This window comes from Gallinula chloropus (assembly GCF_964237585.1).
Source record: "Gallinula chloropus genome assembly, chromosome: 34".
Lineage (NCBI taxonomy): Eukaryota > Metazoa > Chordata > Aves > Gruiformes > Rallidae > Gallinula > Gallinula chloropus.
Window position 1 is genome coordinate 1,610,006 of NC_140119.1, and position 71,309 is coordinate 1,681,314.

Below are 71,309 nucleotides of genomic sequence, written 5' to 3' on the forward strand. Positions count from 1 at the left end.
CCGCCTGCCAGAATTGACCGGCTGCCTTGCCCGACCAGCCGCCTGACCTGACCAGCCACCTCGCCCGACCTGACCTTCCACCTGACCTGACCAGCCGCCTGACCTGACCTGATCTGACTGGCCACCTTACCCGAATTGACCAGACGCCTGCCCGACCTGACGCCTTGCCCGACCTGACCGGCCACCTGCCCGACCGGCATCCTGACCTCACCGGTCGCCTTGCCCGACCTGACATGCCGCCTGCCCGACCAGCTGACTCACCTGAGCGGCTGCCTTGCCCGACTGGCCGCCTGACCTGACCTGACTTTCCACGTGACCTAGCAGTCCGCCTTGCCTGACCGGCCACATGACCTGACATGACCAGACACCTGACCTGACTGGCCGCCTTGCCCGACCGGCCACCTTGCCTGACCTGACCGGCCGCCTGACCAGCCGCCTTGCCCAACCTGATCGGCTGCCTACCTGACCGGACGCCTAACCTGACCTGACCTGACCGGCCGCCTGACCTGACCTGATCTGACCAGCCACCTTACCCGAATTGACCAGATGCCTGCCCGACCAGCCGCCACACGTGACCGTACAACTCTCCCGACCTGACTGGCCACCTGACCTGACCGGCCGCCTGACCTGACCTGACCTGACCTGACTGGCTGCCTGACCTGACCGGCTGCCTCACCTGACCTGTCCGGACCGGCCACCTTGCCCGAACGGACCAGCTGCCTGACCTGACCTGACCTAACCTGACCGGACGCCTGACCTGCCCATCCGCTTGACCTGACCGGCCGCCTGACCTGACTTGACTTGACCGGCCGCTTGACCTTTCCGGCCACCTTGCTGGACCAGCCGCCCCACCTGACCGGCCGCCTTCCTGACCTGAACGGCCGCCTGACCTGACTGGCCTCTCTGACCGGCTGCCTTTCCCGAACAGCCGCCTGACCTGACCTGACCAGCTGCTTGAGCTGACCGGCCACCTTGCCTGACAGGCTGCCTCCCCGACTAGCCGCCTGCCTGATCTGACCGGTCGTCTTCCTTTACCTGACTGGCCACCTGACCGACCGACCGACCACCTGACCTGACCTGACCTGACTGGCCCACTCCCTGACTGGCCACCTGACATGACCTGACCTGACCTGCCGCCTGACCTGTCCAGATGCCTGACCTGAACTGACGTGACCGGCCGCCTGACCTGATAGGCTGCCTTGCCAGACTTGAATGGCCGACTACCTGACTGGCCGCCCGACGTGACTGGCCGCCTTCCCAGACTTGTCTGGTCGCCTGCCTGACCGGCTGCACTACCTGACCGGCTGCCTTGCCGGACCGACCAGCTGACCTGACCAGCTGTCTTCTCTGACCTGACTGGCCACCTGTCCAACAGACGGCCCAACCTGACCAGCCACCTAGCTCGACGTGACCGGCCTCCTGCCCGATCGGCCCCACGACGTGACGAGCCTCCTTCCTGATTGGCTGCCTGACCTGACCAGCTGCCTTTCCTGACTGGCCGCCTTGCCCGACACAACCGGCTGCATATCCAACTGTCCGCATTCCCCGACCAGCCGCCTGCCTGACCGGCAGCCTGACCTGACCGGATGCCTAACCTGACCTGGCCAGAATGGCCACCTGACCTGACCGTCTGCCTTGCCTGACCTGACCGGTCGCATGCCCGACCAGCCTCCTTGACCGACCTGACAGGCCAACTGACCATCCGCCTCTCCCAACCTGACCGGCCGCCTGCCCGACCTGCCCGGCCGCCCGACCCACCAGACTGTCCACTGCCCGACCAGCCTCCTGACCTGACCGGGCTCCTTGCCCGACCTGACCGGCCGCGTACCCGACCGGCCACCCTACCTGACCAGCCACCTCGCCCGACCTGACCGGCCGCCTGACCTGACCTGACCCAACTGGCGGCCTGACCTGACCGGCCGTCTTGCCTGACCTGACCGGCTACGCGATCTGACCGGCCACCTGCCCGAACTGACTGGCCGTGTGACCCGACCGTCCACCTGAACTGATTGGCTGCCTTGCACGACGTGACCGGCTGCCTCCCTGACTGGCTGCCTGGCCTGAACTGACCAGCCACCTGACCTAACCACCCGCCTCGCCCGACCTGACCACCCGCCTGCCCGACCGGGCCGCCTGACCTCACCTGACCGGCCACCTGACCTGACCGCCCGCCCGAACTGACTGGCCGCCTGCCCCACCTTACCGGACGCCTGCCTGACCTGACCAGCCTCCTTGCCCAACATTACCGTCTGCCTGACCAACCCGCTGCCTTCCCGACCTGATCGTCCGCCTGAGTGACTGGCTGCCTGTCCTGACCGGCCACCTGACCTGACTGGCTGCCTTGCTCTTCTTACCGGCCTCCTACCCGACTGGCTACCTGACCTGACCTGACCAGCCGCCTGACCTGACAGGCCGCCTGCCTGACCAACGGCCCGACCTGTCCAGCCATCTTGCCCAACCTGACTGGCTGCCTGCCCTACCTGCCGCCTGACCTGACAGGACTCCTTGCCTGACCTGACTGGCCGCGTGATCTGGCCTGCCGCCTGCCAGAATTGACCGGCTGCCTTGCCCGACCAGCCGCCTGACCTGACCGGCCACCTCGCCCGACCTGACCTTCCACCTGACCTGACCAGCCGCCTGACCTGACCTGATCTGACTGGCCACCTTACCCGAATTGACCAGACGCCTGCCCGACCTGACCGGCCACCTGCCCGACCGGCATCCTGACCTCACCGGTCGCCTTGCCCGACCTGACATGCCGCCTGCCCGACCAGCTGACTCACCTGAGCGGCTGCCTTGCCCGACTGGCCGCCTGACCTGACCTGACTTTCCACGTGACCTAGCAGTCCGCCTTGCCTGACCGGCCACATGGCCTGACATGACCAGACACCTGACCTGACTGGCCGCCTTGCCCGACCGGCCACCTTGCCTGACCTGACCGGCCGCCTGACCAGCCGCCTTGCCCAACCTGATCGGCTGCCTACCTGACCGGACGCCTAACCTGACCTGACCTGACCGGCCGCCTGACCTGACCTGATCTGACCAGCCACCTTACCCGAATTGACCAGATGCCTGCCCGACCGGCCGCCACACGTGACCGTACAACTCTCCCGACCTGACTGGCCACCTGACCTGACCGGCTGCCTCACCTGACCTGTCCGGACCGGCCACCTTGCCCGAACGGACCAGCTGCCTGACCTGACCTGACCTAACCTGACCGGACGCCTGACCTGCCCATCCGCTTGACCTGACCGGCCGCCTGACCTGACTTGACTTGACCGGCCGCTTGACCTTTCCGGCCACCTTGCTGGACCAGCCGCCCCACCTGACCGGCCGCCTTCCTGACCTGAACGGCCGCCTGACCTGACTGGCCTCTCTGACCGGCTGCCTTTCCCGAACAGCCGCCTGACCTGACCTGACCAGCTGCTTGAGCTGACCGGCCACCTTGCCTGACAGGCTGCCTCCCCGACTAGCCGCCTGCCTGATCTGACCGGTCGTCTTCCTTTACCTGACTGGCCACCTGACCGACCGACCGACCACCTGACCTGACCTGACCTGACTGGCCCACTCCCTGACTGGCCACCTGACATGACCTGACCTGACCTGCCGCCTGACCTGTCCAGATGCCTGACCTGAACTGACGTGACCGGCCGCCTGACCTGATAGGCTGCCTTGCCAGACTTGACTGGCCGACTACCTGACTGGCCGCCCGACGTGACTGGCTGCCTTCCCAGACTTGTCTGGTCGCCTGCCTGACCGGCTGCACTACCTGACCGGCTGCCTTGCCTGACCGACCAGCTGACCTGACCAGCCGTCTTCTCTGACCTGACCGGCCACCTGTCCAACAGACGGCCCAACCTGACCAGCCACCTAGCTCGACGTGACCGGCCTCCTGCCCGATCGGCCCCACGACGTGACGAGCCTCCTTCCTGATTGGCTGCCTGACCTGACCAGCTGCCTTTCCTGACTGGCCGCCTTGCCCGACACAACCGGCTGCATATCCAACTGTCCGCATTCCCCGACCGGCCGCCTGCCTGACCGGCAGCCTGACCTGACCGGATGCCTAACCTGACCTGGCCAGAATGGCCACCTGACCTGACTGTCTGCCTTGCCTGACCTGACCGGTCGCATGCCCGACCAGCCTCCTTGACCGACCTGACAGGCCAACTGACCATCCGCCTCTCCCAACCTGACCGGCCGCCTGCCCGACCTGCCCGGCCGCCCGACCCACCAGACTGTCCACTGCCCGACCAGCCTCCTGACCTGACCGGGCTCCTTGCCCGACCTGACCGGCCGCGTACCCGACCGGCCACCCTACCTGACCAGCCACCTCGCCCGACCTGACCGGCCGCCTGACCTGACCTGACCCAACTGGCGGCCTGACCTGACCGGCCGTCTTGCCTGACCTGACCGGCTACGCGATCTGACCGGCCACCTGCCCGAACTGACTGGCCGTGTGACCCGACCGTCCACCTGAACTGATTGGCTGCCTTGCACGACGTGACCGGCTGCCTCCCTGACTGGCTGCCTGGCCTGAACTGACCAGCCACCTGACCTAACCACCCGCCTCGCCCGACCTGACCACCCGCCTGCCCGACCGGGCCGCCTGACCTCACCTGACTGGCCACCTGACCTGACCGCCCGCCCGAACTGACTGGCCGCCTGCCCCACCTTACCGGACGCCTGCCTGACCTGACCAGCCTCCTTGCCCAACATTACCGTCCGCCTGACCAACCCGCTGCCTTCCCGACCTGATCGTCCGCCTGAGTGACCGGCTGCCTGTCCTGACCGGCCACCTGACCTGACTGGCTGCCTTGCTCTTCTTACTGGCCTCCTACCCGACTGGCTACCTGACCTGACCTGACCAGCCGCCTGACCTGACAGGCCTCCTTGCCCGCCTTGCCAGACCAGCCACCTGACGTGACCAGCCGCCATGCCTGACTCGATGCCTGACCTGACCTGACCGGCCTCCTGACCTGACAGGCCGCCTGCCTGACCAACGGCCCGACCTGTCCGGCCATCTTGCCCAACCTGACTGGCTGCCTGCCCGACCTGCTGCCTGACCTGACAGGACTCCTTGCCTGACCTGACTGGCCGCGTGATCTGGCCTGCCGCCTGCCAGAATTGACCGGCTGCCTTGCCCGACCAGCCGCCTGACCTGACCGGCCACCTCGCCCGACCTGACCTTCCACCTGACCTGACCAGCCGCCTGACCTGACCTGATCTGACTGGCCACCTTACCCGAATTGACCAGACGCCTGCCCGACCTGACGCCTTGCCCGACCTGACCGGCCACCTGCCCGACCGGCATCCTGACCTCACCGGTCGCCTTGCCCGACCTGACATGCCGCCTGCCCGACCAGCTGACTCACCTGAGCGGCTGCCTTGCCCGACTGGCCGCCTGACCTGACCTGACTTTCCACGTGACCTAGCAGTCCGCCTTGCCTGACCGGCCACATGACCTGACATGACCAGACACCTGACCTGACTGGCCGCCTTGCCCGACCGGCCACCTTGCCTGACCTGACCGGCCGCCTGACCAGCCGCCTTGCCCAACCTGATCGGCTGCCTACCTGACCGGACGCCTAACCTGACCTGACCTGACCGGCCGCCTGACCTGACCTGATCTGACCAGCCACCTTACCCGAATTGACCAGATGCCTGCCCGACCAGCCGCCACACGTGACCGTACAACTCTCCCGACCTGACTGGCCACCTGACCTGACCGGCCGCCTGACCTGACCTGACCTGACTGGCTGCCTGACCTGACCGGCTGCCTCACCTGACCTGTCCGGACCGGCCACCTTGCCCGAACGGACCAGCTGCCTGACCTGACCTGACCTAACCTGACCGGACGCCTGACCTGCCCATCCGCTTGACCTGACCGGCCGCCTGACCTGACTTGACTTGACCGGCCGCTTGACCTTTCCGGCCACCTTGCTGGACCAGCCGCCCCACCTGACCGGCCGCCTTCCTGACCTGAACGGCCGCCTGACCTGACTGGCCTCTCTGACCGGCTGCCTTTCCCGAACAGCCGCCTGACCTGACCTGACCAGCTGCTTGACCTGACCGGCCACCTTGCCTGACAGGCTGCCTCCCCGACTAGCCGCCTGTCTGATCTGACCGGTCGTCTTCCTTTACCTGACTGGCCACCTGACCGACCGACCGACCACCTGACCTGACCTGACCTGACTGGCCCACTCCCTGACTGGCCACCTGACATGACCTGACCTGACCTGCCGCCTGACCTGTCCAGATGCCTGACCTGAACTGACGTGACCGGCCGCCTGACCTGATAGGCTGCCTTGCCAGACTTGAATGGCCGACTACCTGACTGGCCGCCCGACGTGACTGGCCGCCTTCCCAGACTTGTCTGGTCGCCTGCCTGACCGGCTGCACTACCTGACCGGCTGCCTTGCCGGACCGACCAGCTGGCCTGACCAGCCGTCTTCTCTGACCTGACTGGCCACCTGTCCAACAGACGGCCCAACCTGACCAGCCACCTAGCTCGACGTGACCGGCCTCCTGCCCGATCGGCCCCACGACGTGACGAGCCTCCTTCCTGATTGGCTGCCTGACCTGACCAGCTGCCTTTCCTGACTGGCCGCCTTGCCCGACACAACCGGCTGCATATCCAACTGTCCGCATTCCCCGACCGGCCGCCTGCCTGACCGGCAGCCTGACCTGACCGGATGCCTAACCTGACCTGGCCAGAATGGCCACCTGACCTGACCGTCTGCCTTGCCTGACCTGACCGGTCGCATGCCCGACCAGCCTCCTTGACCGACCTGACAGGCCAACTGACCATCCGCCTCTCCCAACCTGACCGGCCGCCTGCCCGACCTGCCCGGCCGCCCGACCCACCAGACTGTCCACTGCCCGACCAGCCTCCTGACCTGACCGGGCTCCTTGCCCGACCTGACCGGCCGCCTGACCTGACCTGACCTGACCTGACTGGCTGCCTGACCTGACCGGCTGCCTCACCTGACCTGTCCGGACCGGCCACCTTGCCCGAACGGACCAGCTGCCTGACCTGACCTGACCGGACGCCTGACCTGCCCATCCGCTTGACCTGACCGGCCGCCTGACCTGACTTGACTTGACCGGCCGCTTGACCTTTCCGGCCACCTTGCTGGACCAGCCGCCCCACCTGACCGGCCGCCTTCCTGACCTGAACGGCCGCCTGACCTGACTGGCCTCTCTGACCGGCTGCCTTTCCCGAACAGCCGCCTGACCTGACCTGACCAGCTGCTTGACCTGACCGGCCACCTTGCCTGACAGGCTGCCTCCCCGACTAGCCGCCTGCCTGATCTGACCGGTCGTCTTCCTTTACCTGACTGGCCACCTGACCGACCGACCACCTGACCTGACCTGACCTGACTGGCCCACTCCCTGACTGGCCACCTGACATGACCTGACCTGACCTGCCGCCTGACCTGTCCAGATGCCTGACCTGAACTGACGTGACCGGCCGCCTGACCTGATAGGCTGCCTTGCCAGACTTGAATGGCCGACTACCTGACTGGCCGCCCGACGTGACTGGCCGCCTTCCCAGACTTGTCTGGTCGCCTGCCTGACCGGCTGCACTACCTGACCGGCTGCCTTGCCGGACCGACCAGCTGGCCTGACCAGCCGTCTTCTCTGACCTGACTGGCCACCTGTCCAACAGACGGCCCAACCTGACCAGCCACCTAGCTCGACGTGACTGGCCTCCTGCCCGATCGGCCCCACGACGTGACGAGCCTCCTTCCTGATTGGCTGCCTGACCTGACCAGCTGCCTTTCCCAACTGGCCGCCTTGCCCGACACAACCGGCTGCATATCCAACTGTCCGCATTCCCCGACCGGCCGCCTGCCTGACCGGCAGCCTGACCTGACCGGATGCCTAACCTGACCTGGGCAGAATGGCCACCTGACCTGACCGTCTGCCTTGCCTGACCTGACCAGTCGCATGCCCGACCAGTCGCCTGACCTGACCGGCCACCTGACGTGACCAGACCGGCCGCCTGACTTGACCGGCCGCCTTGACTGACCGGCCAGCTTATCTGACCGGCCGCCTGATGTGACCTGACCTGACCGTCCATGTGACCTGACCGACCGCCTTCCCAGAGTTGACTGGTTGCCTGCCTGACCGGCCAGCTGATCTGACCGGCTGCCTTGTCCGACGGGACCGGCAGCCTGTCTGACCAACGGCCCAACCTGACTGGCCCCCTTGCTCGATGTGACCGGCCTCTTGCCCGATCAGCCCACCGACGTGACCGGCCTCCTGCCCGATTGGACGCCCGACCTGACTGGCCGCTTCTGGACCTGACCTGACCTAACCGGCCAACTGCCAGACCAGCCGCCTGACCTGACTGGCCGCCTTCCTAACCTGACTGGCTGCCTTGCCTGACCTGACCGGCCGCCTGCCCAACCTTACCGGCCACCTTGCCCGACTAACCACCTGACGTGACCGGCTGCCTTGCCCAACCGGACGCCTGACCTGACCTCACAGGCCGCCTGACCTGACCAGCCGCTTTGCCCATCTGACCGCTTTGCCCGACCTGACTGGCTGCCTGACTGGATGCTTTGCCTGACCTGACTGTCCGCCTGCCCGACCGACGGCCCGACCTGACTGGCCGCCTGTCCCTCCAAACCGGCTGCCTGGCTGACCGACGGCCCGACCTGACCGACCAGCTCACCCTACCTGACTGGCCTCCTGACCTGACCGTCCGCCTTGCCCAACCTGACCAGCCGCCTGCCTGACTGGCTGCCCTACCTGACCAATCGCCTGACCTGACCGGCTGCCTAACCTGACTGGCTGACTTGCCCAACTTGACAGGCTGCCTGCCCGACCAGCTGCCTGAACTGAGTGGCCGCCTTGCCCGACATGACCAGCAGCCAGCCCGACCGCCGAACGACCGCCTGACCTGTCCGGCCGCCTGACCTGACCTGACCGGCCACATGACAGTCAGGCAGCCAGTTGGGCAAGGCGATCGGTCAAGTCAGGCGGCTGGTCGGGGAAGGCAGCCGATCAGGTTGGGCAGGTGGCACGTCAGGCCGGGTAAGGCAGCCAGTTGGGCAGGCGTCCGGTCAGGTCAGACAAGGCAGTCGGTCATGTCAAATGGCCGGTCAAGCAGGTGGCCGGTTGGTTAAGGCGGCCTGTCAGGTCAGGTTGCCAGTCACTTCAGGCATGGCTGCTGTTCAGGTCGGGCAAGGTAGCCAGTCACGTCAGGTCATGCGGCAGGTCAGGTGAGGTCAGTTCATGTGGCCAGATGGGAGAGTGTCCTGGTTTTGGTCAGGATGGAGTTAATTTCATTTGTAACAGCAGATGAATGCTGTGTTTGAGAGTAAAATGGGAGTACTGCTGATAACACCCTGATGTTTCTAGTTGCTGTCAGACAGTCAAGGACTTTCTCAGCTCTTCATGAGAAAGGAGGGGCGAAGCCAGGACAGGTGACCGAACTGACCAAAGAGAGTATTCCACGCCAGTTACGTCCTGCCCAGGATATTGGGGGCTGACGGGAGGAAGGCCTGGGGCGGCTCCGGGACGCGCGGTTCTTGGGGGACGGTCGGGTTCTGGGACGGCTCTGGTTGGCACAGCCTGAGCTGTGGGTTTGGTGAGAAACTGCCTTATGTATCAACAGCTTCATATATTTTGCTTTGAAGTCCTGTTAGTATTGTTACATTGTATCTTTCTGTTATCTTAGTAAACTATCCTTATCCCAACCCACGGGCCTCTTAATTTCTTGATCTTGGGGTTATTTGCCCCTTTCTCTTCCTTTTCCCTTCCCTTACTTCTCACCCCCCTTCCCTCTTCCCTTTAACCTGCTCTTTTCCTTTAAGGAGCAGGCAGCTGCGTGGATCTTGGCCCTCAGCCGGGTGAAACCACGACAGTCTTTTTGGCGCCCAACGTGGGGCTCGAAAGGTTGGGATAACGGTAGATCTGACCCTGACTGGATTGTAATTAAGACAAAGTTGTGATCAGCACTTTGATTTAAGCAGCCTCTGGTCACGATGCTCTGGTATTTACTGATATCGTTGATCATGAACTTGTGCTGGTACCTGTATGAGATTTTGCTGCCCTGTCCACTCTTTGGACAGGGAGGGGTTAATAACGGCAGCTGGTGTGGTGGGAGTACAGAAAGAAATATCTATGCTGCTTTCTCTTCCTTTGGGCTCAACACAACAGCTCTGGTGACAGTTTTTGAAAATTTCCCATATCCCTGGTATATTCAAACTAGCATTTTGCTGTTGTTATGTTTGGTGCACATGGTTCTGCTTTTGTTCAATATTAAGCAAAGGTTTATGAATACCACTCAAGAGTGTTCCGTGAGGCCAGATAATCACGAGTGGCAGGGTACGTGGCAGAGTATGGGCAACTTCCTAGGCACTTTCTCACGTCCAATGTTTTGGAGTTTCACTCCTGAACAGTTACAGGACCCTGATAAAGTGGCTGCATATCTGAAAAGAAATTGCCGTAAGTTTCCCAGAGATGCACAGCTTACTGCACTGTGCTGGGCCCTGGCCACTATTTACCAAACACTGCTTGATAGCAGGCAGCACTGTCAGAGGGAAAGGAAGGAAAACAGACCAGCAGAAACTGCAGCTACTGTAAGCACTGGGACTAACACTGAGGCCACTGTAACTTCTGTGAATGGCACTGCAGCTACTGTAACCACTGGGACTAACACTGAGGCCACTGTAACTTCTGTGACTAGCACTGTGGCTACTGCAACCTGCCCAAGCGATGCTGCAGCTACTGCTGCCCCAACAGCAGATACTGCCGGTAAAACAAAAAATCAACCCACATCAGTGTCTGTTGCTCCCGTACGAAAGAGGAAATACACAAAGAGAGTTGTTCCTGTAGTGAAGGATGAGGATGAGGAAGAAATTGAATCAGGGCCACCCGATGAAGGTCAGGATAAAGCGGGGTCATCTGATGAAGGTCAGGATAAGGCAGGGCCATCCAAACCATCTCAGGATAAGGCAAAGCCATCTCAACCATCCCGGGATAAGGTTGTTCCATCTCAACCATCTCAGGATGAGGTTGTTGTCACACGATCCCTGACCCTGAGTGAGCTGCGTGAAATTCGAAAGGATTTCAGCCGCCGCCCAGGTGAGCACATCATCACTTGGTTGCTCCGATGCTGGGATCACGGGGCCAGTAGTCTGGAATTAGATGGCAGGGAGGCCAAGCAGTTGGCATCCCTAGCTAGAGAAGGAGGCATTGATAAGGCAATTGGGGAAAAGCCTGAAATCCTCAGCCTCTGGAGACGACTACTGTCAAGTGTGAGGGAAAGGTATCCCATAAAGGAATACATTACATGTCAAACACCCAAGTGTAACAACCTAGAGGCAGTTATCCAGCACCTGAGAGAATTAGCTGTACAGGAGGTAATTTATTATGATCTGGACAACCCACAGCTTCCCTCTGATCCTGATGACGTCCTATGCACCCCAGATATGTGGCGTAAGGTGGTACGAAGTGCACCAGCAGGGCACACCAATTCATTGGCAACAATGGACTGGAGTGATACATATCCACCAACCGTATCTGAGGTGTCCGGCCACCTCCGGAGATATCAGGACAATGTTTCTCTCTCTGTGATCGCAGCAGTAGAGAAACTGGTCAAACGGCTTGACGAAAACGTGTCCATCTCCCAACCCGTATGCAGCCATGTTGCAGCTATTGGGAGAAAGCGTCCATCGTCCCAGAAGGGAGGATACAGTAGGTACACACCGCGAGAGACGCTGTGGTTTTACCTGCGTGACCATGGTGAGGACATGAGGAAGTGGGGTATGCAGCCCACCTCAGCCCTTCAAGCACGAGTAAATGAGCTGCGAGGTAAAAGAATTGCACAACGTGATTCTGCCAGGAAGAACGCTGCACCAGTGAACAGCCAACACAGTCAGCAACAATAGAGGTGCCCTGCCTCCAGCCAGGTGGAGGAGAGGGATAACCGCGTTTATTGGACTGTGTGGATCCGATGGCCTGGCACGTCAGACCCACAAGAGTACAAGGCTCTGGTGGATACTGGTGCCCAGTGTACGCTAATGCCATCGAATCATGTTGGGACAGAACCTGTCAGCATTTCTGGAGTGACAGGGGGATCCCAACAATTGACTGTGTTAGAGGCTGAAGTGAGCTTAACTGGGAAGGACTGGGAGAAACACCCAGTTGTGACTGGCCCAGAAGCTCCGTACATTTTAGGTATAGATTATCTCTATAGAGGGTATTTCAAAGACCCAAAAGGGTACCGGTGGGCTTTTGGAATAGCTGCTTTGGAGACAGAAGAAATTGAACAATTGCGTGCCTTGCCTGGACTCTCGGAGGATCCTTCTGTTGTGGGGTTGTTGAAGGTTGAAGAACAGCAAGTGCCAATTGCTACGATGACAGTGCACAGGAGACAATACCGTACTAACTGAGATTCCCTGATCCCCATCCATAAGCTGATTCGTCAACTGGAGAGTCAAGGAGTGATCAGCCGAACCCGCTCACCCTTTAACAGCCCCCTATGGCCAGTGCAGAAGTCCGATGGAGAGTGGAGGCTGACAGTGGATTATCGTGGCCTAAATGAAGTCACTCCAGGTATGAGTGCTGCTGTACCGGACATGCTGGAACTGCAGTATGAACTGGAATCAAAGGCAGCCAAGTGGTACACCACAACTGACATTGCAAATGCTTTCTTCTCAATACCACTGGCGCCAGAATGCAGGCCACAGTTTGCTTTCACTTGGAGGGGCATCCAATACACGTGGAATCGTCTGCCCCAGGGGTGGAAACACAGCCCCACCATCTGCCATGGACTAATTCAGACTACACTGGAAAAGGGTGAAGCCCCAGAGCACCTGCAGTATATTGATGACATCATTGTATGGGGCAATACCGCAGAGGAAGTATTTGAGAAAGGAAAAAGGATAATTCAAATCCTTCTAGAAGCTGGTTTTGCTATAAAAAAAAGCAAAGTCAAGGGGCCTACGCAAGAAATCCAGTTTTTAGGAATAAAATGGCAGGATGGGCGTCGTCAGATCCCAATGGACATTATCAATAAAATAGCAGCTATGTCTCCACCAAGCAACAGAAAGGAAACACAAGCTTTCTTGGGTGTTATAGGTATTTGGCGAATGCATGTCCCAAACTACAGTCTCATTGTGAGCCCACTCTACCACGTAACTCGGGAGAAGAATGATTTCCAATGGGGCCCTGAGCAGCAACAAGCCTTTGAGCAGATCAAACGTGAGATAGTCCATGCAGTGGCCCTTGGGCCTGTCCGGACAGGGACAGATGTTAAAAATGTGCTTTACACTGCGGCCGGGGAGAATGGCCCTACCTGGAGTCTCTGGCAGAAAGCACAAGGGGAGACTCGAGGTCGACCACTGGGGTTTTGGAGTCGGGCCTACAAAGGATCTGAGGCCAATTATACTCCAACAGAAAAGGAAATACTGGCCGCCTATGAAGGGGTTCGAGCCGCTTCAGAAGTGATTGGAACTGAAGCCCAGCTCCTCCTGGCACCCCGACTGCCGGTGCTGGGCTGGATGTTCAAAGGGAAGGTCCCTTCCACACACCATGCCACTGATGCTACGTGGAGGAAGTGGGTTGCACTAATTACTCAGCGGGCTCAAATAGGAAACCCTAATTGCCCAGGAATCGTGGAAGTGATCACAGACTGGCCAGAAGGCAAAGATTTTGGGATGTCACCAGAGGATGAGGAGGTGACACGGGCTGAAGAAGTCCCACCTTACAACAAACTGCCAGAGAATGAGAAGCAATATGCCCTGTTCACTGATGGCTCCTGTCGCCTTGTGGGAAAGCAACGAAGATGGAAAGCTGCTGTATGGAGTCCTACAAGACAAGTAGCAGAAGCTACTGAAGGAAAAGGTGAATCAAGCCAGTTCGCTGAGGTGAAAGCCATCCAGTTAGCACTGGACATTGCTGAGAGAGAAAAGTGGCCAATGCTCTACCTTTATACTGATTCATGGATGGTAGCCAATGCCCTGTGGGGTTGGTTGCAGCAGTGGAAAAAGAACAACTGGCAGCGGAGAGGCAAACCCATATGGGCTGCTGACTTATGGCAAGATATTGCTGCCCGGTTAGAGAAGCTGGTTGTAAAGGTACGTCATGTTGATGCCCATGTGCCTAAGAGTCGGGCCATGGAGGAACATCAAAACAACCACCAGGTAGATAAGGCTGCTAGGATTGAAGTGGCTCAAGTAGATCTAGACTGGCAATGTAAAGGTGAATTATTCCTAGCTCGATGGGCTCATGATTCCTCAGGTCATCAAGGGAGAGATGCAACATATAGATGGGCTCGAGATCGAGGGGTGGACTTAACCATGGATGCTATTGCACAAGTTATCCATGAGTGTGAGACGTGTGCCCAATCAAGCAAGCGAAGCGCTTGAAGCCCCTTTGGTATGGAGGCCGGTGGATGAAATACAGATATGGGGAGGCCTGGCAGATTGATTACATCACCCTCCCACGAACACGCCATGGTAAGCGTTACGTGCTTACGATGGTGGAGGCAACCACCGGCTGGCTGGAAACATATCCTGTACCCCATGCCACTGCCCGGAATACAATCCTGGGCCTTGAAAGGCAAGTCCTATGGCGACACGGCACCCCAGAAAGAATCGAGTCGGACAACGGGACTCATTTCCGAAATGCTCTCATAGACACCTGGGCAAAGAGCATGGCATTGAGTGGGTGTACCACATTCCTTATCATGCACCTCAGCCGGGGTGAAACCACAACAGGCAGGGATGTGAGGTCTGGTGAGGGCCAGGGAAATAAAAATAACCCTTGTACAACTCAGCTCTGTGTGTGTGTGCAGGCTGGGGGCACACAGAAATGTCCACACACAGCCAGACCTCCTGGGGGAGACACGAAGCACCTGAGAGCAGGACCTGGTCTGTGCCCATGTGTGTGGGACATCCTGAAAAGCTGCCCCAGAGCAGTCGTTACCACCCAGTGACAATCATTTCCACACTGGCCTCCCACCCCAGCTAAGACGGGTTGTTTGTCCCTCCATGGAGGGATACCAGGGGACTGTCAGAAGTCCATGTTTACAAGGTACAGACATGGTGTGTGTGTGGTGAGATGAACCTGAGGGAGCTCAAATATTAATGAATGAGGGGAAGGCTGTGGATGTGTCTCCTTGAACTTCAAGAAAACCTTTGACACCATTTCTCACAGCATTCTGTTTGAGAAACTGGCTGCCACTGGCCTGGACAGGTGGACCCTCAGCTGGGTTAAAAACTGGCTGGATGGCTGGGCCCAAAGTCTGCTGGTAAATGGAATCAAATCCAGCTGGAGGCTGGTCACGAGTGGCATCCCCCAGGGCTCATTCCTGGGTCCAGTTCTGTTCAACATGTTTATCAATGACCTGGATGAGGGATTGAATGCTCCCTCAGTGAGTTTGCAGATGACACTGAGCTGGGAGGAAGTGTTGATCTGCCTGAGGGTAGGGAGGCTCTTCAGAGGGATCTGAACAGACTGGACCGATGGGCTGAGACCAACGGGCTGAGGTGTAACAAGGCCAAGTGTAGAGTATTGCACATGGGACAGAACAACCCCATGCAGCGCTACAGGCTGGGGGAGACTGGCTGGAGAGCTGTCAGGCAGAGAAGGACCTGGGGGTCTTGGTTGACTGCAGGTTGAATATGAGCCAGAAGTGTGCCTGGGTGGCCAGGAATGCTAATGGCATCCTGGCTTGTATCAAAAACAGTGTGGCGATTAGGTATGGGGAAGTGACTGTGCCAGGGCAGGGTCAGATCAGATGTTAGGGAAAATTTTTTAACTGAAAGAGTTGTCAGGGCCTGGAACAGGCTGCCCAGGGAGGGGGGTTGAGTCACCGTCCCTGGGTGTGGTTTAAAAAAGGGTAGATAAGGTACTTAGGGATATTGTTTAGCTTAGGATGGGAATGGTTGGACTTGATGATATTAAAGGTCTTTTCCAACCTTGTGAATCTGTGATTCTTTTCAATGTTTTCATAAATGACCAGACAAATGGAGTAGAGGGTGTCTTAAGTACATTTGCATATTGCACCAAATTGAGAGGAGCTGTTGATTCTGTTGAGGGTGGAGAAGCCTTGCAGAGACCTGGACAGATCAGAGAGCTGGGCAGTCACCAACACCATGAAGTTTAACAAGGGCAAGCACCACATCCTGCACCTGGGTAGTGGCAACCCTGGCTGCACATACAGACTGGGGGGTCAGAAACTGTAGGGATTTGGGGGGTCTTGGTAGACAACAAGTTAAACACGATCCAGCAGTGTGCCCAGGCAGCCAGGAGGGCCAACTGTAACCTGCGGTGCATCAAGCATGGCACTGCCAGCCGGTCCAGGGAGGGGATTGTCCCGCTCTACACTGTGCTGGTGCAGCCTCACCTCAAGTGCTGGGTGCGGTTTTGGGCACCACAGTACAAGTGGGACATAAAAATATTGGGAAGTGTCCAGAGGAGACAATGAGGATGGTGAAGAGTCTGGAGGAGAAGTCTCATGGGGAGAGGCTGAAGTCCCTTGGTTTGTTCAGCCTGGAGAAAAGGAGGCTGAGGGGAGACCTCATTGCAGTCTGTGGCATCCTGAGGAGGGGGAGAGAAGGGGCAGGTGCTGATCTCTCTTTGGTGGCCAGTGATAGAACCTGAGGGAACAGCATGAAGCTGTGACAGGGGAGGTTTAGGCTAGATATGAGGGAGAGGTTCTTTACTGAGAGGGTGGTCAGGCCCTGGAACAGGCTGCCCAGGGGAGGGGTCACAGCACTGAGCTTGACCAAGTTCAAGAAGCATCTGGATGATGCACTCACTCCAGTGCTCTGACTTGGCTGGCCCTGTGTGGAGCCAGGAGTTGGACTCGATGATCCTTATGGGTCCCTTCCAACTCAGGAGAGTCTATGATTCTATGACCATGACTGAAATCACCACTTAGCAGTGGATCTGCACACCAGCACTTGTGGTTGCTCTCTAGATTTCCCTTCCCCTTGGACCATTCAGACACCTCTCAACCATCCAGCTGCTGCTCTGAGTTCCAGGGAGTTAAACCCTTGCCTTTCTGGCAGTTGTCTGACTCATTCTGTCTTTAGCCAGCTCTTGAGTTGTGGTGATTTCACAGTCTCCTTCCTCACTAGAACATCTCTCACAGGGTTAAGCTTTGTGGCAGGTGAACCTCACTGGTGGCAGATTGCACTTGGCATAGGGTGAGAAGTGTTTGATTTAATGGTGAATCTTGTCAGGTTTCTTCTGTTGTTGGGAAAATAACTTTCTCTGTGCTGCCTGTGTGCAGCCAGTTCTCTAAGGAAAGCAGAGGAGCTGGTACAGAGGGGCTGTAATGCCCCCACTGTGGAGTGCAGAGAGAGACCTGATGTAAGGACAAGGGATACAAGTCCCAGTTGGCTGCTGAGAGTCATGGTGGGCTTGTGGAGATGTGCAGCAAGGTTGTCCCCACTGCCTCAAGGGACCCATTTTTAGACCAGTCCAGACCTCCTTAGGAGACACCCTGGATCAATCTGTCAGAGGTTGTCACCTCTCCTCTACAGTGAAAATAATAACCTACACCCTTAAAAAGAAATCAATTTTACTCTGAGCTCCCTTTGAAACAGCTTCAATGATCTGTACATCTCTTGAAGACTTGAAGATAATTAATTGAAGAGACACAGCTTGTTAGTTCTTGCTTTTTACTTTTAATGAGCCCTGGGGTGCATTTGGTGCTGAGTCCTTGAAGCTCAGGTACTGAGAGGAGATTACACAAAAATCTCCATGTCAAAAGCAGAAGCCAAAGTACCTGGAGTATTAATGAGTCCCACTGAGAGCCATTGCTGGCTGAGCCTCCCCAGGGACTCGTTAGCACAGGTAATTGGAGGCCATGTTGGCTGGTAGGCAAAGGCAATGTACAAGCAGCTGAAATGCTGAGCAAGCCCTGAGTTGGTTTGATGAAGAAGAAAGGCCAAGCCCTGACCCCCAGCCCCAGGGAAGACAGGTCCTGTCCCTCATGCATTGCTCAGGCTCTTCCTGGGGCAGAGTGGGGTGTGTAATGCTGAGGGAAGAACAACAGGATGAGAGTTTCTCCGCATTGTTGTTCCAAAGCTCAGCGAGAAATTCATCTGGCCTCCATTTAAATAAAAGAAAGACCAAGGAGACCCTCCATTCCCTATCAGATTCAGGAGGAAACATTGTTGAAAGATGAGGACAAGACTGAGGTGCTTAATGAAATCTTTGCCACTGTCTTTAGTAATAGGAGCAGTTGTACAGGGAGAATCCAATTCCCTGAGCTAGGAGACAGGGACAGGGAGCAGAATGACCCCACCTCAATCCAGGAGGAGATGGTCCTGCTGCACCAGAGATGTGCAGAGATGTGTGGGACTCTATGGATGCACCCAAGGGTGCTGAAAGAGCTGGCAAGGGGGGTTCACCAAGCCAGTTTCCATCAGTCCTTGATGACTGGATCAGTCAACGTAACCCCCTATATAAGAAGGGACAGAAGGATGATCTGGGAAATTACAGGCCTCATAGTTTGACTTTAGTCCCAGAGAAGCTGATGGAGCAGATCATCCTGAGCAGCATTATCCACTTAATGAAGAACCCCCAGGTGATCAGGCCCAGTCACCTTGGGTTCATAAGGGCAGGTCCTGTTTGACCCACTGGATCTCCCGCTTTGACAGGGTGACCTGCTTCTTGGACAAGGGAAGGGCTGTGCATGTTGTCTACCTTGACTTTAGCAAGGCCTTTGATACAGTTCCCCAGAACTTTCTCTTAGAGAAGCTCACTGATTGTGGCTTGGAAACTGTGGTGGTTCAGCCCCAAGCAATGGCTGAGCACCACATGCTGCTCCCTCACTCCATGAGGAGAAACAGACAGAGCCTCTGTGGGCTGGGATAAGGACAGTTTTCTGACAAAAGCACCATAAAAGGGGAACAATAACAGCCTCAGTTGCACTCACACCCAGTGATAGCATAGAGAGTACCTTACAAACACAACAATAACAGAGTGCTGCAACTTGCCATGACCACACCTCCTCAACCATCCCCTTCGACAGGGAAATTATGTCAGAGTGCTGATGTTGGCTGGGATGGAGTTAATTTCTTTTCTAATAGTGGATGGAATGCTGTGTTTGGGAGTTGGGATGAGAGCAGTGCTGATAACACCCTGATGTTTCTGGTTGTTGCCAAGCAATCAAGGACTTTTCAGATGTTCCTATTTCCCTACTGAGGAGAAGGAAGGGGACACAGCCAGGACAGCTGACACAAACTCGCCAAGGGGGTATTCCATGCCGGTTACATCATGCTCAGCATAAAAGGGGGGCTGCTGGGAGGAGGGGGAGGCAGCTCCAGGACGTGCAGTTTTGTGGATGGTCCCGTTTTCAGGACAGCTCTGGGCTGCATGGCCAGAGTTGTGTGGTTCGGTGACAAACTCCATTGTGTATCACCAGTTTCATATATTTTGCTACAAAGTCCTGTTACCATTGTTATATCTCTCTTTCTGCTATTCTAGTAAACTATCCTTATCCCAGCCCGCAGGGTTTTGCTTCCTTGGTTTTGTTTTTTTTTTTCCCTGTCCCTTCCCTCCCACTCCGGCCCATAACTTCCCCCCCCACCACCTTTTAAAGAACAAGCAACTGTGTGGTGCTCGGCTCTCAGCTGGGGCAAAACCACATCTACTAAAATCCAAAACAAATCTATTCCTAAAAACATGAAAATTCTTATATTAAAGTTGTGTCAATTGTCTCTTAAGCTACATCTCCATCAATCTATTCAGCATGATTACATTTCATTGAATCAAAAGGGACAGAAATACAATGAAGAAGATGATACGTTGGTTGTTTAGAATCATCCAGTTGTCAGTTTCCACACAGCCTCCTTGAGCTCCTGGTTCCTCATGCTGTAGATGAGGGGGTTCACTGCTCATGGAACCACCATGTAAAGAAATACCTCTGCCAGGTTAAGTGGTCTGTGGAGACAGGACAGGGGCAATGGCTTCAAGTTGGAGCACAGGAAGTTCCACACCACAATGCAGAAGAAATTTTCACAGCAAGGGCGACAGAGCCCTGGGACAGGCTGCCGAGTGGGGTTGTGGAATCTCCTTCTCTGGAGAGATTCAAGACCTGTCTGGACACCGACCTGTGCGATCTGTCCTAGGGAGCTGCTTTGACAGGGGGTTGGACTGGATGATCTCTCCAGGTCCCTTCCAACCCCAATTCTGTGAATCAGTGAATCTGTAAATAGGGAGGAGATTGAGGGACTCTTCTGGAGAGCATACATGTCAGTTCTGACAAGCAAGGAGTCCACTCCCAGGTGAGGGAACCACGTGGAAAAGTCTTTGTGCCATCCCTACACCGAGGGGATCCTCAGCACAGCCCTGAAGATCTGCACATAGGACACCACAATGAACACAAGACACCCAAAAGCTAAACAAGCTCTGACCACAATTTCCCTGAACATGGCCCTTGAGCAAGAGAGCTTGAGGATCTAGGGGATTTCACAGAAGAACTGGTCAACAGCATTGCCGTAGCAGAGGGGCAGTGAAAATATATTGGCTGTGACAATATATTTAATAAGGAAATAAAAATTATCTGCTGCTTTTTGCTGTCAGAGAAAGGAGAGAGAATCTATAAGGAACTTTGCAGACAACAAGATCACTGATGTAGGGGGAGAATGTCCTCCCAGCCCCACAGCAGAGATTCCCTTGCAGCCCATGCAGAAGCCCAAGGTGCATGAGGCTGTTCCGCCTCAGCCCATGCTGGATGATGTGGAACAGTGATTCTACATGCAGCCTGTAGACATCGCCATGACCAGGCAGGTGCAGACACCTGAAGGAGGCTGTGACCTCCTAGGAAGCCTGTGCTGGAGCAGGTTTGCTGACAGGGCTGTGGAGGACCCAGGCTGGAGCAGTCTGTTGCTGAAGGACGGCACCCCATTCAAGTGACCCAGCCTGGAGCAGTTGGTGATGATCTGAAGCCATGTGGGAAGAACTTGGAGGGGTTCATGCAGGACTGTCTCCTGTGGGTGGGACCCAAAGCTGGAGCACGGGGAGACTGTGAGGAGTCCTCCCATGAAGGGGAAGGAGCGGCTGAGACAATGTGTGATGAACTGACCCCAATGCCCATTCCCCATCCTCCTGTGGTGCTCAGTTAGAGGAAGGAGAGAATGGAGAGTGAAGGGGACCCTGGGAAAAACAGGGAGGGATGGTTGTGGGTGTCTTAATTATTTTTTTTTCTCATTCCTCTGCTCTCTTTGATTGGGTAATGAATTAGATGGGTTTATAGAGAGTAACTCAGGAGAGTGACCTCTGCATGATCTCTCCCTGTCCTTATCTTGACCTTTCATTACATCTTCTTTCCCTTATGCAGCAGAGGAAGGGGAGTGATAGAGCAGCTTTGGTGAGCACCTGGGTCAACTCCCTTCAACAAGAGGTTGAAGAGGAAGAAGTACATGGGCATGTGGAGTCAATGGTCGTAGGCTACAGTAATTGTCATTAAAATCTTGCCCAGGTGAGCAGCCAGGTAGATGCCCAGGAAGAGCCAGAAGTGCAGGAGCTGCAGCTCCCGTGTGTCTACAAAGGGCAGGAGGAGGAAGTGACTGACGGAGCTGCTGATGGACATCTGCTGCCTCTGGGTATGGAAAAGTGTTTTCAGAAGTAAAAGACAGGAGTGAGGAGAGATTTATAATAAGGAAAACTAAAATCTTGATTTGTCTCACAAACTCCCAGGTGTGCATGAGGAGCAGAAGCCTCTGGCATGGGCTCCCAAAGAGTCATTCCTGGTCTTCAGTTATGGGTACAGGTGAACGGGGGTGACACACAGTTTCCATAAGATGAAGCTCACTCTCATGGAGAAGGGTGTATGATAACTTGCCTCCACCCCCAGTAGTTCCCATGGGAGCTGGGACCAGCAGCTCCCAGACAGAAGCAGCCTATTTGTGCCCACCAGAACTGGGGCAAGAGGAATACCAGCGCTGGTGGGTTTGTGGTAGCCATAGGTCACAGCTGCTTCTCCTTCCAGCCCCAGGGCTGCAAAGCAAGGATGAGGGGTCTGGAGTGACTCTCAAAGGGGGAAAGTGTTGCTACATGGGGGTCCTGTCTTATACAAGAACAAGGAAAGGTGACTGTCCTGCCCATCTCTGGTTTGATCAGGAGAAACGACTCTGCTGGACACAAGGGTTTCTCCCCAGCCAAGGGAGGGAAATTCAGTAAAGACATACTGTCTTTCCAAGAAGTTTCCTTGGAGCTCCAGGGACACCACCCAGGAGACTCTGGGGAATGGAGTACGTGACGTATTCGCCGGCTCCTCCGCTGTGAGCTGGGCTGGGGCTTTGGGATGCAGGGAGCCACTGCAACCCAGCAGCCCTGACAAGAGACAGCTCTGCCCAGGAGCAGCTTCTCTGCCAAGCACACAGGACTGGGGACACTGCCTGTAGGCACTGAGGGGAGACCTGTGAGGCTGAGAAAGCTGATGGGTGCTGAGAGCTCACTGGAGGAGAAATCTCCACAGCACTCTGCCTGGTATGTCTGTGGGTGCAGGGCAATGCAGGTTGCCTCCATTCCTGGAGGAATCTCCTAAAGCTGGGACATGGGGCAGTGTGTGGGGTCTGTCAGGAGGACAGGTTCTCTCTAGGACCAGAAAGTGCTGCCTGGAAGGGATGCCCTTCTGCCCAAACAGAGGGAGAGGGCAGGACAGCTGTCTTCTCCTGGGCATGGCTGCAGAGGTGTGAAGCAGCGTGTGCACCCAGGGGTGCCCAGGGCTGTCCTTGTGAGCAGGATCCCTGCACCCCAGGTGCTCTGTGTTGGGGCAGGGACTCTGCTGCTGCCAGGGTCAGCACTCAGCCTGGCTTGTGGGCTTCCATCAGTATCGCCACAGACAGAACCTGTGCGTGACATGTATGACCCATGGAATTACAGTGTAGGGTCCTTCACCTGTCAAAGTGTGCTGTGTAGGACAGGTTGGGTCTCTATGCCAGCTGACCACTGGGAACATCCAGGGGACTTTTCAAGAACACCAAGGATGCATTTTCCACTCCAGGGAAAGAGACTTTGCTTTGAATGTTCTGCTCCTTTGCACTGTGTGGGAAGTGGGAGCTGAGCTTTTCTTGATAACTTTGCAGAAGGCAGTGCAACCTCATTTTTTATTAGGACTTGTCAGAGCATCTCCTGAGCCCTGCACACACAGAGGTTCCCCAGGGCAGTGCCCTGATACCATGAGGTGTCTGCAGATCTGAACGCAGGACAGGTGGGATGAGGTCTGTGAGCACAGAGCAGGAGATGACAAGGGAAAAGAGAAACAGCTGCAGGGACAGCTCCAGGCATCAGAGACATTGTCAGGGAAGGAGAACGAGATGCTCACAGAAATGTACTGGCAGTGCTGATGTGGGACCTCCCTGAAATCCCCCACAGTGCCGACCATGATGTACTAAATAGAACACCAGGGTATGATCAGAGAGAATCCAGCACAGGGCATCTGAGACCAGGGCTGATGGACAGAGCAGCTCTCCCCACTCTGCACTCAGGGGAAGGTTTCACTGGCACTGCAGCAGCAATGTCAGGGAGTTCTGACAGAAGAAACACTCCTCAGGTACAGGGAGGAGAAAACCAAAGCTCCAAGGTTCTGCTCTACCATCGGGTGAAACAGGAGTGACAGTGCTGAAAAGCTCATTCCTATCCACAGGGGATTTAGTCTGAGATCACCCCATCCTTCTATTTACTGACTGCTGCAAGCAGGAATGAGTTCTTGAGAGCCCACAGATGACCCTCCTCCAAGGAGTGGTTCTCCCAAGCCAGCACAAAGCAGACCTCCCAAAAGGGACCTGAGAAAGGTATTCCTGAATACAGAGAGTCAACCTGAGGGTATTGCCTAAGAGTTGCAGGAGGCTTTTTTCAAAGAAGAGTTCCCTAACTTCTCACTGTGCCCTTTCCTCCTTGGATAGGTCTCCACATGAGAGCAGCAGATGTCCAACAGCAGCTCCATCAGCCAGTTCCTCCTCCTGCCCTTTGCAGACACAAGGAAGCTGCAGCTCCTGCACTTCTGCCTCTTCCTGGGCATCTACCTGGCAGCTCTCCTGGGCAATGGCCTCATCATCATCACCATAGCCTGTGACCACCACCTCCACACCCCCATGTACTTCTTCCTACTCAACCTCTCTCTTACTGACCTTGGCTGCATCTCCACCACTGTTCCCAAATCCATGGTCAATTCCCTGTGGGACACCAGGGCCATTTCCTACACAGGATGTGTGGCTCAACTCTTTTTTATTGTATTTTTGATCTCAACAGAGCACTGTCTTCTGACTGTCATGGCCTATGACCGCTACGTTGCCATCTGCCACCCCCTGCACTACGGGACCCTCCTGGGCAGCAGAGCTTGTGTCCACATGGCAGCAGCTGCCTGGGCAAGTGGGTTTCTCAGTGCTGTGCTGCACACAGCCAATACATTTTCCCTTCCCCTCTGCCATGGCAATGCTGTTGACCAGTTCTTCTGCGAAATCCCCCCGATTCTCAAGATCTCCTGCTCAGATGCCTACCTCAGGGAAATTGGAGTCATTGTGGTCACTACCTGTTTAGCTTTTGGGTGTTTTGTGTTCATTGTGGTGTCCTATGTGCAGATCTTCAGGGCTGTGCTGAGGATCCCCTCGCAGCAGGGACGGCACAAAGCCTTTTCCACCTGCCTCCCTCACCTGGCCGTGGTCTCTGTCTTTATCAGCACTGGCATGTTTGCCTACCTGAAGCCCCCCTCCATCTCCTTCATATTTCTAGATGTAGTAGTGTCATTTCTTTACTCACTATTTCCACCAGCAGTGAATCCCCTCATCTACAGCATGAGGAACCAGGAGTTACAACATGCTGTTTGGAAACTGATGACTGGAGGTTTCTAAGCAGCAATAAGCTGCTCATCTTGTTCTGCATATGGGTAACCATGTACTTCACATTATGACCAGTGTGTATTTAGGATGTTGTTTAGTTTTTGGTTCTTTTTCATTTATTTAAACCATAATAACATGGTCCCTGTTCATCCCATGGTCCATCCTAATGCAGTATATCCCGGTCTTGTGTGACCCAGACACCATGTAATGCTGAGCTGTGCTCTCTTTGCATCATGTCTGCCTGCAAATGTTCTGCATCTCGTCTGCAATGGCAATGCTTTCTCACTGTGACAGAAAGGGAATTTCACTGACGTGTTCCCATGTTTGCAGAAGAAATACTCACCTTCCCCTGTACCTGCAGACTGGCTGGACGTGTGCACTTTACTTTGATCACTGGTTTCCACTTCCTTTTGCTCTCTTATTCATTCAGATGCCGCTCAGCTCTCTGATTTCTGCTCTGAGTTTCAGAGAGTTGGAAACCATCCCATCTTTCAGCAGTCTAATGAACTGTTCTGTCAGGAGTTCAATGTGTTAAGTGACCTTTCTATGTACCTGATTAAAACCGTCCTGGGAGAGAATCTCCTCTGAAAGCTGACCCCCTTCACACACTGGTTGGCCGTAGCAGGCAGCTGAGGAGAGAGATTTCATGGGTATTAAACTGTGTCCTGTTTAACTGCTGTTTGTTGTCAGAGAAATCTGTCTGTGCCTGTGAGCACAGATGATGCCAGGAAAAGTATTGGGAGTCCCAGGAGGCCAGTGAGGGAACTGCTGGTCTTTCTGAAGAGCAAGGTTCTTCATACAAGATTGGAGACTGCTTTTCCTGCCTGTCCAGGTCTCTTTAGGAGACCAATATCCATCACAGAATGCTGCTGTCACTTCTTCTATCAACTGAGCCATGACAGAAAATACCTGTGACTGGAAAAAGGTCCTTCAGGGAAATTCCTTTGAAATCTTCATCAATAAGGATGCTAATAAATCCAAGTAGTTGAAGAAGCCCTGAGTTTTCTTATGAAAATGACTTGAAGAGCCATGCTTGTAAGGGCTTTCTGGATTTTAATGAGCTCCATGGTGTGTTTTCTTCTGAGTCCACAGACCTCAGCTACCAAAAGGAGAGTGAAGAAAACTCTCAAGAAGTTAAGTCAGGACTAATGCCCAAAGCACCGTGAAGCATTAACAGGCTCCTGGGAGCCATCACTGACAAAGTCTCTCCATGGGTTTGTTAAAGCAGACAAATGTAGACAAACACAGGCAAAGCACAGGCACCTCTGATGCTGAGGACACCCTGGCTTGGTCTGATGAAGCAGAAATGCCAAGCACTGACCCCCAGTCTCTGGGCAGGGAGATCCTGACCCTCACCTGTGTCTCAGGGTTCTTCCCTGGGATTTCGGGAGTGTGATGCCAAGGGAAGGACAGGGGCAGGACACATGGTGTCCTTCCCTGGGGCAGATGCAAGGAGGCAACAATGCTCCATGACTGTGAGTACAGTGTGTGTCTTCTGAGGCCTCTGTGGCAGGGTCGTCATCCATTGCCAAGGGGGCAAAGACCTTGTTTTGTCAGGTGTGACAGGCAGCCTTGGCCATCTGCACCATGGCCCACCCCACACTGGCCCGTGCTTCCACCTGTTTTCCTGCTGGCTGCAGGCACCCAATACCCATTCCCCACCTTGATATCACCCCAAACTGACCCAATCCTGTAACACTGCCTGGGGTTATTGTGACCAAATAACAGAACGCAGCACTTGGCCCTATTGAACCCCATAAAGTTGTATTCTGCCCATTAATCCAGTCTGCGCAGGTCCCTCTGCAGAGCCCTCCTGCCTTCCAGCAGATCAATACTCCCACACAATTTGGTTTCATCTGCCAACTTATGGAGGGTGCACTCGATCCCCTCACCCAGCTCATTAATAAAGATGTTAAAGAGGACTGGCCCCAGCAGTGAGCCCTGGGAAACACCACTTGTGACCTGCTACCAGTTTTATTTAACTGCCTTCACCACAAATCTTTGGGCCCAGCGAAGAGTATACCCATTTAATCCATGAGCAGCTAGTTTCACCAGCAGGATGCTGTGGGAGACAGTGCTGAAGGCTTCACTGAAGTTCAGGTAGACCACCCATCTTTACTCTCATGGGAGAACTGGTCTTGCTACAAAACAACTGGTCTTACTACTAAAGACTGAGGCAAGAAAAGCATTAAGTACATCAGCCTTTTCTTCATCTGCCTTCACAATGCCTCCCCCCTCATCCAATAAAGATGGGAGATTCTCCTTGACCCTCCTTTTGGTATTAATCCTATAAATACATTAATAACAAAAGGAGAACCAGGGAGAATCTCACACCTTTACTGTAGGTCAGAAGAATAGTTGCGAGGGCTAAAAATACTTCCTGGTCAGAAACCTCCCCAGGTAACCCACTAGCAGCCCCAGTAACCTTGGGGGTCGGGTCTTTCCTAGCAAAAAGAATGGTCCTAAGAGTGTCTGATGACATTTTGTGGCTCTTCTTGCATCCTCCATCGAAAATTCTAAACGTACAGCAGTAGTTCCCAAATAAATCTATGAAGGCTGAATGATGTTCCTGGCCTGAAACCTCCCCAGGTAGCCCATAAACAGCCCTGGTAACTTTAGGGTGAAGGCATTTCCAGCCAAGGGAATGGTCTTATAATACCAGACATAATTATAGGGCTCTACCAGTGTCCAACTCGAAAATGCTGAATGGCCAGCAATAGCTCCCAAATAAAAGGTGCAGGGCGTGACAGATGTTTCTGGCATGAAACCTTTGCAGGTAGCACACAAGCAGCAGTAGTAACCTTGGGGGTCATGGCTTTTCTAGCGATGTGTCCAGTCATAACATTGCCTGACTTCATTTTTGATGTCTACAAGAGTCCACATTTGAAACTGACAGACATCCAGTAATAGCTCCCAATCAGATGGTTTCAGGGCTGAAATAGAGTTGTGCCTGAAATCAACCCAGGTAGGCCGCTAGCAACCCCATTAACAAGGGAGCTCAGGGCTTTCACACTCAAGGGTATCATCCTAACAGGGTCTGCCTTCATTTTTGGGCTCTATCTGCATCCACCTTCAAATATGCTAAGCATTCATCAATGGCGCCAAAACAAAAGGTGCAAGGGCTGAAAGATGTTCCTGGCATGAAACCTCCTCAGGGATCAGACAAGAAGCACAAGGAAGCTTGGGGCTCAAGTCATTCCTAGCCAAGGCAATGGTCCTAACATTGCCTGAAGTCATTGTCAGGCTCTACCAGTGTCCATCTTCAAAACTTTAACCATCCAGCAACAGCTCCCAAACAAAAGTGTGAGAGCTTAAAGATCTAATTGCCCTGAAACCTCCTCAGGGAGTGGACAAGCAGCCCCAGTAACCTTTAGGATCATGGCATTGCTAGCCAAGGGAACGGTCATAACAGTGCCTGAGGTCATTTTCAGACTCCACCAGTGTCCACATTTGAAACTTCCTAATGTTCAACAATAGCTCTCAAACAAAAGGGGCAAGGGACTAGAGAGTTCCTAGCCTTAAACCTCCCTAGGTAACCCACTAGAAGCATGAATAACCTTAAGGCTCAGCACATTCCTAGCCAAGGGAACAACCCTAATAGTGCCAGACGTTATTGCACGGGTCTACAGTCCTCCACCTTCCAAACTGCTAAACAGCACTAATAGTCCCCCCAAAAAAATGGTACAAGGCATGAAAGAAGTTCCTGGCGTGAAACCTCCCCATGTAGGCTACAAACAGGACCATTAACCTTGGGGCTCAGGGCTTTCATAGCCAAGGGAACAGTCCTAAAAGTGCCTGGCATCATTTTTGGGCTCTACCAGTGTACAATTTCAAAAGTGGTAAGTACCCAGCAATAGCTCCCAAACTAGAGGTGCAAAGGCCCAAAATCTTCCTAAGTACACTAAATTTGGAGCTCAGGGAGTTCCTTTTAAGGGAATGCTCTTAACAGTGCCCGACATCACTTTCTGGCTCTACTTGCATTTACCTTCAACCCTGTTAAATGTACGGGAATGACTGCCAAACAAAAGGTGCAAGGGCCTAATGAGCTCAGTGGAGAAGGACCTGGGGGTCCTGGTAGATGACAGGTTGGCCATGAGCCAGCAGTGTGCCCTGGTGGCTGAGAGAGCCAATGGGATCCTGGGGGGCATCCGGAGGAGTGTAGCCAGCAGGTCAAAGGAGGTGATCCTCCCCCTCTACTCTGCCCTGGTCAGGCCCCACCTGGAGCATTGTGTCCAGTTCTGGGCTCCTTGGTTTAAAAAGGACAGGGATCTCCTGGAGAGAGTCCAGAGAAGGGCCACGAAGATGATTAGGGGCCTGGAACATCTCCCCTATGAGGAAAGGCTGAGTAAGTTGGGACTCTTCAGCCTTGATAAGAGAAGACTAAGGGGGGGCCTAATTAAAGTTTATAATTATCTTAAGCAGGGGATGCAGGGGGAATCAGCCAGCCCCTTTTCACTGGTCTGTGGGGATAAGACAAGGGGCTATGGCTGCAAGTTGGAGCACAGGAAGTTCCACACCAACATGCGGAAGAACTTTTACCCAGTGAGGGTGACAGAGCCCTGGGACAGGCTGCCCAGGGAGGTGGTGGAGTCTCCATTCTGGAGATATTCAAGACCCGTCTGGACACCTATCTGAGTGACCTGTCCTAGGGAGCCTGCTTTGCCGGGGGGGGTTGGACCCGATGATCTCTTGAGGTCCCTTCCAACCCCTACAATTCTATGATTCTATGATTCTATGATTTAGACCATGATTTTGGGCTCTATGTGTTGTTACAGTCTCTCAGGGTATGAATAATAGTATGTGCCATTGGATCATTGCATGCTACATCCCGGGCTCTCAACCAATACACCTGACATGGCCCATGCTCATAGTCTGTTGGTCAAAGGTGTTTATTTTCAAAAAATATTCTTGGGAAGCCAGGTTTTAGTTCCATCATTGTGGCACTCATCCTTCATTGACTTGTATGACTCTGACTATAATGCCGTTGGTACAACATACAGCAAACATAACAATAATGAATATAGAGTAATGGGTTGTTTAGCAATTATTATAATACAATTTCTATTTTATTAATTATATTGGCTATTCTCACCTAAATCAAATCCCATTGAGGTACATGTCGAACTTCTCCATTCCTCTGCATTACCCACCAAGTAAAGCCAGGTCCTTGAGCAAAACCAATCCCAGACATGGGTTTACCTTTGCCTGAAGCAGGGATGACCCAAACCGTCTTCCCTAATATACTCTTCATATGCACCACTGGGACTCTGTCTCCTTCTACAGTACGTGGAAATTTTGACTGGGCAGGACCAGCTCGATTGGTGGATCCTCTAGAGTTAACTAACCACGTGGCTTTGGCTAAATGTGTATCCCAGTGTTTGAATGTTCCACCACCCATCGCTTTCAGGGTAGTCTTTAAGAGCCCATTATATCGTTCAATTTTCCCAGAGGCTGGTGCATGATAAGGAATGTGGTACACCCACTCAATGCCATGCTCTTTGGCCCAGGTGTCTATGAGAGCGTTTCGGAAATGAGTCCCATTGTCTGACTCGATTCTTTCTGGGGTGCCGTGTCGCCATAGGACTTGCCTTTCCAGGCCCAGGATTGTATTCCGGGCAGTGGCATGGGGTACAGGATATGTCTCCATCCAGCCGGTGGTTGCCTGCACCATTGTAAGCACGTAACGTTTGCCATGGCGGGTTCGTGGGAGGGTGATGTAATCAATCTGCCAGGCCTCCCCATATCTATATTTCATCCACCGTCCTCCATACCAAAGGGGCTTCAACCGCTTCGCTTGCCTGATTGCGGCACACGTCTCACACTCATGGATAACTTGTGCAATAGCATCCATGGTTAAGTCCACCCCTCGATCTCGTGCCCATCTATATGTTGCATCTCTCCCTTGATGACCTGAGGACTCATGAGCCCATCGAGCTAGGAATAATTCACCCTTGCGTTGCCAGTCTAGATCTACCTGAGCCACTTCAATCCTAGCAGCCTTATCTACCTGATGGTTGTTTTGATGTTCCTCCATGGCCCGACTCTTAGGCACATGGGCATCAACATGACGTACCTTTACAACGAGCTTCTCTAACCGGGCAGCAATATCTTGCCATAAGTCAGCAGCCCATATGGGTTTGCCTCTACGCTGCCAGTTGTTCTTATTCCACTGCTGCAACCACCCCCACAGGGCATTGGCTACCATCCATGAATCAGTATAAAGGTAGAGCATTGGCCACTTTTCTCTCTCAGCAATGTCCAGGGCTAACTGGATGGCTTTCACCTCAGCGAACTGGCTTGATTCACCTTTTCCTTCAGTAGCTTCTGCTACTCGTCTTGTAGGACTCCATACAGCAGCTTTCCATCTTCGTTGCTTTCCCACAAGGCGACAGGAGCCATCAGTGAAAAGGGCATATTGCTTCTCATTCTCTGGCAGTTTGTTGTAAGGTGGGGCTTCTTCAGCCCTTGTCACCTCCTCATCCTCTGGTGACATCCCAAAGTCTTTGCCTTCAGGCCAGTCTGTGATCACTTCCATGATTCCTGGGCGATTAGGGTTTCCTATTCGAGCCCGCTGAGTAATTAGTGCAACCCACTTGCTCCACGTAGCATCAGTGGCATGGTGTGTAGAAGGGACTTTCCCTTTGAACATCCAGCCCAGCACCGGCAGTCGGGGTGCCAGGAGGAGCTGGGCTTCAGTTCCAATCACTTCTGAAGCGGCTCGAACCCCTTCATAGGCGGCCAGTATTTCCTTTTCTGTTGGAGTGTAATTGGCCTCAGAGCCTTTGTAGGCCCGACTCCAAAACCCCAGCGGTCGACCTCGACTCTCCCCTTGTGCTCTCTGCCAGAGACTCCAGGTAGGGCCATTCTCTCCGGCCGCAGTGTAAAGCACATTTTTAACATCTGTCCCTGTCCGGACAGGCCCAAGGGCCACTGCATGGACTATCTCGCGTTTGATCTGCTCAAAGGCTTGTTGCTGCTCAGGGCCCCACTGGAAATCATTCTTCTTCCGAGTTACGTGGTAGAGTGGGCTCACAATGAAACTGTAGTTTGGGACATGCATTCGCCAAATACCTATAACACCCAAGAAAGCTTGTGTTTCCTTTTTGTTGCTTGGTGGAGACATAGCTGCTATTTTATTGATAATGTCCATTGGGATCTGACGACTCCCATCCTGCCATTTTATTCCTAAAAACTGGATTTCTCGAGTAGGCCCCTTGACTTTGCTTTTTTTTATAGCAAAACCAGCTTCTAGAAGGATTTGAATTATCCTTTTTCCTTTCTCAAATACTTCCTCTGCTGTATTGCCCCATACAATGATGTCATCAATGTACTGCAGGTGCTCTGGGGCCACACCCTTTTCCAGTGTAGTCTGGATTAGTCCATGGCAGATGGTGGGGCTGTGTTTCCACCCCTGGGGCAGACGATTCCACGTGTATTGGATGCCCCTCCAAGTGAAAGCAAACTGTGGCCTGCACTCTGGCGCCAGTGGTATTGAGAAGAAAGCATTTGCAATGTCAATTGTGGCATACCACTTGGCTGCCTTTGACTCCAGTTCATACTGCAGTTCCAGCATGTCCGGTACAGCAGCACTCATACCTGGAGTGACATCATTTAGGCCACGATAATCCACTGTCAGCCTCCACTCTCCATCAGACTTCCGCACTGGCCATATGGGACTGTTAAAGGGTGAGCGGGTTCGGCTGATCACTCCTTGACTCTCCAGTTGACGAATCAGCTTATGGATGGGGATCAGGGAATCTCGGTTCGTGCGGTATTGTCTCCTGTGCACTGTTGTTGTAGCAATTGGCACCTGCTGTTCTTCGACCTTCAACAACCCCACAACAGAAGGATCCTCCGAGAGTCCAGGCAAGGCACGCAATTGTTCAATGTCTTCTGTCTCTAAAGCAGCTATTCCAAAAGCCCACCAGTACCCTTTTGGGTCTTTAAAATACCTTCTACAGAGATAATCCATACCTAAAATGCATGGAACTTCTGGGCCAGTCGCAATTGGGTGTTTCTCCCAGTCCTTCCCAGTTAAGCTCACTTCAGCCTCTAACACAGTCAATTGTTGGGATCCCCCTGTCACTCCAGTTCTGTCCCTACATGGCATTAGCGTACACTGGGCACCAGTATCCACCAGAGCCTTGTACTCTTGTGGGTCTGACGTGCCAGGCCATCGGATCCACACAGTCCAATAAACGCGGTTATCCCTCTCCTCCACCTGGCTGGAGGCAGGGCACCTCTATTGTTGCTGACTGTGTTGACTGTTCACTGGTGCAGCGTTCTTCCTGGCAGAACCACGTTGTGCAATTCTTTTACCTCGCAGCTCATTTACTCGTGCTTGAAGGGCTGAGGTGGGCTGCATACCCCACTTCCTCATGTCCTCACCATGGTCACGCAGGTAAAACCACAGCGTCTCTCGCGGTGTGTACCTACTGTATCCTCCCTTCTGGGATGATGGACGTTTTCTCCCAATAGCTGCAACATGGCTGCATATGGGTTGGGAGTTGGACACATTTTCGTCAAGCTGCTTGACCAGTTTCTCTACTGCTGCGATCACAGAGAGAGAAACATTGTCCTGATATCTCCGGAGGTGGCCGGACACCTCAGATACGGTTGGTGGATACGTATCACTCCAGTCCATTGTTGCCAATGAATTGGTGTGCCCTGCTGGTGCACTTCGTACAACCTTACGCCACATATCTGGGGTGCATAGGACGTCATCAGGATCAGAGGGAAGCTGTGGGTTGTCCAGATCATAATAAATGACCTCCCGTACAGCTAATTCTCTCAGGTGCTGGATAACTGCCTCAATGTTGTTACACTTGGGTGTTTGACATGTGATGTATTCCTTTATGGGATACCTTTCCCTCACACTTGACAGTAGTCGCCTCCAGAGGCTGAGGATTTCAGGCTTTTCCCCAATTGCCTTATCAATGCCTCCTTCTCTAGCTAGGGATGCCAACTGCTTGGCCTCCCTGCCATCTAATTCCAGACTACTGGCCCCGTGATCCCAGCATCGGAGCAACCAAGTGATGATGTGCTCACCTGGGCGGCAGCTGAAATCTTTTCGAATTTCACGCAGCTCACTCAGGGACAGGGATCGTGTGACAACAACCTCATCCTGAGATGGTTGAGATGGAACAACCTTATCCCGGGATGGTTGAGATGGCTTTGCCTTATCCTGAGATGGTTTGGATGGCCCTGCCTTATCCTGAGATTCATCAGATGACCCTGCTTTATCCTGACCTTCATCAGATGACCCCGCTTTATCCTGACCTTCATCGGGTGGCCCTGATTCAATTTCATCCTCATCCTCATCCTTCACTACAGGAACAACTTTCTTTGTGTATTTCCTCTTTCGTACAGGAGCAACCGACACTGATGTGGGTTGATTTTTTGTTTTACTGGCAGTATCTGCTGTAGGGGCAGCAGTAGCTGCAGCATCAGTTGGGCAGGTTGCAGTAGCCACAGTTCTAGTCATAGAAGTTACAGTGGCCTCAGTGTTAGTCCCAGTGGTTACAGTAGCTGCAGTTTCTGCTGGTCTGTTTTCCTTCCTTTCCTTCTGACAGTGCTGACTGCTCTCAAGCAGTGTTTGGTAAATAGTGGCCAGGGCCCAGCACAGTGCAGTAAGCTGTGCATCTCTGAGAAACCTACAGCGATTTCTTTTCAGATATGCAGTCAGTTTATCAGGGTCCTGTAACTGTTCAGGCGTGAAACTCCAAAACATCGGGCGTGAGAAAGTGCCTAGGTAGGTGCCCATACTCTGCCACGTACCCTGCCACTTGTGATTATCTGGCCTCGTAGAAAACTCTTGAGTGGTATTCATAAACCTTTACTTAATGTTTAACAAAAGCTGAACCATTTGCACCAAACCTAAAAACAGCAAAATGCTAGTTTGAATATCCCAGGGATATTGAAGATTTTCAAAAGCTGTTCCCAGAGCTGTTGTATTGAGCCCAAAGGAAGAGAAAGCAGCGTAGATATTTCTTTCTGTACTCCCACCATACCAGCTGCCATTTTTAACCCCTCCCTGTCTAAAGAATAGACAGGGCAGCAAAATCTCATACAGGTACCAGCACAAGTTCGCGATCAACGATATCAGTAAATACCAGAGCATCGTGACCAGAGACTGCTTAAATCAAAGTGCTTGTCACAACTTTGTCTTAATTACAATCTGGTCAGGGTCAGATCTACCGTTATCCCAACCTTTCGGGCCCCACGTTGGGCGCCAAAAAGACTGTCGTGGTTTCACCCGGCTGAGGGCCAAGATCCACGCAGCTGCCTGCTCTTTAAAGGAAAAGAGCAAGGAAAAGGGAAAGGGAGGGGGGGGTGAGAAGTAAGGGAAGGGAAAAAGGAAGAGAAAGGGGCAAATAACCCCAAAATCAAGAAATTAAGAGGCCCGTGGGTTGGGATAAGGACAGTTTACTAAGATAACAGAAAGATACAATGTAACAATACTAACAGGACTTCAAAGCAAAATATATGAAGCTGTTGATACCCAATGCAGTTTCTCACTGAACCACACAACTCAGGCCGTGCCACCCAGAGCCGTCCCAGAACCCGACCGTCCCCCAAGAACCGCGCGTCCCGGAGCCGCCCCAGGCCTTCCTCCCGTCAGCCCCCGATATCCTGGGCAGGACGTAACTGGCTGGAATACTCTCTTTGGTCAGTTGGGTCACCTGTCCTGGCTTCGCCCCTCCTTTCTCATGAAGAGCTGAGAAAGTCCTTGACTGTCTGACAGCAACTAGAAACATCAGGGTGTTATCAGCACTACTCCCATTTTACTCTCAAACACGGCATTCATCTGCTGTTACAAATGAAATTAACTCCATCCTGACCAAAACCAGGACACCAGGGCCTCCTGGGACCCCAGCGGGCTCTGGGGCTGTCCTCTCAACTACCCACCCGTGGATTAGATGGGTACACTCTTTGCTGGGTTAAAAACTGGCTGAAGGCCGGGCCCAAGGAGCTGTGGTGAACGGCATTAAAACCAGCTGGCAGCAGGTCAAAAGTGGTGTTCCCCAGGGTTCAGTGCTGGGGCCCGTCCTGTTAAAACCTTTATTAATGATCTGGACGAGGGGATCAGGTGCACCCTCAGTAAGTCTGCAGGCAACACCAAATTGTGTGGGAGTATGGATCTGCTTGAAGGCAGGAGGGCTCTGCAGAGGGACCTGGACAGGCTGGATCGATGGGCAGAAGCCAACTTTATGGGGTTCAACAAGGCCAAGAGCTGAGTTGTGCACTTTGGTCACAATAACCCCAGGCAACACTACAGGCCTGGGGCAGAGTGGCTGGAGAGCTCCCTGGAGCAAAAGATCCTGGGGGTGTCAGTGGACAGGCAGCTGAACATGAGGCAGCACTGTGCCCAGGTGGCCAAGAAGGCCAAAGGGATCCTGGCCTGGATCAGGAATTATCTGGCTAGCAGGAATAGGGAAGTGTTTGTTCTGTTATATTCAGCTCTGGTGAGGCTGCATCTTGAGTGCTGTGTCCAGGTTTGGGACCCTCACTACAAGAAGGATGTGGAGATGCTGGAGTGAGTCCAGAGAAGGGCAACGCAGCCCTGTGAGGAGCAGCTGAGGAAACTGGGGCTTTTTAGTCTAAAGAGAAGGAGGCTGAGGGGACACCTTATTGCTCTCTACAGCTACCTTCAAGGAGGGTGTAGAGAGGAGAGGGCCGGTCTCTTATCTCATGTAACAAGTGATAGGACGAGAAGATTACATTGCACTTGAGGACATTTAGGTTAGATATCAGGAAGAGTTTGTTTTCTGAAAGGGTAGTCTTGTGAGGAGTGGCTGAGGGAACTGGGCCTTCTTAGCCTTAAAAAAAATGGTGAGTGGAGATTTTATTGCTCTCTACAACTACTTGAAAGGAGGGAGTAGGGAGGTGGGGGTTGGTGTCTTCTCCCAGTTATCAAGTGACAAGCTGAGAGGAAATGGTTTCAAAATGCACCAGGGAAGATTTAGGTCAGATATCAGGAAGAATTTCTTTACTGAATACTTTTATCAAGTATTGGAACAGGCTGCCCAGGGAACTGGAGTCACCATCCCTGGATTTATTTAAAAGACATGTAGATGTTGTGCTTGAGGAAATGGTCTACAAGTAGACTAGGAAGGGTTAGGCTGTGGTAGGATTTGATCATCTTAAGGTCTCTTCCAACCAAAGTGATTCCATCATTCTATGGTAGACTTCCAGGAAATTCCCATTCTGTCATGGTGGGAAAGCACTGCTGCTTCAGACCAGTAGTCGAGCAATTCATCTGACTGTTCTTCTAAACTTTTTATAAATGTCAGGAGAAAAAAAAAAAAAACAGAAATATTGGTGGCTATTTGCCAGCAGACATGTTGCAGAGACCCCATCACACCTTGTGTGTCTGGGTCACACAAGACCGGGAGATACTGCATTATGAATGGGATGAATGTGGATCGTGTTATTATAGCTTAGACAAACAAGAAGGAAAAAAGCCCAACAAACATAAACCCTACTAAATAAAAACTTGTCCTAACATGAGTTCCATGACCAGAGATGTGCAAAAGAAGATGATCACTTGGTTGCTGCTTAGAAACATCCAGTCCTCAGTTTCCATATGGCATCCTTGAGCTGCTGGTTCCTCATGCTGTAAATGAGGGGGTTCACTGCTGGTGGAACCACCGAGTAAAGAAATGACACTACCAGGTCAAGAAATAGGGAGGAGATGGAGGGGGGCTTCAGGTAAGCAAAGAAGGCAGTGATGACAAACAGGGAGACCACAGCCATGTGAGGGAGGCAGGTGGAAAAGGCTTTGTGCCGTCCCTGCTCTGAGGGGATCCTCAGAACAGCCCTGAAGATCTGCACATAGGACACCACAATGAACACAAAACACCAAAAAAAGAAGCAGGCACCAAGCACAATGACTGCAATTTCCCTGAGGTAGGCATCTGAGCAGGAGAGCTTGAGGATCTGGGGGATTTCACAGAAGAACTGGTCAAGGGCATTGCCCTTGCAGAGGGGCAGTGAAAATGTATTGGCTGTGTGCAGCACAGCATAGAGAAACCCACTGCCCCAGGCAGCTGCTGCCATGTGGACACAAGCTCTGCTGCCCAGGAGGGTCCCGTAGTGCAGGGGGTGGCAGATGGCAACGTAGCGGTCATAGGCCATGACAGTAAGAAGAAAGTACTCTGTGGAGACAAAAAATACAAAGAAAAAGAGTTGAGCCACACATCCTGTGTAGGAAATGGCCCTGGTGTCCCCCAAGGAATTGGCCATGGATTTGGGAACAGTGGTGGAGATGTAGCCAAGGTCAGTAACAGAGAGATTGAGGAGGAAGAAGTACATGGGGGTGTGGAGGTGGTGGTCACAGGCTATGGTGATGATGATGAGGCCATTGCCCAGGAGAGCAGCCAGGTAGATGCCCAGGAAGAGGCAGAAGTGCAGGAGCTGCAGCTCCCGAGTGTCTGCAAAGGGCAGGAGGAGGAACTGGCTGGTGGAGCTGCTGCTGCTGTTGGACATCTGCTGCCATCAAGTGTGGAGACCTGTCCAAGGAGGAAAAAGTGCAGTGACAATTTACTGATCTTATCCTTGAGGAAAGCCTCTTTCAATTCAAACTAATTCTCTGTATTCAGGAAGACATTTGGCTTCTGCTCCAGGTTGCATCCATTGTCCCTTGTCCTATCGCTGGCCATCACTGAGAAGGGCCTGGCTCCATCCCCCCAACTCTCACCATTTACATGTTTAGAAACATTAGTAAGGTCACCCCTCAGTCTCCTCTTCTCCAAGCTCAAGTGGCCCATCTCCCTCAGCCTTTCCTCATAAGGAACAATCTTGGTGTCCCTGCCCTGGACTCTTTTAAGGAGTTTTATGTCCTTCTTAACCTACTAACCACACCCCTTCTAACACACCCCAGGATGCCATTGACCTTCTTAGCCAGGAGGGACATTGCTGTCTCATGGTCATCCGGATGTCCCCCAGGACACCAGGTCCCTCTCCCCTATGCTGCTCTCCCAACAGGCCAGTCCCCAACCTACTCTGGTACATGGGGTTGTTCTTCCCCATATGCCAGACCCTACACTTGCCCTTGTTCAATCTCATTAAACTTCTCCCCGCCCAGCTCTCCAGCCTTCAGGGCAGCACAACCCTCTGGTGTTTCAGCCAACCCTCCCAGTTTTGTGTCCTCAGCAAACTTGCTGACTGGACACTCCATTCCCTCATCCCACTCATCAATAAATATAGTGAATATCAGAGGTCCCAGGAGTGACCCCTGAGGGACTCCGCTAGATACAGGCCTGCAGCCAGACTCTATCCCATTGACCCAAACTCGCTGGCTTCTTCCCTTCACCCAGCTCTCAATCCACCTCACTGCTCGATTTTCCAGACCCCATTTCCTCAGCCTAGCCACGAGGATGCTGTGGGAGACTGGTCAAATGCTTTACCTGAGGCCAAGGTAGACCACATCTACTGCCCTACTATCATCTATCCACCTAGTTATATCCTCATAAAAGGCTAGTAGATTAGTCAAGCATGACTTTCTCTTGGTAAAACCATGTTGACTGCTCCTAACAACCCTCTTATCTTTATGTGCCTAGAGACAGCACCAAGGATACATCTTTCCATCACCTTTCCAGGGATGGAAGTGAGTCTGTATTTACCCGGGTTCTTCTTCTTGCCCTTTTTAAAGACTGGAGTGAGATTTGCTTTCCTCCAGTCTTCAGGATGTCCTGGTCCTCAGGGTTATTGGGGCAACTCGTAGGCTTCCTGCAGAGGTTTCAGGCCAGGATCAGCCCTTTGGCTTTCGTACCTTCTTTTTGAACTATAGTTGTTCGTTTACCGTTTTGAAGGTGGAGGCTGGTAGAGCCCTAAACTGGCATCAGGCAATTTTAGGACTGTTCCCTTGGTAAGGAAAGCCTGCTGCTAATGGGCTACCTAGGCAGTTTAAAGGCCAGGAGCCTCTTTAAGCCCTTGCACCTTTTGTTTTGGAGCTATTGCTGTAGGTTGAGCATGTTCCAACGAGGACGCTGTTAAAAGCAAAAATAACCTCAGGCAATGTTAGGACCGTTCTCGTGGCTCAGTGTGCCCGGAGATTCAAGGTTACTGGTGCTGTTAGTAGTCTACAAGGGGAAGTTTCAGGCCAGGAACATCTTTCAGCCCTCACACCTTTTGCTTGGGACGTATTACTGGACATTAAGCAGTTTTGAAGCTGGAGGCTGGTAGAGCCAGGAAATGCTTTCAGGAACAATTAGGAAATTTCCCTTTGCATTGAAAACCCCGATCTGCAAGGTTACTGGGGCTACTAGTTAGCTACCTTGGCAGATTTCAGGCCTGGAATGTGTTTTACCCCTTCAAAAATATTTTGGGGAGCTATTGCTGGACGCTTCACATGTCCTAGTGGACGCTGGTAGAGCCTGAAAATGATGCCAGGCAATATTAGGACCCTTCCTGAGGCTAGGGTTGCCTTGAGCCCAAGGGTACTGGATCCACTTGTGGGCTACCCAGGGGGGTTTCAGGCCAGGAACAGCTCTTAGCTCTTGCACCTTTTGTTTGGAAGCTATTGGTGGATGTTTAGCATTTTTGAAGGTGGACACTGGTGGAGCTGCCAAATGGTGTCAGGCATTGTTTAGGACCATTTCATGGCAAGGAAAGCTCTGATCCCCAAGGTTACTGAAGCTGCTTGTAGTCTTCCGTGGGAGCTATCAGGCGAGGAAAATCTTTCCACCCTTGCACCTTTTGTCTGGAAGCTATCGATGGATATTATGAAGTTTCAACTTTGGAGGCTGAGAGAGCCTGAAAGTGATGTCATCATGTTAGGACCATTCCCTTGGACAGGAAAGCCCTGAGTTCCGACAGTCCTGGAGCTGCACATGGGACATTACAAACCCATGCAGAGCTACAGGCTGGGAGAGCTCTCAGGCAAAGAAGGACCTGGGGGTGTTGGGTGACTGCAGGCTGAATATGAGCCTGCAGTGTGCCCGGGCAGCCAGGAAGGCCAATGACATCCTGGCTTGTATCAGAAAATAGCGTGACCAGTAGGTCTGGGGAGGGGATTGTGCCCCTGTACTGGGCATTGGTGAGGCTGCACCTCGAGTGCTGTGTCCAGTTCTGGGCTCCTCACTATCATAAGGACATTGAGGTCCTTGAGTGAGTCCAGAGAAGGGCAACTAGGCTGAGGAAGGGGTTGGAGGGCAAATCCTATGAGGAGCAGCTGAGAGACATGGGGATGGAGAAAAGGAGGCTGAGGGGAGACCTAATCACTGCCTATAATTACCTGACAGGAGGGTGTAGAGAGGTGGGCAATGGTCTCTTCAGCCAGGTGACAGAACAAGGGGAAATGGCACAAAGCTGTGCCAGGGCGGGTTCCAATTAGATGTTAAGAAAAAATTTTTACAGAAAGTTTTCAGGGCCTGGAACAGGCTGCCCAGGGAGGGGTTGAGTCACCTTCTCTGGGTGTGATTAAAAAAAAGGGTAGATCAGTTACTTAGGGACAGGAATGGATGGACACTATGATCTTAAAGGTCTTTTCCAACCTTGTGGTTCTGTGATTCTATATAGAAAACTGGTGATGCACCATGCAGGTTCTCACAGAACTGCACAGCTCAGACTGCACAGCTCAGAGCTGTCCTGAGGGTGGAGAGTGCCAAAAACTGTGTGTCCTGGATCTCTATAATCCTCCCCCAACAACCCTCTGTTGAGCATGACACAATTGAATGGAATACCGCTTTGATGAGTTTGGGCCACCTGTCCTGGCTGTGTCTCCTCCCAGCTCCTTATGTGCCCCCCACCTTCTCGTTAGCAGAGCAGTATGAACAACTGAAAAGTCTCTGACTGCTTGGCAACAACTAAACCATCTGGGTGTTACCAGCACTGCTCCCATCCTAACTCCAAAACATGGCATTCCACCAGATACTAGAAGGAAATTAACTCTACCCTACTTAATGGACACTTAATGGACGCGGGGAAGGCTGTGGATGTGTCCACCTGGACTTCAGGAAAGCCTTTGACACGGTGTCTCACAGCATTCTGACTGAGAAACTGGCTGCCACTGGCCTGGACAGGTGGACCCTCAGCTGGGTTAAAAACTGGCTGGATGGCCGGGCCCAAAGGATGGTGGTGAATGGAGCCAAATCCAGCTGAGGCCGGTCATGAGTGGCATCCTGGGTCCAGTTCTGTTAAACATTTTTATCATAGAATCATAGAATCAAGGAATGGCATGGGCTGGAAGGGACCCCAAGGATCATAGAGCTCCAACCCCCTGCCACAGGCAGGGACACCAACCTCAGGCCTGGATCTACACAAGGTTGCCCAGGGCCCCATCCCACCTGGCCTCGAACAGTTCCAGGGACAGGGCATCTACAATTTCTCTGGGCAGCCTGTTCCAGCACCTCACCACTCTTTCTGTAAAAAACTCCCCCCTAATATCTAATCTAAACCTTCCTTCCTTTAGTTTTAATCCATTCCCCCTTGTCCTGCCGTTGTCTACCCTTTTAAAAAGTTGAATCCCCTCCTGTTTCTCTGTTCCCTTCAGGGACTGGAAGGCTGCAATGAGGTCCCCCCACAGCCTTCTCTTCTCAAGGCTGAACAAGCCCAGCTCCCTCAGCCTCTCTTTGTAGGGCAGGTGCTCCAGCCCTCTGATCATCCTTGTGGCTCCTCTGAACCCTCTCCAAAAGTTCCACATCTTTCTTGTATTGGGGGCCCCAGATCTGGACACAGAAGTCCAGATGGGAACTCACAAGGACAGAGTAGAGAGGGACAATCAGCTCCCTGTCCCTGCTGCCACCCCTCTCCTGATGGAGCCCAGGATACCATTGGCCTTGCGAGCTGCAAGAGCCACTGCTGGCTCGTGGTAAGTTTCTCATCCACCAGAACCCCAAGGTCCTTCTCAGCAGGGCTACTCTCATGGGGCTCCTATCCCAGTCTGTATCTATGTCTGGGATTCCTCTGGCCCAAGTGCAATACCTGACACTTGGCAGTGTTGAACCTCATCAGGTTCCCTCGGGCCCATCTTTCCAGCCTGTCAAGATCCCTCTGGATGGCTTCCTTTCCTTCTGGGGTGTCGACCACACCACTCAGCTTGGTGTCATCCACAAACTTGCTGAGGGTGCACTCAATTCCATCACCCATGTCACTGATAAAGATGTTAAAGAGCACCGGTCCCAAGACAGACCCCTGAGGGACACCGCTTGTCACCGGCCTCCACCTGGACACAGACCCATTGACCACCACCCTTTGGCTACGGTCTGTTAACCAGTTTCTTATCCAGTGGATGCTCCACCCATCAAATCCACTTCTCTCCAATTTAGAGATAAGGATGTGGTGGGGGACTGTGTCAAAGGCCTTGCACAAGTCCAAGTAGATGACATCGGTCGCCTTCCCTTTATCTCCCAATGCTGTCACTCCATCAGAGAAGGTCACCAGATTGGTGAGGCACGACCTGCCCTTGGTGAAGCCGTGGTGGCTGTCCCGGATCACACGCTCATCCCTCATGTGCTCCAACATGTCGTCCAGGAGGATCTGTTCCATGATCTTCCCAGGCACAGAGGTGAGGCTCACCAGCCTGTAATTCCCTGGGTCTTCCTTGTTCCCTTTTTTATAAATGGGAGTGACATGACCTTTTTTCCAGTCCCCAGGGACCTCTCCTGACAGCCACGACTTTTCCAATATGATGGAGAGCGGCTCGGCAGCCACATCAGCAGCTCCTTCAGGCCCCTGGGGTGCCTGTCATCCAGCCCCTTAGACTTGTAGACATTCAGTCTCATGAGGCGGTCTCGGACTTGCTCTGCTCTTACAGTGGGGGGGGATTTACTCCCCCATTTCCCACCTTGAGTTTTAGGGATGCAAGGTTCTGGGATTTGAGAATGATGAGAATCCTGGCTGCCAGAGAAGACCGAGGCAAAGAACTCATTCAGTACCTCAGCCTTCTCCACGTAACTTGCAGCCAATTCTCCATTCTCCTTTACCAAAGGGGGTACGCTCTCTTAGGCCTGTCTCTTCTGGCCAATGGACCTGTCAAATCCCTTCTTGTTGTTTTTAACATCCCTTGCCAAGTTCAGTTCCATCTGCGCCTTGGCTTTCCTGATCCCGTCTCTGCAAGTCCAAACAGCATCCCTGGATTCTTTCCAAGCCACACACCCTTGCTTCCAGAGCTTGTATTTGCCTTTCTTTTCCCTCAGTGTGACCAGCAGGTCCTTGCTTAGCCATGCTGGCCTCCTGGCCCTCTTGCCCGCTTTCTTATTCAGGGGGATAGAGAGTCTTTGAGCTCTCAGAAAGGCATCCTAAAAGAGTAGCCAGCTGTCCTCAACATTTCTGTCTCTAAGGACCACCTCCCAGGAGATCTTGGCCAACAAGTCCTTAAACAGCCTAAAGTTTGCCCTCCTAAAGTTCAGGGTCCTGGTCCCACTTTTCGCCAGGCCCACATTCCTTGAGATTATAATCTCAACTAGGACATGGTCACTGCAGCCCAGGCTGTCTCCAACCTTAACACCTTTAATGATCTCCTCCACACTGGTGAGCACCAGGTCCAGCAATGCATCGTCTCTGGTTGGTCTGTCCACTATTTGAACCAGAAAGTTGTCATCTACAGGGATGTCACAGCATCTACCACTGCCATATCCCCACTGATTCAATGAAATACAATAATGCTGAGTCAATTGTTATAGATTTAGCTTAAGAGACAATTAATATAACTTTAATATAAGAAGAATTTGCATGTTTTAAGAATAGAAAGAATTTGCGTGTTTTGAGAGTAAATTTGTTTTGGATTTCAGTAGGATATGGCTGCACCTGTGATTTAGAAACTATGGAGAAAACTGCAAAGAGCACATGCTGAGAGAAAAGAAGACGTCCAGCCTTCATCCCTGAAGACCACCAGAAGACCCCCTGAGTGTCCCTGAGCATGCTCTGTCTGGGAGGAGTTAATGTAAATGGCTTCCTGGAAGTAATTTGCATCCCCCTGCCTTGCCTTAGAAATGTACTGACTGTGTATATGGATACAAGTGCAACAGCAGCTGAAATAGATTTAACTGCCTTCCACATGCTGATCCTTCTTTTATAACCAATTAGAGCCAGTCCTAAGCAAAGTGCATCAGAGAGAGCAGAGGGGATTTGTCAGCACCACTCAGGTACGACCCCCAGAGCTCTGTGTGGCTCCCAGCTGTGGTCAGGGTGTCCTACGTGATCCCTGAGGGGCAGGATGGACCGAGACGAACGCTGTTTTCAGCGACGTTCTTGCTCCTGGGAATGAACCAGATGCTCCTGGACCCCCCAGCTCAGGCAGTTCAGTTGGAATAAACTTTGGAACTGAAATGGGTGTTGGGTGCTTTTTCCCCTCCGTGTTTTCAAATGCAAACAGGAAAGTGTCACAGTGTGGAGACTCCCTTCTAAAGAGAACAGAGGGCCCAATCTGCCGGGCTGAGCCTCATCACAGGGAGGTCTGTAGTCCTCCTGGAGCTCTGATCAGGGCTGTTACTGAGAAACTCCCCAGCCTGGAGCAATCACCAGACTATTACCAGCTGCTCATCTTGCAGGCAGGGGGGAAGGAAGCTGCATCCTGTAGCCTGAAGGGATTGAAAAGAGACTTCAAGGCCTTGGGATGGTTGGTGGAAGACTCTGGGGTGCAAGTTATTTTCTCTTCCCTCCTTCATGTTCTGGGAGAATACATGGGATGTAATAGAAGGATCATGTCTGTAAATACATGCCTCAGAGACTGGTGCTACAGGCAGGGTTCTGGCTTCTTTGGTCATGGCTGATTTATTACATACCAGGCCTGACAGGGGTGTGTGGGAAGAGCTTATCATCCAGGGGGGAATAGGGTTCTAGGCTTGCTCCCTGAAACGCCTGTACAGCAATACACACAGGATGGGGAATAAACAGGAGGAGCAGGAAATCTGTGTGTGCTCAAGGGGTGATGTTCTAGTTGCAATTACAGAGACTTGGTGGGACAACTCACATGACTGGAGTGTGGCCACGGATGGCTAAGTCCCTTTTAGGGAAGACAGGACAACAAGGAAAGGAGGTGAGAGTTGCTCTTCCTGTGAAAGAACAACTGGGATGTCTTGAGTTCTGTCCAGGGACAGCTAAGGAATGAGTTGAGAGTTTGTAGGTGAGAATTAAAGGACAGGCAAGCATAAGTGATACCGTTGTGGGTGTCTATTACAGGCTGCCTGATCAAGAGAGCCTTCCCCTCCTCCATTTACCCGTTGAATGGAAAAGGGAAAGCTGTGGATGTGTCTACCTGGACTTCAGGAAAGCGTTTGACACAGTTTCTCACAGCATTCTGAATAAGAAACTGGCTGCCACTGGCCTGGACAGGGGGACCCTCAGCTGGGTTAGAAACTGGCTGGATGGCCAGGCCCAAAGGGTGGTGGTGAATGGAACCAAATCCAGCTGAGGCCGGTCATGAGTGGCACCCCCAGGGCTCAGTCTTGGGTCCAGTTCTGTTCAACATCTTTATCAGTGACCTGGATGAAGGGATTGGATGCTCCCTCAGTAAGTTTGGACATGACACTAAACTAGGAGGAAGTGTTGATCTGCCTGAGGGTAGGGAGGCTCTTCAGAGGGATCTGGACAGACTGAACTGATGGGCTGAGACCAATGGGATGAAGTTTAACAAGGCCAAGGGCAGAGTCCTGCCCATGGGACAGAACAACCCCATGCAGCACTACAGGCTGGGGGGAGGTTGGCTGGAGAGCTGTCAGGAAGAGAGGCACCTGGGGCAGAGAAGGACCTGGGGGTGTTGGTTGACACCAGGCTGAATATGAGCCAGCAGTGTGCCCAGGCAGCCAAGAAGGCCAATGGCATCTTGGCTTGTATCAAAAACAGTGTGACCAGTAGGTCTAGGGAGGTAATTGTGCCCCTGGACTCAGCATTGGTGAGGCCACACCTTGAGTGCTGTGTGCAGTTCTGGGATCCCCACCAGAAAAAGGACATCGAGGTCCTTGAGCAAGTGCAGAGAAGGGCAACCAGGCTGGGGAAGGGGCTGGAGGGCAAATCCTATGAGGAGCAGCTGAGGGAGCTGTGGATGTTGTAGGTAGTGAATGCCTGGTGGTCGGAAGATGTCGTGCTGTACGGAACGGTAGGACGCCCTCCAGGTAGCCAATAGCATTTAGCCTATGATGTAAGCGGGCGGAAGTGATGTCATAAATCTAAGCTATAGAATGCTGTTGCAGTCACCATCAAACGCCATTTGCCATCCCCCCACGTTGGTGTCTGTGAGCTGATGGACCGAGCGGCCAGAGGGTGGCACCGTTGCCGTTCCTGAACCAGGTCGCCGCGCCCAGAAAGGAAACATTAGCAGATCGGTATCCATCCCATAATGCTGCTGCCACTTCTTCTATCAACTGAGCCATGACAGAAAATACCTGTGACTGAAAAAAGGTCCTTCATGGGAAATTCCTTTGAAACCTGTATCACTAAGGACACAACTAAAATCCAAGTAGTTGTAGGAGTTTTGAGCTCTTTAATGAAAATGAGTTGAAGAGCCATGCTTGTAAGGGCTTTCTGGATGTTAATGAGCCCCATGGGGTCTTTTCTTATGAATCCCCAGACCTCAGATACCAAGCAGACAGTGAAGAAACCTCTCAAGTAGTCCAAGTCAGGAGTAATGCCCAAAGTACCTTGAAGCACTAACAGGCCCCACTGGGAGCCATTCCTGACAAAGCCTCCCCATGGGCTCGTTAGAGCAGACAACTGGAGGCCATGAGGACAAACCCAGGCAAAGCACAGGCAGCTCTGATGCTGAGGACACCCTGGCTTGGTCTGATGAAGCAGAAATGCCAAGCGGTGACCCCCAGCCCCTGGGCAGAGAGATCCTGACAATATTAGAGATGAGATCATGGAACAATCTCCATGAAGCCTGAGACACCAGGAGGGAGCCTAGAAGAACTGGTGTTCTCTTGATGAGCTGGGCCAGGCTCCAGGGATGGAGGGAGCTCATGGCAACCCGGCAGCGCTGCAGAGAGACAGCTCTGCCCAGGAGCAGCTCCTCTGCCAAGCACACAGGGCTGGGGACACTGCCTGGAGGCACCGAGGGGAGACCTGGGAGGCTGAGAGAGCTGATGGATGCTGAGAGCTCACTGGAGGAGAAATCTCCACAGCCTCTCCCTGGTATGTCTGTGGGTGCAGGGCAATGCAGGTTCTGTTCCTGGAGGGATCTCCTAAAGCTGGGACATGGGACAGTGTGTGGGGTCTGTCAGGAGGACAGGTTCTCTATAGGACATTCTGCCCCATCAGGGAGACAGGGCAGGACAGCTGTCTTCTACTGGGCATGGCTGAGGGCTGCCCAGGGCTGTCCTTGTGAGCAGGGTCCTTGTGACCCAGGGTCTGTGTGCTGGGGCAGGGACTCTGCTGCTGCCAGGGTCAGCACTCAGCCTGCCTGCTGGGCTCCCATCAGCATCGCTGCAGAAAGAAGCTGTGGGTGGCAAGTGTGACCCATGGAAGGACAGTGTAGGGTCCTTCTGCTGTCTAAGTGTGCTGTGTAGGACAGGTTTGCTCCAAGCTGCAGTTGATCCCAGGGAACTTCCCAGAGACTTTTTAAGAACACCGGGGATGCATTTTCCACTCCATGTGCAAACTCATTGGTCATTGGGACTTGTCAGAGCATCTCCTGATCCCTAAACACACAGAGGTTCCCCAGGGCAGTGTCCTGATGACAGGACGAGTCTGCAAAGCAGAGCTGAACGCAGGGCAGGTTGGATGAGGTGTGTGAGTGCAGAGCTGGAGGGGAAATAGGCAAAAAGAAGCAGGTAGAGGTACAGCTTCAGGCAGCAGAGTGTCCAGCACAGGGCAGCTGAGAGCAGGCCTGATGGACAGAGCAGGTCTCCACACTCTGCACTCAGGGAAAGGTTTTACTGGCACTGCAGCAGCAATGTCAGGCAGTTCTCACAGAAAAACTCTCCTCAGGTACAGGCAGGAAGAAAAACAAAGCTCCAAATATCTCTTCTGCCCTTGGGTGAAATTGGAGTGACAGTGCTGAAAAGCTCATTCCTATCCACAGGGGATTTAGTCTGAGATCACACCATCCTTCTATTCACTTACTGCTTCCAGGCAGGACTGAGTTCTCTATACCCCACAGCCAACCCTCCTCCCAGCAGTGGCATGCTCAAGGCAGCACAAAGCAGACCTCCCAAAAGGGATCTGCCAAATGTCTTCCTGAATACAGAGAATTAGTTTGAATTGAAAGAGGCTTTCCTCAAGGATAAGATCAGTAAATTGTCACTGCACTTTTTCCTCCTTGGACAGGTCTCCACACTTGACAGCACCAGATGTCCAACAGCAGCAGCAGCTCCACCAGCCAGTTCTTCCTCCTGCCCTTTGCAGACACTCGGGAGCTGCAGCTCCTGCACTTCTGCCTCTTCCTGGGCATCTACCTGGCTGCCCTCCTGGGCAACGGCCTCATCATCATCACCATAGCCTGTGACCACCACCTCCACACCCCCATGTACTTCCTCCTCCTCAACCTCTCTCTTACTGACCTTGGCTACATCTCCACCACTGTTCCCAAATCCATGGCCAATTCCTTGGGGGACACCAGGGCCATTTCCTACACAGGATGTGTGGCTCAACTCTTTTTCTTTGTATTTTTTGTCTCCACAGAGTACTTTCTTCTTACTGTCATGGCCTATGACCGCTACGCTGCCATCTGCCACCCCCTGCACTACGGGACCCTCCTGGGCAGCAGAGCTTGTGTCCACATGGCAGCAGCTGCCTGGGGCAGTGGGTTTCTCTATTCTGTGCTGCACACAGCCAATACATTTTCACTGCCCCTCTGCAAGGGCAATGCTGTTGACCAGTTCTTCTGTGAAATCCCCCAGATCCTCAAGCTCTCCTGCTCAGATGCCTACCTCAGGGAAATTGCAGTCATTGTGCTTGGTGCCTGCTTCTTTTTTTGGTGTTTTGTGTTCATTGTGGTGTCCTATGTGCAGATCTTCAGGGCTGTTCTGAGGATCCCCTCAGAGCAGGGACGGCACAAAGCCTTTTCCACCTGCCTCCCTCACATGGCTGTGGTCTCCCTGTTTGTCATCACTGCCTTCTTTGCTTACCTGAAGCCCCCCTCCATCTCCTCCCTATTTCTTGACCTGGTAGTGTCATTTCTTTACTCGGTGGTTCCACCAGCAGTGAACCCCCTCATTTACAGCATGAGGAACCAGCAGCTCAAGGATGCCATATGGAAACTGAGGACTGGATGTTTCTAAGCAGCAACCAAGTGATCATCTTCTTTTGCACATCTCTGGTCATGGAACTCATGTTAGGACAAGTTTTTATTTAGTAGGGTTTATGTTTGTTGGGCTTTTTTCCTTCTTGTTTGTCTAAGCTATAATAACACGATCCACATTCATCCCATTCATAATGCAGTATCTCCCGGTCTTGTGTGACCCAGACACACAAGGTGTGATGGGGTCTCTGCAACATGTCTGCTGGCAAATAGCCACCAATATTTCTGTTTTTTTTTTTTCTCCTGACATTTATAAAAAGTTTAGAAGAACAGTCAGATGAATTGCTCGACTACTGGTCTGAAGCAGCAGTGCTTTCCCACCATGACAGAATGGGAATTTCCTGGAAGTCTACCATAGAATGATGGAATCACTTTGGTTGGAAGAGACCTTAAGATGATCAAATCCTACCACAGCCTAACCCTTCCTAGTCTACTTGTAGACCATTTCCTCAAGCACAACATCTACATGTCTTTTAAATAAATCCAGGGATGGTGACTCCAGTTCCCTGGGCAGCCTGTTCCAATACTTGATAAAAGTATTCAGTAAAGAAATTCTTCCTGATATCTGACCTAAATCTTCCCTGGTGCATTTTGAAACCATTTCCTCTCAGCTTGTCACTTGATAACTGGGAGAAGACACCAACCCCCACCTCCCTACTCCCTCCTTTCAAGTAGTTGTAGAGAGCAATAAAATCTCCACTCACCATTTTTTTTAAGGCTAAGAAGGCCCAGTTCCCTCAGCCACTCCTCACAAGACTACCCTTTCAGAAATCAAACTCTTCCTGATATCTAACCTAAATGTCCTCAAGTGCAATGTAATCTTCTCGTCCTATCACTTGTTACATGAGATAAGAGACCGGCCCTCTCCTCTCTACACCCTCCTTGAAGGTAGCTGTAGAGAGCAATAAGGTGTCCCCTCAGCCTCCTTCTCTTTAGACTAAAAAGCCCCAGTTTCCTCAGCTGCTCCTCACAGGGCTGCGTTGCCCTTCTCTGGACTCACTCCAGCATCTCCACATCCTTCTTGTAGTGAGGGTCCCAAACCTGGACACAGCACTCAAGATGCAGCCTCACCAGAGCTGAATATAACAGAACAAACACTTCCCTATTCCTGCTAGCCAGATAATTCCTGATCCAGGCCAGGATCCCTTTGGCCTTCTTGGCCACCTGGGCACAGTGCTGCCTCATGTTCAGCTGCCTGTCCACTGACACCCCCAGGATCTTTTGCTCCAGGGAGCTCTCCAGCCACTCTGCCCCAGGCCTGTAGTGTTGCCTGGGGTTATTGTGACCAAAGTGCACAACTCAGCTCTTGGCCTTGTTGAACCCCATAAAGTTGGCTTCTGCCCATCGATCCAGCCTGTCCAGGTCCCTCTGCAGAGCCCTCCTGCCTTCAAGCAGATCCATACTCCCACACAATTTGGTGTTGCCTGCAGACTTACTGAGGGTGCACCTGATCCCCTCGTCCAGATCATTAATAAAGGTTTTAACAGGACGGGCCCCAGCACTGAACCCTGGGGAACACCACTTTTGACCTGCTGCCAGCTGGTTTTAATGCCGTTCACCACAGCTCCTTGGGCCCGGCCTTCAGCCAGTTTTTAACCCAGCAAAGAGTGTACCCATCTAATCCACGGGTGGGTAGTTGAGAGGACAGCCCCAGAGCCCGCTGGGGTCCCAGGAGGCCCTGGTGTCCTGGTTTTGGTCAGGATGGAGTTAATTTCATTTGTAACAGCAGATGGAATGCTGTGTTTGAGAGTAAAATGGGAGTAGTGCTGATAACACCCTGATGTTTCCAGTTGCTGTCAGACAGTCAAGGACTTTCTCAGCTCTTCATGAGAAAGGAGGGGCGAAGCCAGGACAGGTGACCCAACTGACCAAAGAGAGTATTCCAGCCAGTTACATCCTGCCCAGGATATCGGGGGCTGACGGGAGGAAGGCCTGGGGCGGCTCCGGGACGCGCGGTTCTTGGGGGACGGTCGGGTTCTGGGACAGCTCTGGGTGGCACGGCCTGAGCTGTGGGTTTGGTGAGAAACTGCATTGGGTAGCAACAGCTTCATATATTTTGCTTTGAAGTCCTGTTAGTATTGTTACATTGTATCTTTCTGTTATCTTAGTAAACTATCCTTATCCCAACCCACGGGCCTCTTAATTTCTTGATCTTGGGGTTATTTGCCCCTTTCTCTTCCTTTTCCCTTCCCTTACTTCTCACCCCCCCTTCCCCTTCCCTTTTCCCTGCTCTTTTCCTTTAAGGAGCAGGCAGCTGCGTGGATCTCGGCTCTCAGCCGGGGTGAAACCACGACACCTGGCCATGTGGGACAGGTTATGGAGCCCCGGGGGCCCAGCCTGGCCTCCCCCTCAATTTGCATAGGGGAGCAGGGGAGCACACCTCCAGTGTTTACATAGGGGCAGGGACACGGCTGCATTTGGCATGGGACAGGCCGACCCAGCGCCCAGGGGAGCCAGTGACTCCCATCCCGCACCTCCCTTCCATCGTGCCCTTACCCACCCACAGCTGCCCCAGAACCACCCCCCCACCCTGAACAACCCCCGCATGCCCCACGAGAGGTGGAGTTCAGCAGGGATTCTTGTAAAAAAAGGTTTATCCATCCCATTTTCACATAAAATGCCAGGGAGCAGTCGACCCCCTCACTCAAAACAAGATACAACTGTCTCACGCCCTCCCAAGCTCAAGCCCAAACCCGTCTTTCCTCCTCCAGCAGTCAATGGTCTCTGCTCTCCCTTTGACTTATTCCCACAACAACAACAACTCCCCACGAATCGCCAAGGTTTCTTCTGTCCCAGGGATGGTAAAACAGGAGGGAGAGGGCTGCTTCTCAGTTTTCCCCTCAATGCCGTCTTCTGCTGCCCGGCTTTCCAGTCAAGGTCTTGTGGATGTGAGGGATGACGCCTGCAGACACAAGAGGAGGATTCCCATCAGGCTTCCTAAAAACCTCTTAGAGAAATCCTCAATTCCCAGCAGGCTTTGGTGAAATGTTTCCTCCCGCCGCAGCTCTGGTATTTCCCTTCGGTGCCAATTTCCTGTTTTCCCACATTTCTCCCCTGTAAAATTCCCCAGGGGAAGGAGGGAAAGGGGGCAGTGAGGGTAATACCCACCTCCTCCAGAAATGGTGGCTTTGATGAGAGAATCCAGCTCCTCGTCCCCACGAATAGCCAGCTGCAAATGGGGAGGGGTGATGCGCTTGGCTTTCAAGTCCTTTGAGACATTCCCTGCCAGCTCCAACACCTGCAGAGACACTGGGGATGATCCCGACGGAAAGGATGGGTCTCCCACCTCCCCACCCCGGCCTCCAGAGGAAGGTGAGGACCTACCTCAGCAGTGAGGTACTCCAGCATGGCCGCGCTGTGGACAGCAGCTGTAGCGTCCACTCGCCCATGGCTGGTTGTGCAAGTTTTGAAATGCCTGTGTATCCTACCAACAGGGAACTGGGGTGGGAGCGACCAACACCTCATTAGCACCTGTAGCCCCCTAGAAATTTGCATACTAGAGTGTCGGTAGATAGGGCCTGGCAGTCGGAAGATTTCGGGCTGTACGGAAAGGTAGGACCACCCCCCCCCTCCTTAGGTAACCAATAGTAGGTAGCCGGTGAGGTAAGCGGATGGAAGTGACATCCGATCCCTGGGGTATAAAGCCCCGCGCCCCTCTCTAATAAACGCCATTTGCCGTCCACCACATTGGTGTCTGTGAGCTGATGGACCGTGCTGCCAGAGTGTGGCGCCGTTGCCGTTCCTGAACCAGGTCGCCATGCCTTACCAAAAGGCAACAAATGGTGCCGACACCCGGGAGACTCGCCTGCGTCAGGTGAACGGCGGCCGGGCGGCAGGACCAGCCCGGCGGAGGGGACGCCCTCGGACCCGCAAGGAGGATGGAAGCCCTTGTGAAGGTCGTATTGGGATTGAGTGTGCAGTGGGGTATTGAGTGTAAGGCTAAAGATTTTACTCTTGCTGTTGCGAGACTTTTAAAAATCGGGGTCATTGACCAGCCGGTTGATATTCTCCATCCTGAGGTGTGGGATAAATGTACTAAAGTTTTAGCTGAGGAAACTATGTCCTCCGGCGGTGGGAAAAATCTGAAATTGTGGGGGAGAGTCGTGCAGGCACTCTGGAAGGCGATACAAGAGCAGGACACTTGGAGGGCGGCAAAAGAATGTTTGTTGGTCACCCCAAAATTGGGCATCGGGGCGGCCACACAAACTTTGCAGCTCCCAGACGGTGATAAGCCTGCCGAGCACAAAGATCGAGAGGGTGATACGCCGCCTCCACACCCGAACCCTGATCCGCTCACAAAGGGTCAGATCGAGCAAAACCTTTTACGGAGGGGCAGGAGCGAGCGAAATCTTTCTGGGGAGGGCTAGCCAAGGAGGCCAGGGCTGCCGCTAGGAAATCAGAATCTCAGGAAGCTGCTCGGAGCCACCTCCCTATATGCCCAAAGATGGTGCCGAGAGCGGAGAAGAAGGGCGGGGCAAAAATCCTTTTGGTGCGAACAGGGATGAAATTCCAGAGCTGGCTGGCTGACGTGAAAGGGAAGGGTGGTAGAGATAGAGAAGGAAGGGACAGGAACATGAGCGACAGGCGGAGAGCCAATCAGAACCCACTGAGGAGGAGGGGCGGGTCGAGGGGGCGGGAACAAAGACCCACCCACAAAGCTGGTGGGCGGGGTTGGAGCCCAACAAAAAGGAGTGGAAAACCGTAAGTGGCCAGTCAGTCGAGTTCCAGCTCCGAGTCGAATACCAGCCAAGGCGAGTGGCTCACAATTGATCAAATTAAAAGCCTAATTCTCTCCATCAAAAGCAAAAAGGACCAGACCATCGGGCGCCTTGGTAATCCGTGCACCCTGGTGGCTGAGGAGGACAACAAGTCAGCAAACACCCTGTCCGCACCTGGAGGTTCCACACCGGCAGAATCCAAACGATGGCGAGACAAACCCCCATGGCAAAGGGCCACAATGTCTCTGGGTGATTTTACTTTTCGGGTTTGTCGTACCGTCTACTGGTTTGTATGAACATCGACCGCGGGAATGGGTGTTAGGGAGATGGGAGGACCAGAAAATACTCCAGAAAATCGTCACCTCAGGCCCTCCTAGCTTTAAAGTGCATCTCTGTAGCTCAGTCTCAGTGGACCCTTGTCTGTGGGATGCAAGGTACTATGTATGTCCTAGCTTTAATCCAGGCAGACCTCAGTGCAACTCCCCTAGTCAATACTATTGTCCTACTTGGGGATGCGAAACCATAGCCTCTGACTGGACAGCAGCAGCAGGACCAGACAGGTACCTCAAAATGCAACTCGGACCTCACAATTGTGTAAGGTACAAAAAAACAGTAGTGGGGAGATCTTGGAGGGTTCCGGGTGTAAGAAGACCTAAGGATGGAGAGTTATGTAGATATTTTATACTCAATGTAACAAATGAGAATGACTGGGGATGGACTAATGGCAAAACCTGGGGCTTTAGGTACTGGGAAGGTGGCATTAATAGGGGAGGACTATTTATTATTAAAAGAAAGGAGCTGAGAACCACCTCAGCAATCGTTCCCAATATTAGGATCGAAAGCAATAACCAACAAGAAAAAGAAAACTTGACAGTTCCTACTTCGGCCCCAACCAGTCCCCTACCAGCTGAACAAAAGGTTCCCTTAGGCAATTCGATCACAGACTCCCACCTTTTGGCTGGCAAATCATTCTTAGGTGTGTTAGATGCTACTTTCCGATCACTGAATCAATCCAACCCCAATCTTACTAAGGCATGTTGGCTGTGTTATGATGCTTATCCCCCTTACTATGAGGGTATTGCCCTCAACACTCCTTTCAGCTACTCATCGAAAGATAACCCGACTCAGTGCAAGTGGGATACACCACGGAGAGGAATCACTTTGGACCAGGTTAGAGGCCAAGGCATATGTTTTGGCAATGCCACCTTAGCGAGCTGGAACAGCGCGGTCTGTGCAAAAACCGTTGCGATCGATAGAACCCATAAATGGGTCGTCAGACAGGTCTGACCCCCTGTGTGTCCATTAAGCATTTCAACCCTACAACTGACTTTTCTGCACAAATTTTGATTGTTCCCAGGTCCTATATCATTCAGATGAAGAAATGAGCTATCATTGGGGAGATGCAGACAACAGGATCCAAAAGAGAGCAATACTGACAGCACTGACAATAGCAACACTGCTCGGCCTGGGAGCAGCCGGCACAGCCACAGGAGTGACCTCTCTGGTGAACCATCAGTGAGACCTGTCTCAACTACAAACCGCCATCGATGAAGATCTGCAAAGAATCGAGGAATCTATGACCCATCTAGAACAATCTGCCTCTTCACTCTCAGAGGTTGTCTTGCAGAACAGACGAGGACTAGACCTCCTGTTCATGCAGCAAGGAGGCCTTTGTGCCGCCTTGAAAGAGGAATGCTGCTTTTATGCTGACCACACAGGATTAGTCAGGGATTCGATGGCTCAACTGAGAGAAAGGTTAGCTCAGAGAAAAAAGGAAAGAGAGGCCCAATGAGGATAGCTGGGATCATGGTTTAGTTACTCACCATGGCTAACCACCTTAATATCTACCTTGTTGGGACCAGTTGTAGTGATCATAATAGCACTGATTTTCGGACCCTGCGTACTGAACAAGCTCACAGCATTCGTCAGGAGTCGTCTAGAGAGGGTTAACATTCTCTTTGTAGAAAACAGACAGATGCTTTAAGAAAGTAACCACTGAGCACTACCCCTACTGTTCTGTAGTTGTCCCTAGTATACCCTACTGTCTAGGCTACCTCTGAATATCATTCTCCTAGTGTGCCTTATGTTATCACTATTATAACTTACCACTATTATAAGCTATCACCATTATAACTTATCACTATTATTAACACTATTATATATTATCACTATTATATATTATCACTATTGTTATCACTATTATATATTGTCACTACTGTAGTCCAACACTGTTATGAGCTATCACCATTTTATATATCAGTATTGTGTGTCACTTTTGCACTTTGCACTATAAGTAGTTTTAGTGAGCACAGGGAGGATGGAAATGTCAATAGATAGGGCCTGGCAGTCGGAAGATTTCAGGCTGTACTGAAAGGTAGGGACCCCCCCTCTCCTCAGGTAACCAATAGTAGGTAGCTGGTGAGGTAAGCGGACGGAAGTGACATCCTATCCCTGGGGTATAAAGCCCCGCGCCCCTCTCTAATAAACGCCATTTGCCGTCCACCACATTGGTGTCTGTGAGCTGATGGACCGTGCTGCCAGAGTGTGGCGCCGTTGCCGTTCCTGAACCAGGTCGCCACACCTAGCAAAGGCAACAGAGCTTGGAGGACCTTCTCCTCCTACATCACCGACCTCATTGTCTGCAAAGTCCCTTACACTTTCTCACTCCTTTTTCTGGTGGCAAAAATCAGCTGCTGATTTTTATTTTCCTTCTTAAAAATATTGTCACAGAGTTGCTCTTAAAAATGCTCTGCTCCACATCGCCAATACATTGTCTCTGCCCCTCTGCCATGGCAATGCTGTTGTCCAGTTCTTCTGTGAAATCCCCAGATCCTCAAGCTCTCCTGCTCAGTTGCCTACCTCAGGGAAAATGTAGTCAGAGCTTGTCTAGCTTTTGGGTGTTTTGTGCTCATCGTGGTGTCCTATGTGCAGATCTTCAGGGCTGTGCTGAGGATCCCATCGGAGCAGGGACAGGACAAAGCTTTTCCACCTGCCTCCCTCACCTGGCTGTGGTCTCTTTGTTTGTGAGCACTGGTGTGTTTGCCAATCTGAAGCCCCCCCTCCACGTCCTTCATATTTCTGCACCTGGTAGTGACATTTCTTCACTTAGTGGTTCCACCAGCAGTGAACCACATCATTGACAGCTTGATATCCTAAGGATCTCTTTTCAGCAGACTGCCTGGACGTATGCACTTCACTTGGCCTACAGGTTTCCACCTCTGCTTGCTCTTAGGTCTTTCAGATGATGCTCAGTCTCCGGTGTCTGATTTGAGCTTCAGAGAGTTGGAAAACATCCCATCTTTCAGTACTCTTATGAACTGTTCTGGCAGGAGGTCAGTGTGTTTGTTAGCGACCTTTCTATGTATCTGATTTAAACTGTTCTGGGAGAGACTGTGAGGAAAAGTGTTGGGAGTCCCAGGAGGCCAGCTGGGGAACTGTTGGTCTCCAGGAAGAGCAAGGTTCTCCATAAAAGGTTGGATCTTAAGAAACTGCCTTTCCTGCCTGTCCAGATCTCCTTAGGAGACAGATATCCATCACATGATGCAGCTGTCACTCCTTATATCAACTGAGCCATGGCAGAAAATACCTAAGACTGGAAAAAGCTCCTTCATGGGAAATTCCTTTGAAATCTTCATCACTAAAGACCTAACTAAAGTCCAAGTAGTTGTGGAAGTCTTGAGTTCTTTAATTTGTTTTTTTTTAAATTTTGAGACATTCTTGTAAGGGCTTTCTGGATGTTAATGAGCCCCATGGTGTCTTTTATTCTCAGATACCTCAGATACCAAGTGGAGAGTGAGGAAACCTCTCAAGAAGTTCAAGTCAGGAGTAATGCCCAAAGTACCTTGAAGCATTAACAAGACCCACTGGGAGCTGTTACTGACAAAGCCTCCCCATGGGCTCCTTAAAGCAGACAACTGGAGGCCATGAGGACAAACACAGGCTCAGCGCAGGCAGCTCTGATGCTGAGGACACCCTGGCTTGGTCTGATGAAGCAGAAATGCCAAGTGCTGACCCCCAGCCCTTGGGCAGGGAGACTCTGACCCCCACCTGTGTCTCAGGGCTCTTCCTTGGGGTGTGATTACAAGGGACGGACATTGGTATAACAAATGGTGTCCTCCCCTGGCATGGATGTAAGGAGGCAATGATACTCCATGACTGTGAGGACAATGTGTCTCCTCTGAGGCCTCTATGGCAGGGATATCAGCTCTAGTCAAGGAGTCAAAGACCTGGCTGGCACCCTTCTCCATCTGCACCACAGCCCATCCCACACTGCCCCACGCCTGTGCTGTTTCCCTGCAGGCTGCAGGTACCCAACCCCCTTCCCCACCTTGATCTCACTCCATGATGTACCTGCCTGTTCTGCTGTCTTTCCCTCCTCATCAGCTGTTCCCACAAACACAAAGCCACCAGCTCATCCACATTTCCTCCAAGTGACTTCAAGCACCACAGCACTGCCCTCAGAGTGACATTTCTTTATCCTCATGGCAACTCTGACCTTCAAAGCTGCAGTTTCACCTTGACTTCCTTTCTTATGTTTTCTTCATGTAGCACAAGAGGGCTTCCCTCAGGCTCCCCTTCCCCAGGCTAAAGAAGCCCAGGTCTGTCATCCTCTCCACACAAGACCCCTACCCGTATCTTGGCAGACTTTCTGCCCATGTGACAGTTCCTCCCCATTCCTCCAGACCGGGGAGCCCCACACTGGGACTGGCTGCTCCAGAGGTGGCCTCACCTGTGCTGAGTCCAGATGGACCAGAAGGGCACTTGTCTGCGTGGCCACGTTCCTCCCAGTGCAGCCCAATGTGCTCATGGCCAGATTCCAGTTCAGCACCTCTGATTGCTATGGCATCCCCTGCAATGCAAAAATTCTTCTCCTTGCAGCAACTTCCCCATCTAGTCATGTCTGAGCTGCCTTGATGTGTGGGTGTTGTGCTGGAACCTTTTGTCATGGTATCTCCCTAGAAGATTTAGAAGATTTGAGAGAGAGAGAGAGACAGACAGACAGTGTGCAGCAGGGGAAGGGGGTGTGGATTTCCACCCCCTCCAACTAAGAAGGAAAACAACTCGGGAGCAACTGACTGAAACCACATTCCCCCAGGCCCTGCCTCTCCCTGTGTCACTGTGGGGTGGATGACAGGAGAAAAATCATGACTAAAGTGAAGTGTGCTAAGAAGGGAGGGATGGGGGAAGGTGCTTCAAGACCTGGACACTCTTCTCATTACCTGACTCTGGTGTCACTGGGTGTGTAGCTGTAGTGTAATAAATTACTTTTTTTTCCTTTATTCTGTGTTGAGTTTGTTTTGCCCGTGACACTAATTGCAGAGTGATACCTCTCTGTCCTTATGTCAAATCCTAAGCCTCCCACTATCTATGTTCTCCCCTTTCTGGATGAAAAGGGGAGTGATAGGAGGATTTTGATGGGCATTTGGCCTGTAGACAGGGCCAAACCACCGCAGTTTTCAATAGACTGTGGAGGGGCATAAAGTGCCTGTATTACACATGAAAAACCTGTTGGGGAAGACACTCTGGGATGTTCCTTCTTCAGACAAAGGCAAACCCATCCACAGGATTGCTTTTGCTCAGGGATTTTGGTCCACTTGGTGGGGGATGTGAAAGAATGGGGAAGTCCAGTGTGTACCCAAAGGGGTTGTAGTTCTAGTTAAGCATAGACAGTAAATTTTTGGTGTATTACTAAATGGGTCCATGGCAGATGTTCTACATAATAGATCAGTGATGTTATGAGCGTCCCCAATACTCTGAAAATGTAAGGTCTGGCCATGATGTGTATGGTGTGGAAACAGGGGTGGATAATGTCCTGGTTCTGGCAGTCTGTCTTTGCTGTCAGACAGCACTCTGTAATTGTCAGGTCAATAAGGTACCCTGTGTTAGCACTGGCTGTCAGTGTAACTGGCCAATATTATTCTACCTTCATGGTGAATTTTGTCAGCAAACTGTCCTTATCCCCTTCTGTCAAGGTGGGAAAGCATTAACATTACAGGCACGTCCTCAATTTGTTCAGCTGATGAAAATGTTCTTGTAATTTTTTTATTAATAAAAGGGTAAAAAAAGAGGAAAAAAATGGCTCTGTGGAAGCAGACATGATGCAAAGAAAGCACAGCTCATCATTACATGGAAGAGCAGAAGATACTGCATTAAGAATGAGACGAACGTTGACCATGTTTTTATAGCTTAACAAAACTAGAGTGAAACCAAAAAAGAACAACTAAAACCCCTATTAAAAATGAACTGATCATAACAGGAGTTACATTTTCAGTGGTATGCAGAAGACAAGCAGTTTATTGCTGCTTAGAAACATCCAGTCATCACTTTCCACATGGCATCCTTGAGCTCCTGGTTCCTCATGCTGTAGATGAGGGGGTTCACTGCTGGTGGAACCACTGTGTAAAGAAATGCCAATACAAGGTCCAAAGATAGGGAGGAGATGGAGGGGGGCTTCAGGTGGGCAAACACACCAGTGATAATAAACAGGGAGACCACCACCAGGTGAGGGAGGCAGGTGGAAAAGGCTTTGTGCCGTCCCTGCTCTGAGGGGATCCTCAGCACAGCCCTGAAGATCTGCACATAGGACACCACAATGAACACAAAACACCCAAAACCTAAACAGGAACTGAACACAAGGACTGCAGTTTCCCTGAGGAAGGCATCTGAGCAGCAGAGCTTGAGGATCTGGGGGATTTCACAGAAGAACTGGTCAACAGCATTGCCCTTGCACAGGGGCAGTGAAAATATACTGGCTGTGTGCAAAATGGAATAGAGAAACCCACTGGCCCAGGCAGCTGCTGCCATGTGGACACAAGCTCTGCTGCCCAGGAGGGTCCCATAGTGCAGGGGGTAGCAGATGGCAACGTAGCGGTCATAGGCCATGACAGTGAGAAGACAGGCCTCTGTGACGATCAAAAATACAAAGAAAAAGATTTGAGCCACACATCCTGTGTAGGAAATGGCCCTGGTGTCCCACAAGGAATTGGTCATGGATTTGGGAACAGTGGTGGAGATGCAGCTAAAGTCAAGTACAGAGAGGTTGAGGAGGAAGAAGTACATGGGGGTGTGGAGGTGGTGGTCACAGGCTGTGGTGATGATGATGAGGCCATTGCCCAGGAGAGCAGCCAGGTAGATGCCCAGGAAGAGACAGAAGTGCAGGAGCTGCAGCTCCCGTGTGTCTGCAAAGGGCAGGAGGAGGAACTGGCTGATGGAGCTGCTGTTGGACATCTGCTGCTGTCAATTGTGGAGACCTGTCCAAGGAGGAAAAGGCAGAGAGAAATTAGGGAATCTTTCTTTGAGGAAAATCCCTTCTACGACTTATCTAATGCCCTTATTTTGAGTCTCTGTATTCAAGAAGATTTTTGGCAGGTCCCTTTTGGGAGGTCTGCTTTGTGCTGACTTGTCTACCATTGATGGCAAGACCTGAAATGAGGGTCATCTCAAGGTCAGCCCCACCAATGGACGTGCCCAGAGCCCCAGGTAACCAGTGGACAAAGTCAGCAAGGACAGGAGGGAAAACAGGGATAAATGCTCCAGCCAGGGCTGGAAGTACAGGGACAGACAGACAGGCACTCAGGGGGTTCTCCTCTTTGTGGGTTGGGTTGCCAAGGAGAAGAGTCAGCCTGAAACACTGGAACTCCTGGTGCAGAGACTGTGCTGGGCAGCAGAAACCAGGGATTCAGTGAGGGAAAGGGTCAGCACTGTGGGGGATGTCAGGGAGGTACCAAATCCCCACTGTCAAGGATATGCTGAGAGCAGCTCCTTCTCCGTACCTGACAATGTCTCTGCTGCCTGGAGCTGTCCCTGCAGCTGCTTCTCTTTGCCCATGTCACCTCCTGCTTTGTGCTCACAGACCTGATCCCACCTGTGCTGTGCTCAGATCCACTTTGCAGACCCCTCCTGGCATCAGGGCACTGCCCTGGGGAACCTCTGTGTGTCCAGGGCTCAGGAGATCCTCTGACAAGTCCTAATGACCAATGAGTTTGCACTGCCTGCTGCAAAGTTATCGAGAAAAGCTCAGCTCCCTCTTCCCACCCAGTCACCAAGACAAGAAAATTCAGAGCAAAGTCTCTTTACCTGTCTCCTCCAGTGAGCTCTCAGCATCCATCAGCACTCTCAGCCTCACAGGTCTCCCCTCGGTGCCTCCAGGCAGTGTCCCCAGCCCTGTGTGCTTGGCAGAGGAGCTGCTCCTGGGCAGAGCTGACTCTCTGCAGCGCTGCCGGGTTGCCATGAGCTCTTTCCATCCGAGTTCTTGTAGGCTCCCTCCTGGTGTCTCAGTCCTCATGGGGATCATTCTATGACCTCATCTCTGAGATTATTCTGCCTGGGAGCAGAATGATCAGGACAGGGTGAAATCATGCAGGGAGAAAGCACAGGGGGAGGTCATGCAGCTGTTGCTCTCATTGGCAATACAGACTTGACACCAACAATAAAATCAATCTATTGCATCACTCAATCCAAAGAGAGCAGAGGAATGAGAAAAGAACCTAGAGAAATGAAATTTTTAAACACCCACCGATGACTCTCCCTTCATATCCCAGGGTCCACTTCACTCTTTAACTCTCTACTGTCTCCAGCTGAGTGGCACTGGGGAACAGGGAATGAGGGTTGGGGTCTGTTCATCGCACATCGTCTCAGCTGCTCCTTCCTGGTCATGGGGAGGACTCCTCACTGTCTCCCCTTGCTCCAGCATTGGGTCCCACCCACAGGAGACAGTCCTGCATGAAAGTGAGTCTTTCCCACATAACTTCAGATAATTACAGGCTGCTCCAGCGTCGGTCCTCCACAGCCCTACCAGCAAACCTGCTCCAGCACAGGCTTCCTATGAGGTCACAGCCTCCTTCAGTGTCCTCACATGCTCAACCTTGGGGACCTCTATCGGCTGCATGTAGAATCACTGTTCCACATCATCCAACATGGGCTGGGGGGTACAGCCTCATTCACCATGGGCTTCTCCACAGGCTGCAGGGGAATCTCTGCAATGAGGCTTGGAGGACCTTCTCCCCCTGCTTCATTGACCTTGTTGTCTGCAAAGTCCCTCACATTTTCTCACTCCTTCCTCTGGTGGCAAAATGCAGATGCTGGTTTTATTTCCCTTCTTAAAAACAATGTCACAGCGTTGTGATTCACAGTGCTCTGCTTCCCACGGCCAATACATTGTCACTGCCCCTCAGTGAGGTCAATGCCTGTGACCAGTTCTTCTGAGAAATCTCCCAGATCCTCCAGCTCTCTCACTCATGATCCTACCTCAGTGAAATTGTAATCAGAGCATGTCTAGCTTTTGGCTGTTTTGTGTTCATCGTGGTGTCCTATGTGCAGATCTTCAGGGCTGTGCTGAGGATCCCCTCGCAGCAGGGACGGCACAAAGCCTTTTCCACCTGCCTCCCTCACCTGGCCGTGGTCTCCCTGTTCCTCATCACTGCTGTGTTCACCTACCTGAAGCTCACCTCCATCATTTGCACCTGGTAGTGACAATTTTTAGTCAGTGGTTCCTCCAGAATTAAAATTTCCCACCTACAGCATGAGGAACCAGGAGCTCAATGATGCTGTTTGGAAAGTGATGACTGGATGTCTCAAACCAGCAACAAACTGCTCACTCTGCGTATCACTGGCCATGTAACTCATGTTAGGACCAGTCTGTATTTAGTAGGGTTTTTAGCTGTTGGGTTGGGTTTTTTTTCCCCTCCTAGTTTGTCTCAGCTTTAATAACATGGACCAGCTTCATCCCATTGCTAATGCAGTATCTCCTGGTCTTGTGTGACCCAGACACTGCGTAATGATGAGCTGGGCTCTCTTTCCATCATCTCTGCCTGGAAAGGGGCACAACTTTTTCTTCCGTTTTTTCCCCCTGACATTTATAAAAGTTTTACAAGCACATTTCCAACAGCAGAACCACTCAACTATGTTTCTGAATGACAGTGCTTTCCCACCATGACAGAACAGGAATTTCCTGGAAGTGTACCAGAGAATCATAGAATCACTTAGGTTGGAAGAGACCCTTATGATCATTGAGTCCAACCAAAGCCTACCCCTGCCTAGTCCACCTCTAGGCCATGTCCTCAAGCACAACATCTATAGGAACCTTTTAAATCCCTCCAGGGATGATGACTCCACCACTTCCCTGGGCAGCCTGTTCCAATACTTGACTAATGTTTCAGTAATGAAATTCTTCCTGATATCCAACCTAAATCTCCCCTGGTGCAATTTGAAACCATTCCCTCTCATCTTATCACATGTTACCTGAGAGAAGACACCGGCTCTCGCCTCTCTACATTCCTCCTTGCAGGTAGTTGTAGAGAGCGGCAAGGTCTCCCCCTCAGCCTCCTTTTCTCAAGGCTAAAACACCCCAGTTGCCTCAGCTGCTCCTCAGAGGACTTGTGCTTCAAATCCTCCATCAGCTTCGTTGCCCCTTCTCTGGACACGCTCCAGCATCTCAGTGTCCTTCTTGTAGTGAGGGGCCCAAAACCGGACTCAGCACTCGAGGTGCAGCCTCACCAGAGCTGAGGATAATGGAACAATCACTTCCTACTCCTGCTGGTCACACTATTCCTGATCCAGGCCAGGATGCTGTTGGCCTTCTTGGCTGACAGGCCTGCAGTTCCCGGGGACCTCCCTCTGGCCTCTCTTCAGGATGGGCGTTGCAGCTGCTTGTGGTTTTTTTCTCCTCTGTGTGATTCCCAGAGGCTCTGTGACCATCGCAGATTCGCTCGGCCCTGGTCAGCAGCACCTATGGCCTTGAACTGGCTGATGTTTACTCTTCAGGACCTGCAGAGAGCTCTAGCTGTTCCTTACATGAGACATTTTCTGCAGCCCCAGTTCTCTCCCAGCACCCAGCTACACCAAACTGCGACAGTCACAAAATCCTTACCTCACAGTCCACTTAACTCACAGTCTGTCAAATTCCTTACCTCACAAACTATCTCTCAGTCAATCTCCTGACCTCACAATCTATTTCTCAGTTAATCTCTTTACCTGACAGTCTATCTATGAATCAATCTCCTTACCTCACAATCTCCTTATCTCACAATCCCCTTACCTCACAATTGGTTACTCTCCTTACCACACAATCTGTATCAGTCAATCCCCTTACCTCACAGTCATCATACCTCACAATCCCCTTACCTCATAATCTATCAGTCAATCTCATTACTTACACATCTATTTGTCCATGTTCTTACCTCACGATGTGTTTATCTGTCTATCGGCTTACCTCACTATCTATATGTCAGTCAATCTCTTTACCAGGTCGCACAGGTCAGCGTCCAGAGGGTCTTGAATATCTCCAGAGAGGGACACTTCACAGCCCCCCTGGGCAGCCTGTCCCAGGGCTCTGTCACCCTCACTGGGAAAAAGACTTTCCACATGTTGGTGCGGATCTTCCTGTGCTCCAACTTGCAGCCATTGCCCCTTGTCCTGTCCCCACAGACCATTGATAAGAGGCTGGCCATTTCACCCTTTCTCCAACACTTCAGATACTTATAAACATTAATAGGATCCCCTCTTAACCTTCTTTTCTCAAGGCTGAATAGTCCCAGCTCACTCAGCCTTTCCTCATAGGGCAGATGCTCCAGCCCCTTAATCATCTTTTAGCCCTTCTCTGGACTCTCTCCAGGAGATCCCTGGCTTTTTTGTCCTGGGGAGCCTAGAACTGGACACAATACTCCAGGTGGGGCCTGACCAGGGCAGAATAGAGGGGGAGGATCACCTCCTTTGACCTGCTGGCCACGCTTCTCTTGATGCCCCGCAGGATCCCATTGGCTCTCTCAGCCCCCAAGACACACTGCTGGCTCATGGCCAACCTGTCACCCACCAGGACCCCCAGGTCCTTCCCTTCTCTGCAGAGCTCCTCTCCAACAGGTCATCCCCCAGCCTGTACTGATTCCAGTGGTTATTCCTTCCCAGGTGATGATGTCAGGCACTGTTAGGAACGATCCCTTGGTAGGGGCAGACATGAGTCCCAAGGTTACTGGGGATGCTACTGGGCTACCTGGGATGGTTTCAGGACAGGAACATATTTCTGCTCTCAATCCTCTTGTTTGGGAGTTACTGCTGGACCTTTATCAGTTTGAAATATGGACACTGTTAGCACACGGAATGACAGAGGCATCGTTAGGGCCATTCCCTTGCCAAGGAAAGACCTGAGGGTCGTGGTTTTACCCCAGCTGAGAGCTGAGATCCAGGCAGCTGCCTGCTCTTTAAAGGAAAAGAGGAGGGGGAGAAGTGATGACCAAAAGCCTCCCCATTTCAGTGGGCATTAGACTACCACTGGGCCCTGTGGTGTGCCAGGACACATCCAAGTGGCTCCATGACACTGGACGTCTGTATCTTCTCACTTTGTCGTCCTGAAATTGCTCCCTCTGATTTCCTGCTCTAATCAGCATTCAGGGAAGCACGTGTCAATGTCCTGAAGGAGTTTCATCACCCACAGCCCTTAGCAGCTTCTACTAAACCTCCAGGAATCTTCATTCCTGCCATGGCCCTCCACACTCAGTGCCTTTCCCCTGGAAGCTTGTTAGTGTGCAGCCACTATCATCAGTTTATTCTTGCCTCTCAACTCAGACTAAGTTAGGAACTCTGGGGATATGTATTAAAAGTAGGAGGGGAAATACACATCCTCCTGAGTCCTTGGGGTGTCAGGACACTGTCACACTGTGCACTGAAACTTGCCTTTTGGGTATTTCCACCTGCCCTGAGGAAATGGACTGTGTCTCAGGGCCCCTTCTAAGCAGACTCTCTGGCCATGTGCCCTGTCCTTTGCTTTTGGGATTTACTCCACCCCCTTACAGTTTTTTACTCCTAGTTGGGGAATGTGTTTTATTTCTTTTATAACTTTTTTCAAAATGAGGAAGAATTCTGTTTCTATTCCCAGCCAGTCCTCAGGGTAAACGGGGTGGGAATTGCAGCAAAGGGGCTGCAACATTCAGCTGCAGACTCAGAGCAGAAGCCTGATGGAGGAAAAGCGTGCAACTCCCAAACATCCCTTGGAGTTGGGGAGTTGTAAAGGTGTCTAGGCAGTGTGGGAACTCAGGGAGACAGCTGTTATGACCTTTCCACACCTCCTTAGGAGATCCTCTGGTTCAATTTTAGTTGGAGAAAGCTCCTGTCACTTCTATAAATTGCAAAACTAAAAAGCCTGAAAAATATTAAAACTACTTTTTTATTTTATTAATTAAGTGCTTATTGAAATCTTCCACTTTAAATAGAGTCCTGAAACCTCTCCAATTAGCTGTACAAGTCTTGAAACTCTGAAGAAAAGACACAAAGCTTGTTAGGGCTTTTTCAATTTTAATGAGCCCCATGGTGTATTTGGTGCTGATTCCATGACCTGCAGATCCTGTGAGGAGATTGAAGCAGCCTCTCCAAGAGTTAAGGTCAAAAGAAAAAGCTGAACTGCTGTAGAGTGTTAATTGGCCCCACTGAGGCCCATTACTGAGAAAGCATCTCTCCTCATGAAGGGGTTAGAGCAGAAAATTGGAGTCTGTGATTTAAGGTAAACTGAGGCACTGTGCAGGTGGATGTGATGCTGAGTAAAGCCTTGATGTATTTTATCAAGCAGAAGAGCCAGCCCCACAGAAGTGGGATTCTGCCCCCTGCACTGCCTCAGGGCTCTTCCTGGGCCAGTGTCACATGGGGTGTGTGATGCAGCGTGTGGTACAAGGGTACCACAGCTCCCAGCATCCTGAGGGGGTGCAAGGAAGCAATGAGGCCCCAGTTCTGTGAGATTAGTATGTGTGGTGGTTTAGACCTGGGTGGAGGTAAGACACCCACCAAAGTCGATCTATCACTCCCCTTTTTTGGACAGGGGAGAAAATAGATATAGAGAGGCTGAGGAGTCAAGATAAACACAGGGAGAGCTCATCCTGTGATCAATGACACAACAAAACAGACTCAACACAGAGTGAAGGACAGAAAACTCTCTGATTGGTGACACTGCACTACACACACAGTGACACCAGAGTCGGGTCAGAAGCATGACCAGATCTCAAAGCACCTTCCCCCACCCCTCCCTTCTCAGCAGACTTTAGTCAGGATTTTGCTCCCTTCTCTGGTGGCAAATGCAGCTGCTTGTGTTTCTCTTTCTCCTGTATGTGATTCCCAGAGGCGCTGTGACCATCGCCAATTGGCTCGGCCTTGGTCAGCAGCAGCTCTGGCCTTGAATCAGCCAATGTTTACTCTCTGGGGTCTGCAGAGAGTTTCTGGCTGCTTCTTACAGCAGCCATTTTCTGCAGCCCCCATTCTCTCAAACAGCCTCACCCCTAATTTACCCCCAAATTCTATTAATTTTTCCCACAATTCTCATAATTATTCCACAAATTCCTTAATTATGTTTTAAATTTCCTTAATTTACCCCAAAATTCCCTCATATTTTCCACAAATTCCTTCATTTCCCCCCAAATTCCTTTCTATTCCTACAAAATCCTCTAATTTTTCCAGCTGGGACAGTGGTGGAGTCCAGAGGGGCTCCAAGACACCCGGGGGGTCCCTGCGCCTCCTCTACAAGGCCTCTGGCTTTGACTTCAGCAGCACCCACATATTCTGGGCTCACCAGGCCCCCGGTAAGGGCTGGAGTGGGTCACACACATTAGCAACGATGGTAGCAGCACCGACTACGGGTCATCGGTCAAGGGCCGGTTCACCATCTCCAAGGACAACTCCCAGAGCACGGGGATGCTGCAGATGAACAGCCTCAGGGATGGTGACACGGCCACCTACTACTGAGCCAGAGCTCCTGGTGGTGCTGGTGGTGGTCTTGACCCCATCCCTGTATCCCCACCTCCCTGGAGAACCGGTTTGGCCCATTCTCAATCTTTTTTAAGTCAACTTGGAGTGTTTCTAACAAAAATCTCCCCCGGTTTCCTTCAGAACCCAACTGTGGGGCCAACCAACCCCTTGAAGGAAATCTTGGCGGCACAAGAACAGGCTGTCCCAGGCTGTGGGAAGAGGAGTCGGCCAGGAAGGAAGCCAGCTTGGCTGAGGAGAGAGATGCAGGAAGTCGCCTCCATGTCCGTGTCCTCGTCCTTCAAGGGGAGAAAGTCTGGGCTGAGCCTTTGCCATGGCTCCAGGGGTCAAGGTTTGGGTTGGGGTTTGGGGCAAACACGGCCGAGCCATGAGGGGAACGGTCAAAGGACCCAGCCATGACCATTCCACCCCAACACTCAACTGGTCACCCCAACCTTTTGCCCTTGGAGCGACACGTTGCCTACCTTTGCCATCCTGCCCCCAGCTCGGCCTCCTCCAGCGCTGTCCCAGTTCTGGGTCGCTGGGTGCTGGGAGAGAACAGGGGCTGCAGCAAAGGGCTGCTGCAGGGAGCAGCCAGAAGCTCTCTGCAGCCCCACAGAGCAACATCGGCCACTTGAAGGCCGGAGTCGCTGCTGACCAAGGCCGAGCCCATCAGCGATGGTCACAGCACCTCTGGGAACCACATTTAGGGGGGAACAACATCCAAGCAGCAGCTTTGTGCCCCAGAGAAGGGGGTGAGGAGGTGTGAGGAGCCATATGGACACCAAGGCCAGGGAAGAAGGAGGATGGTGGGGAAAAATGGGGCTCTACAGGTTACCAGAGAGAGAGATTCCCCTAGAGCCCGTGGAGAAGCCCATGGTGCAGCGGATGTCCCCTCACAGCCCATGGATAAGGACAGGGAGCAGAGACCATCTACAGCCTGTGCAGAGACCGACCCAGCCCGCAGCAGGTTTGCTGGGGACTTGTGACTCTGGGGGGGACCAGGCTGGAGCAGTCTGGGCCCCAAGGTCAGCACCCCATGGAAGGAGCCGCGCTGAGGCCCGTGGTGAGGAGATGACTCCCTGACAGAGAGGACTCAGGCTGCAGAAGTTGGTGGAGGTCTGTCTGCCGTGGGTGGGACCCCACGGTGCCGCAGGGGAAGGGGGTGCAGAATTCCCCCCCTCCAGCTAAGAAGGACAAGAAGTTGGGAGGAACTGACTGGAACCCCATCCCCCAGTCCCTGCCCCTCCCCATGACACAATGTGAGGCGATTACTAAGGCGAGGTAATGAGCCCCAACCTCCCTCCACATCCACCTAGCCTCATTTTGTAAATCACCACCCCACCTCTCTGCCTTATAAGAACCCCCTGACCCCTACATCGTGCCATCAGCCCTCTCCCCAAACACACCACCCATCACCACGGGCACCCGCTGGGACTCCGCCATCCTTCTCTTCCTTGTCGCCCTCCCAGGTAACGAGGGGGTGGTGAGGACGTGGCGATGGAGATTGATGATGATGATGATGATGATGATGATGATGATGATGATGATGATGATGATGATGATGATGATGATGATGGTGGGAGCAGGCGACTCACTGGTGTCCTTCCTCCTTCCCCAGGGCTGCGGGCGGCCGTGACGCTGGTGGAGTCCGGAGGGTCCTCCAGACACCTGGGGGGCTCCTGCGCCTCCTCTGCAAGGGCTCTGGCTTCACCCTTAGCAGCACCTTCATTGTTTGGGTGCGTCAGGCACCTGGGAAGGGGTTCGAGTACATTGCGCAGATTAACAGTGGTGGTGGTTACACCAGCTACGCGCCGTCAGTCCAGGGCCGGTTCAGCATCTCCAGGGACGACTCCCAGAGCACGGTGACGCTGCAGA

General features: G+C 52.4%; 4 protein-coding genes across 4 annotated transcripts; 1 reads left to right on the forward strand and 3 right to left on the reverse strand.

The window, feature by feature from the left end:
* Positions 1-37,376: 37,376 nt before the first annotated feature.
* Positions 37,377-38,306, reverse strand: LOC311202983 (olfactory receptor 14A16-like; the record flags this gene model as incomplete). The annotated part of the gene is made up of 1 exon (XM_084277621.1): positions 37,377-38,306. One exon carries the CDS (start codon positions 38,304-38,306, stop codon positions 37,377-37,379), a length of 930 nt encoding a protein of 309 aa, XP_084133747.1.
* Positions 38,307-49,045: 10,739 nt separating this feature from the next.
* Positions 49,046-49,975, forward strand: LOC311203007 (olfactory receptor 14A16-like; the record flags this gene model as incomplete). The annotated part of the gene is made up of 1 exon (XM_084277645.1): positions 49,046-49,975. One exon carries the CDS (start codon positions 49,046-49,048, stop codon positions 49,973-49,975), a length of 930 nt encoding a protein of 309 aa, XP_084133771.1.
* A 2,292-nt stretch (positions 49,976-52,267) lies between these two features.
* Positions 52,268-53,460, reverse strand: LOC311203008 (histone H2A.V-like; the record flags this gene model as incomplete). Its single annotated transcript, XM_084277646.1, is given in 5 exon segments — positions 52,268-52,291; positions 52,843-52,859; positions 52,862-52,897; positions 53,104-53,233; positions 53,320-53,460. Coding segments are annotated over 5 exon segments (348 nt in total).
* Positions 53,461-61,016: 7,556 nt separating this feature from the next.
* Positions 61,017-61,940, reverse strand: LOC311203009 (olfactory receptor 14C36-like; the record flags this gene model as incomplete). Its single annotated transcript, XM_084277647.1, has 1 exon — positions 61,017-61,940. One exon carries the CDS (start codon positions 61,938-61,940, stop codon positions 61,017-61,019), a length of 924 nt encoding a protein of 307 aa, XP_084133773.1.
* Between the last annotated feature and the right edge of the window lie 9,369 nt (positions 61,941-71,309).